This window comes from Pezoporus flaviventris, unplaced genomic scaffold (genome assembly GCF_033815535.1).
Source record: "Pezoporus flaviventris isolate CSIRO_AGI_PZ_B2104156 unplaced genomic scaffold, CSIRO_AGI_Pfla_v1 ptg000090l, whole genome shotgun sequence".
Taxonomy (NCBI): domain Eukaryota; kingdom Metazoa; phylum Chordata; class Aves; order Psittaciformes; family Psittacidae; genus Pezoporus; species Pezoporus flaviventris.
The window spans coordinates 2,559,844-2,615,683 of NW_026892638.1; the positions used below are offsets into that span (position 1 = coordinate 2,559,844).

At 40.3% G+C, this 55,840-nt stretch overlaps 1 protein-coding gene, 1 long non-coding RNA gene and 1 other non-coding gene across 4 annotated transcripts; 1 reads left to right on the forward strand and 2 right to left on the reverse strand.

Annotated features, from left to right (window-relative positions):
• Positions 1-8,757: 8,757 nt before the first annotated feature.
• AGGF1 (angiogenic factor with G-patch and FHA domains 1) lies at positions 8,758-34,764 on the forward strand. Its single transcript, XM_061475730.1, has 14 exons — positions 8,758-8,991; positions 9,900-9,996; positions 10,403-10,608; positions 11,450-11,596; positions 12,055-12,243; positions 23,778-24,132; positions 25,752-25,863; positions 27,034-27,085; positions 28,825-28,926; positions 29,286-29,451; positions 30,304-30,386; positions 31,536-31,663; positions 32,544-32,643; positions 33,665-34,764. Exons 1-14 carry the CDS (start codon positions 8,821-8,823, stop codon positions 33,863-33,865), a joined length of 2,109 nt encoding a protein of 702 aa, XP_061331714.1. The 5' UTR covers positions 8,758-8,820; the 3' UTR covers positions 33,866-34,764.
• On the reverse strand, positions 32,162-36,935 carry LOC133280787 (uncharacterized). Of its 2 annotated transcripts, none has more exons than XR_009747286.1 (3): positions 36,720-36,935; positions 33,629-33,762; positions 32,162-32,649 (listed from the first exon to the last, which is right to left on the reverse strand). It is a non-coding gene; the product is annotated as an uncharacterized LOC133280787 (long non-coding RNA). The 2 variants fall into 2 exon arrangements; XR_009747287.1 differs by lacking the exon at positions 36,720-36,935 and adding an exon at positions 36,000-36,068.
• LOC133280870 (small nucleolar RNA SNORA47) lies at positions 35,885-36,014 on the reverse strand. Its single transcript, XR_009747306.1, has one exon. It is a non-coding gene; the product is annotated as a small nucleolar RNA SNORA47 (small nucleolar RNA).
• Positions 36,936-55,840: the final 18,905 nt, after the last annotated feature.

Genomic DNA, 55,840 nt, shown 5'->3' on the forward strand with positions numbered 1-55,840 from the left:
GATGGTCCCAAGTACAGTTCCCCAGGACAGCACCCTTGCACATGGCATGACCCATGTCTGTGGCTCTGCTGCTCCGGCACAGGACAGCAAGACCCTGCTGGCCACTCTTGTCGAGGGCTGGCAGGCAGCTGGCAGAGAATCTGGTACCTCTCAGCTCTGGCCATGGCAGAAATGGGAGCATGAGGGGCATGGAACCACTCAGAAGACACTCTTGCCTTCCCCATTGGATTTTGTCATGATTACCAGTTTCTGATGATGACTTCTGAAAGAACTATCCCTTGGCCCCAGGTTTCAGCCCTGAACAGTTCAGAGAATGTCTTTTCCGTAAGTTGTTACTTTCTGTAGTCAGGCCTGGCAGTCCATCTTCAATTCCTCCACACAGCCCTGTAGGATATCAGAAACACTGAAGAGAGTTAAAGGCTCAAAGTAATCAGGAGAAAATTTCACCACCCCGTGGCACAAAGTGGTCTGAAAGGCTTGACTATAAAGAACAGGTTTTGTGTTGTGAAGTCTTCCAGATTTCTCTGAAGAGTCATTAAACAGGATGAGTGTATCAAAGTCACAGACCTTTGCCACTGGCAGCTATCCAGCCCCTCTGAGAGTTTTAATGGCTTGAAAATACATTTATTTCTCATTACACTATAGCTGTTCAAGTAAGTTCCTAATTGTTATCCAGTTTCATGTTCAAAGTTACCCAAAGACTAAAGCAGTATTTTTGTATCTCTCCCTGATTGCTACTCTTGTAAAAGATACATCATTTGTTACTAAAATATCTTGAAAAAATCAAGCTAGCGCAGGGCAGATTCTTCTCCTCTCATCTTAAAAACTATTAGTATGTTCCTCAGTGAAGAGGTGATTAATTTGTATTGGCAATGTGGTAATAGAATTCTCCTCTCAGCCCTCTCATTAAGCAGAGGAAAACACAGACGTTTGCCCCAGAGTGATGCTACTGAGACTAGTTAATGACCAAAAAGTCATTTGAACAGAGACATGACAGCAAGTAGCATTACACTTTCATACTACAGCATTCCTGACATGTGTAGCTGGGCTATGAGCAAGAATGTCAACTTTAGGAAATGTTCGTGCTCCATCTGTAGCGAAAAAGAGGGCTGCTGAACAACAGCACAGTCAACAATAGCGGCAGGGAACAGGAGAGTGAAGAAAGAGGGAGAAAAAAGCTAGTGGTGTCATACATAATTTAGGCCTTCATTCAGTCTTGGTACTATTTCAAAGTTGTTTCATCATCACTAATTCAGTAGCTGGATCAGGTATCAAACACATCAGTAACAGTGAGAAGTCTGTCTTTTTGTTGGTCTCACTTGTAGCCAGCCTCCTACTCCTTCAAAAACTAGGCGCAAATTTGCACTGTTCGATATTTGAACAAGAAATCCAGAAAGTGAGTTCTGGTGTGGTTAGTAACATGAGGGAGCTATAACATTTTTCAGCTGACAAGGATCTTTACAGAAATGTTGCAGTGACTTGAGTGTGTTTATGCATACACAAATCACAAAGAGATTTAAAAGAACATTGTAGTAGAAAACAAGCAGTACAGGCTATCCATTATTAAGATAATTTTAACATAGGAATTTCACATATCTGTGTTGGAAAAGTGAGAAAAGTGGCCATTACCACTTTGGGAGCAACCTTTCTCTACGTGTTCCTCTTTAAACTCACATTGAACTGCCATATCCCCTTCTCTGGGAGCTTGAAGGCCAGTGAAATCTCTGCTGAGACCTACTCTACAGTACACATCTGCAGTAGAACTGCGACTTACTTACTAAGACTTGTTAAGTCTTAGGAAAAAAAATATATATATATTTATGGTAAACTCATTACCTGCTGTAATAAATTTGGGCAAACTTCGCATTCACCTCCATTTTTACATCCATCCTTTTTTCAACTTCCATTGTGCTATGTCAGCCACTGTATATCACCAGAAGGAATATTTAACAAAGATTATAAAGTTCTGGTGTAAGGGACACCACTATACCCAAGGTAAGAGCCACCTATATTAGTAAGTATGGATTGAGAACTTAAGTATGGACTGAGAACAATCACTGGAACAACATCCCCAGGGATATGGTAGAGCCACTGACAGTGGAGGTTTTCAAGATGCTGATTGGACCAGATGGCCTTTTGATATCACTTCCAACCTAGGTTGTTCTATGATTCTATGAAAAAAACAGGAAAACTGCCTAAGACAGCCAAGAAATACCATATAAAGAGAAGGCCCTGGTTAATGCAAAGGTTTGGAAGCAATTGGCTTTCAAGAAGAATCATCATGTGGAAAGAAACCATTGCGATAGCTTCTGAGGAAGAGAAAAAAACATTTGAGCGCAGAACTGCCTTGAAACCATGGTCTTGGGGGAATTTTCACTGCTAACCTTCCTGCTTTCAAAACACAGATGCATTCCTGCTTACTTTCTGTGCTTTCCTAATAGACAGCAAGAGGAAAACTTTTGGAGGGCTCTGCTGATACCAAAGAAATGCTGATTTTTGTGGTTTATTGATGTTTGGAAAGCCAACTAAGCAGAATGGTGAAAAAAGAAAGACACCACAAGTTTTGTCACAATGCAGAGCGATCCCTCCAAAACATCTGCTACACCTTCCTTCTCTGGCTTTTCAGCAGCGTTTTTAGAGGTGAGCTGAACCCCAGCTGTTAACGCAAAGTACGGTGTGTCCCTTTGAGTATAGCCTTCCTGGTGACATTTTGTGCCCTCCTTGCTGTAAATATTCTTCCTGATCTGTTTTAGACCTTGATGGAATGGTTTCGGAAAATGTTACAAATATTTCTAATGAGGATCACAGGCGCAAATAAGGTATGTCCTTCTAAGTAGAATGACTGAAAAAGATTGCATGATAAAAGCACTAAACCCTCTTAGATTGAAACATGTGTCTGTGACATGCAAACATAACTTTACAGTTAAAGGCAGACACAAACTCCTACAGTACATCCACAAATACTCTTTTTAAGTTTATACTAGAAGACCCTGTTTCAGAAGGAAAACTCTGAAAAAAAAAAGTACAACCTGAAAGTTCTCTTCCAGGACACATCAGTCCCCAGAGGAGAAAACACAGGAGAGTCACAGGGGCATAATTGGGAACAGGATATCATGTTGAACATTGCTTATCTGACACAACTTTTGTTCCATTCCAGTGAGATGGAGGCTGTTCTGGATGTGAGGAATGAATCAGACTCAAGAGGCTGCTGAGAATGAAAAGAAGAGCTAAAACCCGCAATCCCGACTGTTACTTTACCCCAGAAAAGATAGTAATTTTTTGCAGAAAAAAGTACATACTAGATAAAAAACAGATGCATTGCCTGCATCTCAGCCCAAATAAATGTAAAAAATAAAAAGTCTGGCTTCCTGTCAAAACCACTGATAGCCTGGTCATTGAGTTTCATTTGGATTTCATTTGGATTTTATTTGATTATCTAATAATCAATTAAAAAAATTGAAATATAATTGGGTTTCATTTTAACTAGATTAAATCCAATTTGGTTCTTATTCCGATAATAAAGCTGTTGAGATAATTTTTAATTCATCAGGCTTCTAGTGGCTGATCAGGTGTTTCATACCGCATACTTACTAAAAGAGGTCACACCTGATTTGCTCTAATTGAGACTCTCAACCTAATGTTTTGCAATATGAATAGTTACATGCATCTCTCCATGGCCATAAATGACTACAGCAGTTTTGTGATCACTACCCCAGTTATTTTTTAATTAACTGATAATACACCTATAGAATTTCTCTTGAAAGATGAGTCAACTGAACAAAGCTGCCTGTTTTAATTAACCTGATGATGAGGTTGCTTCTTACCTTCCCTCAAAAAACTGTCTCTTTTTTTTCCACAGTAACCCTGATAAAAAAGGACTGCATTTGCAAGAATATATCCTTTAAAGACAGGCTTTTAATTGTCAACAAACTGTTTACAATGTATTACAAATTCACACCTGCACACCATCCAATGCTTCTGTGCTTCTTTTGATTCTTCATTAAAACCGGAACTTAAAAACTATGCAACCTGTAGTGCGACCATGATGGGGCAAGGTGGGAAGACTGCAAGCTGTGCAGCTAACATGTATGTATTGCACATCAAATAGGTGTAACACCCACATGTTCTCACATGTGATTGGTCATTTCTGCCCTGCTATAACATGATAAATAAGTCACAGGAAGCTTTCTTGTTTCTGAGCCATTTACCTCTATATTGGCCTGTGTGACTGTTTTTCTTTCTATAACAACCAAAGTCATCTTAATTTCTTTGGCATGCTAAGGCCTGTGTATGCTAAAGTCCCTGTCCACAGAATGCAGGCAAACGACACACTTCTGTGCTGTTGCCTGGCTCTTGTTAGTTTAAGGTTTGCCAGAGGCCAGGATGAGGAGCAGGAGCAGCATCAGCAGGGCTTGAGCAGAAGTGCAGCTGGAGCTGATGGAAGTGGGACTGTACATGGGTACCCAGAAAGAGCAGAGTGGGGAGGCACGTTCCGTGGGTGCAAGCATACTGCAGGTATTGCACATCGTAACCGCATACCCCAAGAAAAGAAAGAATAATCTTTCCTGCCGCTGCACTGACAAGTGGGGCATGCATGACGCGAGAAACGGTCTCTAGATAGAAACTTTTCTTGTAAAAGATAGGGCTAGACATAACAGTGAAGCAGCTATTTATTAGTGATTTTGCAAAAGGAGGTGTCCTAGCAAGTAGGCACACACAGCAAAAGCAGAACCTTGGTTCATATTTCCTACCCCATCCACAAATTTCCTTGTTTCTCCATTTTTGGGTACTCCAAGGCTTATAGCCTATCTGATGCATATAATCTACATGCTAACTGTCTCGCCTCTGTTTACATCTCCCCTTATGCTATTTCATATGCCATTTCCTCTCATTTATTTATCTCCTTTTGTGGTTCGATTTCATAACTCTCTGGCATACATGTAGCACCCCCACTTACTGTTTAACTACAGAACCAGTTTGCACTGGCTTAGTTCCATAGGTCATACAAAGATACCATTCTTTTTAACCACAGAGTGTGTCCGCTGCCCAAAGATGATATTGTTTTTAACCACAGAGTGTATCTGTTTAAGTCATGGTATTTCAAACCCTTTGTTTCGTTCCCTTAGTAACTTAGCCCCAGCCTCAATATTGCAAAGTCTTACTATGGCAAAGCCTTAATATTACAATGCCTTAATATTGAAAAGCCCCATCCCCAATATGTGAAAACAGCACTGTTTCTCTCACATATGACACAAGCTAACAAATCCAGCATGATCATCCTACAGTGGCATCCTTCTTAGAGAAGGCTGTAGCATCCCAGAGAGTGTTAGATGCAATAATTTTGGAATCATTAGGGGCAGATGTTCCTGAAGCCCTGGTATTGAGCTTTGCTGTCTTCAGATAACAGCCCACATTTACTACTCTGACTCTTGCCTACATTAATCTATTTTTGCCTTTGCAACTAAGCAAAGCTGTCAGTTTATTTGCAATCACTAAGCAAAGATGTCAGACATTTGGCAGCTTTATGCCACTGGAAAAAAAAATAATTGAACAGCCTTTATAAAACATGAAACCAGAGTTAGCATCTAAGCCAAGGAGTTTAGGTTGGTGCTGCCCCTATGACCTTCTACTGTCAGGTAGATAGCGACTCACAGTAGCAGCTCTGTAATTGCATGTGATGTTTGCGACAACCTGCTCAGGGGGTAATGAGAAAATGCAGGCAACGCTATCACTTGTATAGCAAGAAAGGGCCATCCATATTTATTTCTCTGCAGTTAACATAAATCACAATTTCAGAGAAGACCATTTCAACTTTGGAGCAACTTGGGCTCCTGTGTTAAGGTGTTTGTTCACTCTATAGCACTAGAGATACAGATATCTCCCAGGGGCAGCGATTCCTAAGGAGAGGGGTACAAAGAAGCTGACTCAAAGGTAGGTGAATCACTCTCTCTCTAAGGTACCAACTAATGTAGAGGCAATATGCAAGCCTTGCTCTGTTACTATGCTGGTGGCACTTAGATCAGATCATCTCAAGGGACAGCAACAAGCCATTTTCGGTGGCTGTCTGCAGTGCAGTTGATTCAACAAGCTAAGATTTGACTTTTTTTTTGCATGTACAGGCAGGCTTCACAGTTATTCCAAGAAAGTTTTAGTTCTTTGTGTGCTTCCGTATCAATAACTCACTCGTGTGCTCAAGCCCAAACTGCATGAAGAGAGGAAGAAAATTGTTAGAAATCCATCATTTTGCCTAGTTAGGCAGTTTTCAGGACTGTGTTTCAGGACGTTAAAAAAAAAAACCAAACAAACAAAAAAACCGCAATCCTTAAATGCCATCTAGTGGTAAAAGCTAGTTTGTTGTGACATTTCTGCTTTACAGAGAAAAGGAGCACTGTGCAAAGCCATGGTTAGAACTTGGATTTTTTGAGTTTTCTTCACATTGTTATCCTTGAATGTCGTATGGTCAAAAGCACTAGGAATGGTCGAAACATGTTCAGAAGACTTAAGCTCTGAAGTGCTGTGTTCTGAGACGTTAGACCCGTGGCTGAACCATTCACTAAACAAGAGGTCTGTTTGGAAGCTGGTTAGTTGTGATGACAGCTGCCACCTCCTTCTTCTTCAGACTTAACGCAACTGCATGTGGATATTAATCCCACTCTGCATACCCCATTCTTCCACCTGGTCTGCTGCTTCCTGACAGCAAGGCTCAGTGGAACAATAGCCTGTGGTGACAACCAAGGCACCCCAGTGCATTTGCCCAGCTTGCAGGGATGTACATCTCCTCCATCCTCTCCATTTTCTTCTGCTGCAAACCTTTAGGAATATGCACTGTTTGAAGTGCTGGCATAATTCTTCATCATCTTTTCACTGCTTCAACTTCATAATCTGTTATTTTTAGACTGATTATGACTTTCAGATCAAAGGCCTGAGAGTAGGCAAATCTTTTAATAATATCTTATTAGATAGTGTGATTCCCTGAAATTAATATAAAACAGTGGATGAAGACTCTGCTCTTTCAGAAAGTATCTTCATCCAGCCCAGGTCCCTCTTTACTTACATGTTAAGTAAAACCACTATGATATAAACAAAAGCAGTACCTGAAACACCTTTTGACAGAGACAATATACTAATTTTGAGATCATAAGACATAACCTTTCCAATGAGAAACTAGGGAAGAGAAAAACTGAGGTCTAAAACTGTATTTTTTTGTCTTAGTGTTTCTTAAGACCTACAGTCCACACTAGAGCTTTACCCCATTTTACACAATGCTGTAAAGAAGACAAGCTACATACATATTTTACCCATTTCCTTTCAGTTAGGATATGAATAAATACAGATTTGTCTCTTGCCTGCTCAGGTAGGCCCCCTTGCGGAGTTCAGGCGTTTGGTTCTGGCAGTGTCTGGTCAGTATGGTACTTAATGAGCTGCGCATGACCTGCTTGCCTTTGCAGCAGAAAGTAATGTTCCTGCTAAAATAATACTGTGACATACTGTGATTTTCCAGCTCACAGGTGTTTGAACTTATTATTTACTGGAAAATGGGTCATTACTTCAGCAACTGTTGGAACCAACTGAACAAAGGTAGTACTACCTCAGCTTGTAACTCATTGACCAAAAGGGTTGTATTATCTGCCGAGTGATGTCTTTCACAGGAGCCTTGACAGGTCGCAGTGGCAAAAATAATCACTAATTTGATGCTGATGCAAAAGTTTGACAGGCAATAAACCAGCACCTTGCATTCAGCAGCCACAGAAGCATAGCTATGACTTTGTTGCCTGCATCATGATGCACTGTAAACTTTAAAGCCCTCATCCCATTGGAAAGTCTTTCAGCTTAGTAAGAACCATCAGTCAAAGGTCAAAACCAATAAAGTTCTATGAAATATGCATATGTGTGAGACATATATGAAAATATATGAAATTTATTATATATATGAAATGCACACATTACTTCAAACCATCAGGTGAACACTTCCTCTAAAGGTGGTGCATCACTGAGGACATATCTGCTAGCAGGAGTAGATGCCCATGTATGCAGCATATTTACTATTGACAGGTCTAAGAACTGTTAGGCTCTGACCGACTAGGATATTTCTGGAGCAAGGCAGAGAGATAACGCTTAGACTGTTAACAACTGAGCACAGATTTATACATGGTAGCCCTGGATGCTGCACAGGCAGCTACAACTGCAGTACTCTCCAAACACTGCAGTTTGTACAGATACGAAGCAGCGTGCCACAGTATACACTGAGAAATATCAAGGAAGAAAAACAACCTTCCGAGCAAAACCGTGCTGCACGTCTGTAGAGACGCTTCTCACTGCCCCGCATGCTCCAGGGGAAACCTCACACTAGGACAGCAGCAACACGCCCTCTAGGGCACGGCCAAGCGGCGGCGCTGGCTGAGGCCGTTCACAGACGTCTTAACAGAGCAGTGCCAGTCCCGGACAGCCCCGCGTAAGCGCCGAGCCGCGGCAGGCAAAGCACCCCCCACCGCTTCGCTCCTGCTCGGGCTGCTCCGCACCCACCCCAGCGGCTTGCCGCGCACCCACGATCGTCACTTCCGACTTGTCGCGGCCCCTTCCGGGTCGCGCCGCCTTCCCGCCCGTAGGACCGGTCCTGGCGCGCTGTGGGGGAAGTCTTGGTTGGGCGGCGCCGCCCGGGGGTAGCTCCCGCGCGGGGAGGGGGCGCAAGCTCCGCCACCGCTGTCCGTGCGGCCAGCCGGGCATCATGGCCGGGCCCTGTGCGGGAGGCCGCGGCCGCCGTTTCGCCGCAGGTGCCCGGTGGCGGCCGGCGGGCGGGCGCTGAGGAGCGGTCGGTCGGGCATGGCCTCCCCGCCCGGCGGCGAGCAGCGGGCTCTGCGGGAGCGGGTGGCGGCGCTAGAGGCGGACCTGGGCGCCTGCCGCGGGCAGCTGGAGCGGGCCCAGCGGCGGCTGCGCCGCACCGAGCGCCTCTACCGCGAGGCGCGGGAGGGCAACGAGGCGCTGAGGAGACAGGTACGACCCGGCTCCCGCGGCCCGCTCCTCTCTCCGGGCCGGACGGCAGCCGGTACCAGCCCTGTCAGGCATCCGCGCTGCCGTCTTCCCCCGACCTGGTATCCTTGGCTCCCTCCGCCCTGGCCGAGCTCATGGGGCAGGCTCTCCTAGCCTGCGGGAGGGACTTCAGCGACCAGCAAGAGTGCTGCTGCATCTTCTGGCTCCAGTTTGCTGTCCTGAGTCAACGCTCAAGGTTTGGCTCGACAGGTGGTGGTGTGGGAGTGGTAACGTCTTCTCAGCCACAAAGTTGGTTTCGCAGTCAGAAGGAAAACTGCATTTAGCAGCAGAAGAGAAGCTTAATAAACAAGGCGAGGTAAAGGAAGAATGGAAGAACTGTCCTATGGATGCTTATGAGGGTGGTGAGGCACTGGCACAGCTTGCCCAGAGAAGCTGTGGCTGCCCCATGCCTGGCAGTGTTCAAGACCAGGTTGGACAGGACCTTGAGCAACTTGTTCTAGCGGAAGGTGCCCCTGCCCGTGGCAGGGGGGCTGGAACTGAGTGATTTTTAAGGTCCCTTTCAACCCAAACTGTTCTGTGTTTTCATAAAATGAAACAGTTTGTCACCACTGAACAGTGTTGCTTGAAATCCAACTTTTCAGGGTGGTCATTTTAAGAATAACTTTGGTTAATTTTTTATTTTTCCTTCTAAGCGCTTGCCATTATAGCCTTTGTGAGCAGAAATTATGATTTTCATTATGCCAGCCATTCAAGTAGAAAATTGTGTGCTGCCACCCAAAGCCCAGTTGAAACACTTGTAGTGCAATTGTATTGTGTTTGAATTATAGAATGTGGAATAGCCTGATACTCTTTTCTGATGTGGATCCCTAAAATCCAGTGTTGTGTTCTGTAAGATGCTGTTCTTCTTTCAGGTTGAAGAGCTCACTAAAGAGATCCTCAGTAGGAAGGAGAAAGATACATACAGCGTAGAAGAACAGACAGAGGACTATGCTGCATGGTCACAAGCAGGTAGAAAGGGAGTGATTGATTTAGCAGGCATTATCTTATATAAAATATATTTCAACTCTGTATTAAGCTCAGTAACCTGACATTATCTCATGGACTGTTTCCTACTTATTCAAGCCTTTCCTTTTACAACAGGATAAAACATAGCACGGACTGTAGCAGAACTCATGTCATAGTAGTCTGTTACATAGTAATCTCATGTATTACACACATACATGCTTTACCAGATTTCAAAGTACATTAAAAAAAGATACAGTTTCTTCAGTAAGAATAGAATAAATTCAAAGCAGAGGCTACTTACAACCTTAAATTTCCAGTTTAAGATTTAGGATCCTTAAACTGCATTGTGTAAGATACTGCCTTGCTAATTTATGCTACTTCAACTTCCTTTCCCTTCCCACATCCACAGATTATTACTGCTATGAAGATTACTACAATCACACTGATACTCAGGATTGTGCAGCTGAATTGCCAGTGCAGCACAATCATGAGACTGAAGGCACTGAGCATAATTCCACAGAAGAATTGCAGACAGATGTTAATGTTCCGTTAAGGACAGATAGCACCAAAGTTGCTGAAGGTGGAGAAGAGGAAAATTTCATCCAGAATTCACAGGTTATAGAAATGTTTGGGGCTTTGCCAGTTTTGAAGTTATCACCCTGTTGGTATTACATTTCCAAGATGTGCTTTGGTCTTGATGTCACTGGGGAGGGAAGGGGGGTGTTGGGGTTTGGTTTTGTGGGGATTTTTTTTGCTTTTTTTTTTTTTTGAGGGGGGTGTTTGGTTTTGTTTGGTTGGCTGGGTGTTTTTGTGTGTGTGTGTGATGGTTTGGTGCTGATAATAGCAGGCAAACATCCTTGCATTATGTAGCTAGTTCTTTCTGTAGTATGTTCCAAGTGTAATATAATTCTAGATTTGTTTAAAAAGAACACAAACAAACAGAAAAAAAACATATCCTACATAGGGTGGAAGCATGGCATTAAATCAGTAGAGTGTGTTCAAGATGGTCATGCTAACTATCTGAAAATGTACTTTTCTTCCATTGGTATAAGGAGACAACAAAGACAGGAAGTTGTTGGGGGGGGGTGGGGGTAAGTGTCTATTTTGTTGTGGGGTCGGTTGGGTTTTGTTTTTCTCATTCTGTTATCCAGCAGCTTAGCTGATTTTGTGCCTTAGCATCTAGCAACTGAAGTGGAACAAAGCAGAAATCTTTTTCAGGAATGTACTGAAAGATACTTCCTGTGTATATTTTTCATCACAACTACTTCTGAATAAAGGTTGGGGAAAAGGCACAGTAGGAATTAATCAGTAAACTACAGCTAGATTTTTGTCTTCTTGTTTAATAGCTATTGAAACAATCCAAGTCCATCAAACACTAATTTGTTTTATTTAAAATAGGGTATTGTAAAGTGCTCCTTTTTGGAAGAAAATATAATTTGTTACTTTCTGGTATCAGGAAGCAGAAGATACTTCATTGCCGGAGGGTTCTTTGGCAGAGAGCTTGAGAGCTGCTGCAGAAGCTGCTGTTTCACAAACCGGATTTATTTATGATGAAAATACAGGACTGTATTATGACCATAGTACTGGATTCTACTATAATTCAGTAAGGATCATGTTCAAAACCCTTGGTGTTTTTTCTCTGTTGCAAAAGTTTTAGTAGTAAGAGTTGATGTGAGCAAAGGACTAAGATCAAAACTGACTTTGATTTGAAAAACATGTTACTGAAGATGAATAGTAATGGAAATTAGTTGTTGATGATTTCAGTCAGTTTATTTTCACCAAATTGAATCTCGCTTGCCCATGATGGTGATATCCCTGTCTTTTTCTTGACCTACGAGCTTTTCATCTTGTGGTCTCCCCAGTCCTATTGAGGAGGAGAATTGAAGAGCCTGGCTGGACAGGCCACCGGGTAGTCAGCCCTTGTCAAGCCCACCACATTTCAGTTTTGGTTTGGTTTGTTTTTTTTTTAAACTTAGTATATGGTTCCTTATTAACTAGGTATTTTTTTGATGAGTGTATTTATTGAAGTGACGATAACGCTGTTCTTTGCTCCTTATAAAGGAAAATCAACTATATTATGATCCAGCAACTGGAATTTATTACTACTGTGATGTGGAAAGTGGCCGATACCAGTTTCATTCACGAGTGGATCTGCAGTCTTATCAGACCTCTGGTACTCAGCACACCAGGGATAAAAAAGGGAAAAAGAAGAGAAAAGAGCCGGAGCGGATTACTGCAAATGACCATAAGGTAACATTAGAACTGACAGACAGAAAGCATGAAACCTAGGGTTTTTTTCATGATGCAATTTATCATGTGGGGTTTAGTTTTATGCTGAAGATGTATGCGTATTTCTGAAGGATTCAAACATCCTTAAACTGTATACAGCAGGTTGCTAATGTGTGATTAGTGTTCAGATAATTTTCCCACTGACTGATTAAGGATGGAACTCTAAACTTGGATCCCGTCACTTTTTTAGTATTATTTTATTACAGTACAACTGTATAGATTTCTAAAATTGAATGTCAGCAACCACACCAGAATGAATTCAGGGTATTGTGTGGGCTGGATTTACATCAGAAAGTCAGTATTACCTCAGTGTCTTGGTTTTGGGGCTTTGGCTTGTGGTTTTTTTTGTTGGTGTTTTTTTGTTCTGGTTGGTTGGTTGTTTTTTTTTTTAAATTCATATGGTGAATCAAAAACTGACTGAAGGTTTGGAAACACATGCACACACCACCCCTTCTTTGTGATTGTATTCCAAAGCTCACGCCACTGACATTTTACTGTATCTCTAACATCATTTAGGATTGAGGAAACATCTGTGAAGTTCAAATTCTTTGCATATTATGTTCTCCTATTGTTATTTGTTCAATACATTTTTGTTGTCCACAGTGCATGAATAAGCTGTACATCTTAATAAATGATCACTATAAGGGACTGAAGCCATATTATTCAATGCATAATTCCATTCTGTGGGCCGCAGTCAAGCTGATAGGTTGAAATCTGAAGTAATTGTATTAGTGCACAGGTACTCTCTTCTTACATAACAGTTACGTAGCACCAGTACCAAGTTTGAAAATTTTGTATTGGGACTTGAGATCTTACGAAAGATTTGAAAATGGAAACTGTGTACATTAAGAACCAGTGAAGGTAGGTTAAATGGATAGTGGTAGTGGATTGACTGCAGATTTTATAAATAAATAAACAGATGCCCCATCTCTGGCAATGTTTAAGGCCAGGTTGAACGGGGCTTGGAGCCACCTGGTCTAGTGGAAGGTATCCCTGGCCATGGCTGGGGGGCTGGAACTAATGGATCTTTAAGGTCCCTCCCAAACTCAATCATTCTGTGATTCTGTGATTATAGCTGATGTGGGAGTTTCTTCTCTGAGAAAACTTCATGTAAACCACTCTGTTCTGAAATAATGAGATGTATACATAGCAGCAGTAATGTAATGATCATTTAAGACTTCGGAGAGGGGAGCCAACACAGTTGAAGCTAGGAGTTTTACCAGCATCCAGCTTCTGGGCAGGTTGTGTACAACTACTGGATTAGCATTCTGTCACTCTCAAAAGGCATTGTTAATACAGAACTTCATTCATCATGCATCAGGAAAGCTAGTAATTGAAAGCTAGTAGAATAAGGGTCATTGAAAGCTAGTAGAAATAAGGGTTTAATTGCATTATCGTATAATGCTGTTAACAAATCTCCTAAATTTAGTCTTATGATCAACTGTTACATACTTACCAAAATACACAAGCGTATTTATGAATGTTCTGTGGCACATTTGCTCTGAGCTGACAAATAATGTTGACTACTTTTGGGGATCCAGTCAGAGTCTGCCTCTGCCATTTGATTTTTCTAGAAATAGGTGCTTGTCTTTAGCTTAATTTATGTTGATAAAATATTTTTATATAGGTGGTTTGTTAGCAACTCTTGTGTGAAGCTTTCACGGTCACAAGGTAGGAAGTAAGCATCCACTTTCTGATGTGTTCTACTCATAGTGAATGAAATACTTTGATTTATTTTGAATTAATTTCTTTGACCAGCAAGATAACAGGAAAATCATTTAAGTCATATTAATTAGTGCACAGATCTTTGTGAACAGTAAGTGAAGGTTAGTGTCACAGAGGGAATCAAGACCTTTTCTACTTTTTTAAAACAAAAAATGGGAGCATAAAAATAAAAAAAATTACTCTTCATTTTAAATTTCAAAAAGAAAATAATGTCTGTTGTAACTGTCATTTACATAACTGTTAGATTTAGACAAAACAAAGAACCTATCATTTTTTACATAGCTCAGTTCATTCTTATGTGGTTCTTAATCACATAAGATATTTGTTCCTTAGTTTAAAAAAAAAAGGTACATTAGTGTAAGAGATTAATCTTTTATTCTAATAGATCTTAAGTTTTTTCTGTTATAAAACTGAAAAAAAAAAAAAAATTTATATGGTGCAGAATCCAGTTCAGAGATGCCTGGTGTTTCTTGGCAATATTACTTTTGTTCAGTTTAGTGAGGTATTGGAAAAGTCACTAATTAGTTTATGCTAGTTACTGCGTTATTTACATCCTGAAACAAAACCCAGAATGTCCGGTTTTAAGTAGGACATTGTGGTTGAAGAGTTGTCTATAGACATGTTTTCCTGAACACTTACGCCCAGCCTTCTCCTTTTTCCTTCCATAATTTCTGGAAAGTATGTTTTACTTGACTTTCTACAGCCAGTACAAGTTGGAGAACAGTTTGATTTATTGCCTGGTCTGTAGACCAGTAATAGTGGTAAATAAAGCAATACCAGAGACTAATTCTGGGAATGTGTCATACACGCTTGAATTTCATTATGCCTAAATGAAGATGAGGTGGTTTATAAGAATATGCATGTGAAACAAGGGAAGACAGTGAGCAGTAGTTCTAGAATCTCAAGTACACAAAACATTTGCAAAACTTGTTTTCTTTCTTTTCCAGTTAAAGAGTTAAATAGAAGCAAGTTTTGATAGATATGCAGTATTACTTGGAAGTTGCCAAATAAAAGAAATACAAAATTTAGCAGCTACATGTGTATATTATCACAGCAAATATTTCTATGTGGATGGTACTAATAGCCATATAGTTTTTACAGAAATTGTATGTGAATTTTGAATGATTTATTCTGTTTAAACCAAAATTAATACATTTTTTCAATCTAAAAGATGGTAACTGGTCATAGAAGGATTTTTTAGTTGTGGTTTAGTTTGTAGCTATTGTGAAAAATTTGGTGTACTCAGCTACGTTACATATAGTATGTATTTATGAGTAGCAAGTTGGGATGCTTAGAAATACAGAAATGACAAATGTAGTCTCCACCAATGTTGCAGCATTCTTGAAAAAGCAACATAAATCTGAGGATCTAAAGAATAAAACTAATATGTTAAAATATTATTGTATTTTTAACAAGCTGCACTACGAAACAAAATACTAATGAGTATCTTTTAAAATGAATGTACTTCTAATTGTAAAAAAGAAAAAAGCAGAAAGTAACTCATGTAATTAGTATCTCCTGAGGAATGTTCCTGATATATACAAGTATTTTGTGTAAAGAGATTCTTTTCAGTCACCAAACTTCTGTTTTCTTTTGACTTGTGAAACTAAGCATGCTGCCCACATGCTTGCTTTTAATAGATGATGAGGGATTTTATTTGCTGGCTTGAAGTATTAAGTAGCCCCTGTGCAGCTCACATAAAAGGATTGGTGGAATACACTGGAACTTTCAGGCATACAGTTCAGTTCTGATACCTGTTTGTAGTGGCAGACCAAAAAACAGTGGGGTAAGAAATACCATGTGATCTGCTGTACAAGAAAAACCTTTACATAAGTAAATTTCGAAAAGTTAAAAGAAAAATAAAAAAACGCCAACCATGAGGTTGCATAAATGATATTGTGATCCCTGGCCCAATATCAAGATCCAGTGCTGCTATACAGGCTGGATAATAGACTGTGTTCAGTAGTGATCACGTAGTTCTGCTTTTGTACTGGGGACATTAGAAACACATATCAAAATTTAGATGCGGGGTCTGCCGTATGCCATTTTTCCCCAGAAACTGTTTTTGCAGTTTATTCTTAAACAACTAATAAATTGTATTTCAAAGTGATTCTCAAAATTAATTTATGTCATACTCTGTTCCATTATAGATATGTCCTACCTCCTTCTGTAGGAGAGACAAGGCTTTTGTAGTAGTATTTCCCTTAGAACTCTTCAAGCAGTGATTATTTTTTTTTCTTTTTTCTTTTTTTCTTTTTATCATGTGTAGTTTACTTTTGCTGATATTCATCCCATCTTTAGGTACGTCAGTTGACAGAAACCATGGCTAATCTGAAGATTTCTTCTTTTGGATTGGCAGCTTCTGGTGAAGGTAGAGTTGAGACAACAGATACATTAGTCTGTGGGTGTTTACCTTTAATCTTGATACTTTTATTAAAGGAAAAGTAATATCTAAGGTACCTATTTTTTTAAAGGAACTTAAGTTTTTGGAAGCTATTTGATCAAAATGAGTTCATCTACAAAGTAACTTTGAAATATAGTTGAAACACTGCATAAGTAAAACATCTGAAGAAAACTTTGATGACAATTCTAGAATATGTGGCAAGAGACATAGTTAGCATTACTGTATTAATATACAGTGTCCTAACTAAACAAACTGTGCATTCTTTAAGTAAGGCAAATTTATGTTTCCTGTCTTTTCAGAGCTGTCTTCCTGTATTTAGAATGGCGTCTTTATCATACAGAAAGAGCTTTGCTCTTTTTCTGGCTTTTAATCAGACTTTTTTTGCATTGGAAATTCAAGTATTGTGTAGGGTGGAAACAGGTAACTGAAGTACTTGTGAAACAGTGCTAGCAAGTAAAAGCTTAGTCATCTGAGTGAAAGCTATTCAAAACTGTTTGAAAATGTTTTAGTAAAATACTGATTTTTTTTTTTAAAGATTAATATTTCAAATTGATAGTCAGTGCTAAGATTCTAATATTCAACCCTCTAGTTGAGAGCGTTGAGTGCTCATGATTCCATTAAATCATCTACTGAACTAGCAAACGAAGATGCAACAGACTACGCATTCCTGAGAAGTTGTATTTGTACATGCTTATCATAGAATAGTTAGGGTTGGAAAGGACCTTAAGATCATCTAGTTCCAACCCCCCTGTCATGGGCAGGGACATCTCATGCTAAACCATGTCACACAAGGCTTTGTCTAACCTGGCCTTGACCACTGCCAGGGATGGAGCATTTACAACTTCCCTGGGCAACCCATTCCAGTGCCTCACCACCCTCACAGTAAAGAATTTCTTCCTTATATCCAATCTAAACTTCCCCTGTTTAAGTTTGAACCAGTTACCCCTTGTCCTATCACTACAATGAAGAATCTAATGAAGAATCTCTCCCCAGCCCTCCTTGTGGGCCCCCTTCAGATAATGGAAGGTTGCTATGAGGTCTCCATGCAGCCTTCTGTTCTCCAGGCTGACCAGCCCCAACTTTCTCAGCCTGTCTTCATATGGGAGGTGCTCCAGTCCCGTGATCATACTTGTATGTTTTACAGAAAAAAAAATTGATTTATAAAACAATAAACAGTGCACTTAAAATTAAGCTAGTTATATATGCTAGTTATATATATGCTCACAGTACGTTCTAATTTGTAGGCATGCTGATGGATTGCATGAATGTGCATGTTGATCAGGTGTAATACAGAAAAATACGAAGTTTTGAAAGAATATCTTGCTCTGTCACAGTAAGGCAAAAAGTATAGCTAAATGCTTAAAATACTTTAAATTTTTCATTAAAAATACTCGTGACTATGATCATTCATGTATGTTTTGTAAGATGGTCAGTCTGCATTTCAGAGGGTTGTTGTAATCAGTAGTTTGTGGCCTATTCTTTATAAAGCAAAACCATCAATTCCAGTCACATTAGCATGACTTGTAATTCTTACAAGATCAATCCTCATGGGATACATAAAAATCCTGATTTCACTTGCACCTTTGACTGTCTTTTTATCAGGGATGCCGAAATGCAAACTAACTCGACCCTGTAGTCAAGAAGTAGTTCATTACAGAGCAAATTCATCCCACCTTTCAATTTTACTCATGCTTCATGAGAGAAAAATCAGAGATCATGTGGTGATACCCAACAGATAAAAAGTTTCTCAAAGCTGAATCACACAGAGGTCATCTGTATCCAACATGTGACTGTTAGGCTAGGACTACTGACTATTTATATAAATCAGGCAAAGCAGCACACAAAGGAACGTGTATGTGCCTAATATAATGATGTATCAAGCATGGTTATAATGAGCGCATAACTTGCATGCTTTGTATGCTGTATCGTGAGAGTTCTGTATTGGAAACAGAGAAACTGGCTGCTCATGGCCTGTATAGGTATGTTTTTCACTGGGTAAAAAAAATGGCTGGATGGCAGAGCTCATAGGGTGGTGGTAAATGGTGTCACATCTAGTGGTGTCCCTCAGGCCTTGGTGTTAGGGCCAGTGTTGTATACTGTCTTCAGTGATGATGTGGATGAGGGGACTGAATGAATCCTCAGTAAATATGCAGATGACACCAAGTTGGCTGGGAGTGTTGATCTGCTGAAGGACAGGAAGGCTCTGCAGAGGAATATGAACAGGCTGGATCTATGGGCTGTGGCCAGTGATACGAGATTCAACAAGACAAAGCGCTGGGTCCTGCACTTGGGTCACAACAACCCCATGCAATGCCCCGGGCTTGGGGAAGAGTGGCTGAAAAGCTGCTCATGGAAAAGGACCTGGGGGTGCTGATTGACGGTGCTGAACATGAACCAGCTTGTGGCCAGGCAGCCAAGAAGGCCAACATCCTGGCCTGTATCAGCAATAGTGTGTCCAGTAGAGCCAGGGCAGTGATCATCCCCCTGTACTGGGCACTGGTGAGGCAGCACCTCAAATCCTGTGTTCATTTCTGGGCCCCTCACTACAAGAGAGACATTGAGGTGCTGGAGCAAGTTCAAAGAAGGGCAACAAAGCTGGTGCAGGGTCTGGAGCACAAGTCTGATGAGGAACAGCTGAGAGAACTGGGATTGTTTAGCCTGGAGAAGAGAAGGCTCGGGGTGACCTTATCTATCTACAGCTACCTGAAAGGAGGATGGAGTGACGTAGGCATCTGTCTCTTCTGCCAAGTAACAGGACAAGAGGTAGTGACCTCAAGTTGAGCCAGGGGGGGTTTAGAATGGATATTAGGAGAAATTTCTTCACTGAAGGGTGCTCAGGCATTGGAACAGGCTGCCCATGGAAGCAGTGGAAACACTGTCCCTGGAAGTGTTCAAAAACCACATAGATGAGGCCCTTAGTAGTTTAGTGGTGGATGCGGCAGTCCTAGGGTAAAGGTTGGACTTGATGATTTTAAAGGTCCTTCCCAATCTAGTTGTTTCTATGATTCTTTGAGTTTGGGATGAAGGATAAAATATCCTGGCAAAGAGAAATGAAGTGCATTGCTAATATTTGTTAGGTCATTCAGGATGGTATTTACTGAGTGTTATGTTTACTGCCAGTTGCTTGTTAAGTAATGGCTGTATGGAGGCAAGATATTAGGTGCTGTTTGCATAGTTACATGTTACATATGTTCTGTGTAAGTACTTGTAATCATATATAATGCAAAAGGATTTCTCCAGCACAAGACCCCCTCAAATGCTTTAAGAATTTAGCATCCCCACTCAACATCCCCAAGCTTAATCTTTAGATATTGTCAAGATGTGTATTTTAATAGAGATCTGTGAAATCATAGCATAGTTAGGGTTGGAAAGGACCTTAAGATCTAATTAATCTCCATGCCATGGGCAGGGACACCTCCCACTAAACCATGTCATCCATGGCTCTATCCAACCTGGCCTTGAACACCACCAGGGATGGAGCATTCACAGCTTCCCTGGGCAACCCATTCCAGTGCCTCACCACCCTCACAGTAAAGAATTTCTTCCTTATCTCCAATCTAAGCGTCCCCTATTTAAGTTTTAACCCATTACCCCTTGTCCTATCACTACAGTCCCTAACGACGAGTCCTTCCCTGGCATCCCTATAGCCCCCTTTCAGATACTGGAAGGCTTCTATGAGGTCTCCACACAGCCTTCTCTTCTCCAGGCTGAACAGCCCCAACTTTCTCAGCCTCTCTTCATACAGGAGGTGCTCCAGTCCCCTGATTATCCTCGTGGCCCTCCTCTGGACTTGTTCCAACAGTTCCATGTCCTTTTTATGCTGAGGACACCAGAACTGTACACAGTACTCCAAGTGAGGTCTCACGAGAGCAGAGTAGAGGGGCAGGATCACCTCCTTCGACCTGCTGGTCACGCTCCTTTTGATGCAGCCCAGGATACGGTTGGCTTTCTGGGCTGCAAGTGCACACTGCAGCCGGCTCATGTTCATTTTCTTATCAACCAGCACCCCCAAGTCCTTCTCTGCAGGGCTGCTCTGAATCTCTTCTCTGCCCAACCTGTAGCTGTGCCTGGGATTGCTCTGACCCAGGTGTAGGACCTTGCACTTGGCATGGTTAAACTTCATAAGGCTGGCATCAGCCCACCTCACAAGTGTGTCGAGGTCCCTCTGGATGGCATTCCTTCCCTCCAGTGTATCAACCGAACCACACAGCTTGGTGTCACTGGCAAACTCGCTGAAGGTGCACTCAATCCCACTGTCCATGTCAGCGACAAAGATGTTGAATAAGACCGGTCCCAAGACCAATCCCTGAGGGACACCACTCGTTACTGGTCTCCAGCTGGACATTGAGCCATTGACCGCAGCTCTTTGCGTGCGGCCACCGAGTGGTCCACCTATCAAACTGATAGTGTGGTCAGAGCATTTGCCAGTGAAGACTGAGGCAAAGAAGTCACTGAGAACTTCAGCCTTCTCCAAATCTAGGGTAGCCAGTTCTCCTGATAGCTTCCAGAGAGGGCTCATGTTGTCCCTAGTCTGTCTTTTATTTTCAATGTACCTATAGAATCCCTTCCTGTTATCTTTAACATCCGTAACCAAGTTTAATTCTAACTGGGCCTTAGCTTTCCTAACCTGGTCCCTAGCTTCCTGGACAACATACCTGTATTCTTCCCAGGCTGCCTGTCCTTGCTTCTACCTTTTATAAGCCTCTTTTTGCCCTCGAATTTTTCTCAGCAGCTCCTTTTCCATCCAAGGAGGTCTCCTCACCCTCCTGCTGCCCTTCCTTCTAGTTGGGACACAACACTCCTGAGCTTGTAGCAGGTGATCCTTGAATATCAGCTAAGAGTCTTGGGGCCCCCTGCCCTCTAGGGCTATATCCCATAGAACCTTACTAAGCAGGTTCCTGAAAAGGCCAAAGTCTGCTCTCTTGAAGTCCAGGGCAGTGAGCTTGCTGCACGCTCTTCTCACTGTCCTGAGGATCTTGAACTTGACCATCTCGTGATTGCTACAGCCAAGGCTGCGCTGGAGCATCACATTTCCAACCAGCCCCTCTGTGTTGGTCAAGCATGGCATCTCTCCTTGTCGGCTCCTCTATTACTTGCAGAAGGAAGTTGTCTTCCACACAATTGAGGAACCTCCTGGACTGCTTGTGCCAGGCTGCACCGTCCCTCCAACAGGTGTCAGGGTGGTTGAAGTCCCCCATGAGAACAAGGGCCTGTGAGCGTGAGGGTGTTCCTCCTGTCTATGGAGTGCTTCATCCACAGAGTCCTCTTGATCAGGCGGTCATAACAGCATAACATCATAAAATCATAACATGATTAAAATCCATATTCTTTAGGAATGCAATTTTTAAATCCTCAATTTTGTACAGGGATTTCTAAATGTGAAGATTACATTTTTATTGGTATTCAACAGAGCTACTTAGTTTATTTGCTTTCTTACCAGTTGATTGTAGCAATAGCGGAAAAAATAAACTGCTGAGAACTGGTTTAATGGTCATATTGGCAGAATGTATGTACAGAATGCTTCATCTGTCTATAAGGGGTTTTTTTAATTCCTGTTTTCAGCCTGGAAGAGAGAGTGTACCCTTTAGTAACTAGGTTTTGAAACAGCAACTTTTTATTTTGTAATGTAGAATATCTGAAGTGATACCAAAAATTAGTATCACTGGATTCGCTGTGGGGAAAGACTGAATGGGTGGAGTATTATACTTGGGCATCAGTGCATCACAGTCATCTCTTGCTCTGCCTCAGTTGTGATTTGAGTAGACCATTTAGTTTCTCTGTTTTCAGACCACATGAGTAAAACTTCGATAGGTCACAATATTATGGGAAAAAATATATTTAGATTTGCAGAGCACGTTGGTGTGTTGGATATCGGTCTAATATATATACCAAACATATAGACAAGGATAAATACACTGGAAAAGGTCATTCATAAAAGTGAAAATCAGATTTGCCAAAAAGATTACTTTTGGCAAGATTACTGTATCTTTTATTTAAAATAAACATTATTGGGCAGTGACCTTGTGATCCTTTTCCTTCCTTGTTTTGAAACTTCAGAGGGCTCCAGGAGGACAGCTAGTACATTGTGGAGAAACCCTAACCACATCAACAATCCTTAAGTTAAAGCATGAAGTCTTTTAAAATGTGCTGGGTTTTCCTGACAATCTGCTGTCTTACTGAAAGTATTTCAAAAGTACCCTGTAAAGGCCTATCCAACAGCTCAGCTGGTGTGCTCAAAGGGATTCTTGTGTTTGTCTTACACCTGTGCCACTGAAGAGATTTTACAATTCTGAAAATTGAAAGTGCTTTTATTTCCATGATGTTAACATTCACATTAATGCATGTATCTTGAAATGTCAAATGCTCTGTATGAGAACTCACTGAAAAAAGTTACATTTTTGTTGTTTTTTTTAACATGTGCTGCAGCATTTGGTACAGTTCAGGGCAACTGAATGCGTTCATTTTGAATTTAAGATGGTAAATAACTGAAAATACGAGGGTTTTTAATTTATCCTTTCAAGCCAAGCCATTTGTGTTCATTTTTCTTTTCCTTTTCTTTTTCTTTTTTTCTTTTTTTTTCCCCTGAGATGATCATCAGGGTTAATAGATTGAGAATTAAATTTTCAAGGTAAAAATTACTCTCACAAAATTAGTATGACATTTTGACGTTTTATATTTCTCACTTTAAAAAATGTTGATGTTCTTTTTTCTGCTGATGCAATGGAGTGGTAAAGATCTTATCTGTTACTCAGTGGAGAAATTTGTTGCAGTACAAAATGGATTCTCAGTAGAACTGTTTCACGTAGCATAAATTAAACTTCAGTATCTTGATGAAAGGCTTTTTTAAAGCTGAAATTCTGAAAGGAGGAAGAACAGGTGATTAGGCAAGCATGGGTGGGCATTACAGATATTCTGGGCCACTGTGGGGAAAATGTGAGAAGAAGACAAAAGGAGGAAGATATGATGAAGATCAGTTAAAGAACTTCTAAACAAGTTGCAACAGTTGAGTGAGAGAGGGACAGAAGTAAGTGTCATAAAGTCAAAATGGAAAAATATTCAAGATGCTGTTGTACCAGTTTGAAAGTGAGGACGAGGATCTTGAGTTTTGTGTGAGAACAGAGGAGACAGTAAGTGAAGTTTAGAAGAAGAGTGCAGTCTCCCAGATAGAAGATGGTCTCTCTCGGTCATGCCTAACAGGACGTGAAAATGTTTCTACTGAAATGCTCTGTTGACTGCATATGCAAAGCTTCCTGGAAATCTGTTTCTTAATAGTTATAAAAATAATTCTTCCTAGTGAAGAATTTACTTCCAGGCTGATAGCAGACTTCAGAATAACTCAATCTGTTATTCTGTAACTCTCCTCCAGGATTTGGACACAGAAGAGCAGAAATCATCTAGCAGTCTGAATTGCTTTTCCACTACTGAGCAGCTAAGTTCTACTGAAGAAGAAGAGTCTCCAAGCATAAGAAAGAAGACTAAAATGGACACAGAACCACAAAACAGTCTAACAGCCAAAGAATCGATTTCTACAGACAATATAAATTCACATTCTTGCAAAAGTACACCAGATGCTGCAGCACATACAGATGACAGTAGAACAGCAGACACAGAGAGTGAGCCAGAAGAAGGTGAAATTACAGATTCTGGGCGCGAAGCGTACAGCAGTGAGGATGAAGTAACAAGTGAAGAAACTGCTTATTCAGAAGACTCAGAAAATGAAGGTGAATTATTATGGCTTTTATGTATGATAATTACAGTATTTTTACAGGAGTCCATTAAGAACTAACTACAAGAAAACTGTATAATTTAAAAAAAAGATACATAAAAGCAGGTGTTTTAAGATACTTTGAATTAAGAAGTTATATATATGTTACTAGCATTTGTTTCTTTCTTTTTACTTGCACAGAAGTAAGTAGTGGTGTATTTGTAAAAGCTTTTTAGGGGTATAGCATCCTGTGCTTGTGTAGAAGCCTCACTGGTGGTATAAGATTTGCTTAGATTAGCAGAGGGACAGGAGAAGAGAAAGTCTGTTGTAAAATAGAAGTTCTAGTACAGAACTCACAGTAATTTCGTATATTAACTCCAACAAATGTATAACATTTTGGATACTGTACATAAACAGTTATGTATCATTCAATGTGAGTGCGCTGTGGTGAAAAGGATGTGCATGGAGTACTCAGTACTAGTCGAAATCCCAGTTTGTCTGTATTCCAGTGGCAACTTACACAAAATGAGTATAGAGAGGAAATCTGTATATAGTTTTGTACCAGAGTTGTCTAGAATTGAACTGTCTTTTGAAAAAGAAAACAAACAAAAAAACAAAACCCACCAAACAAACAAAAAAAACCAATCAAACCAAACCCCAAAACCCTGTGAAAACTGTAATGCAGCCAATTGTAACTATGTATATGCAAAGTATACAGGTAAGCAAATGCGCAGAGCAAAATACAACCTCTAGAAGTCTGTACTGCAGCCTGTCCCCTGCTCACAGTTAAATAGTCAGTTTGTCTCTTCTGTTTTCATTACTTTACTTACTCAACTATTCAGATTCTAAGTGATTAATGCCATTCAAAATGTGCTTGCTGTCATCAGGCTTTCAGATTTCCTGCCCTTACTGTTTTCTAATAAATTCTGCAATAATGCTAGAGTAATAAAAACTGGAGACAGTTTCTCACCTCTTTGTACCTTATGAGCTAGTGTCTTCCCATCTTACCATGTCTGTTCCTAACCGAGATCACTGGAGACTGTTTTTGCAGATGTACTTCCCAAGAACAGAATTTATAGAACTGTTGGAATATAATTACTTAACTGGGGCAAAAAAGCATAGGTATCTTTAGGCTCATCTATTATTTTTTACTTTTTTTATTGGTGCATAGTTCTAATAAGAGTAAAAACTAGTAAAAATACATTTGACATCTAAATTATCAAATACAGAATTTTGTATGCATTTGGTTTGAGATGTGGTGAACAAATAGGTGCTGCCTTTTCTCAAACTAGAATTGTATTCTCATCTGTTATCGCTAATGATCCATAAACTTACAGTATGAAATTTTATTAATGTATTTATATTTTATTGTTTTCACTAAATGGTTGTGCACATGTAAATAACCAGAATTAGGAGAACCTTTTTAATACTTCAGTATGCAGTCAGAAAGCCTTTGAAGCAGTAGTCTCGTCAAAGTTTTCTCAGATGTGCTTATACATTTCTTTTTCTGAAAGTTGCATAGGATTCAGCCAGATCATCGCTGCATGTTTATCAGTTGCTTGAAAGCTATGGGCTATAGGGATAAAACTGTAATTTGTCGACAGTAATAGTATTGGGTTTTTTATATAATTACAGATGAAGAAAAGATCTGGCCTCCTTGTATCAGAGTGATTGTAATAAGATCACCAGTTCTGCAGACTGGATCACTTTATATTATCACAGCTGTGAAGCCTGCTACAATTGGAAGGTAAAATTGAGTGGGATTTGTTTTATATATATATATATATATATATATGAAATTGTACCTCACTTTCAAAGCTGTGGAAGCCGGTCAGGATTACTTGTCCCTGCTCTTCATGCTTGTCCTCCTAGTGTGCAGAAGTTGATACTAGCATATACAGTTAATTTTAGCTCAGCAGTCAGTGACTGTTAGTGATAACTTGATCTCGTGTCTGAGCCCTAATGCCAGCATAACTGCAAGTCATTCTTTGAAAACTGTTGTTTTCTAGAAAGTAAGTAGCTTTTTTTCAGGACCACTAATAACTTTTTCAGAAATGGAAGAACATACTTTAGAAATTCAGGAGCATGAGGAAACATATTCCAGAGTTCCTCAACACACTCAAATTCCAGTAGGGTTGGTTCATCACTTTTAAATAGTAAAACGGGGTTTGTGCTAGCTGGTATGTATTTTCTAAGTTCTACTATTAAAAAAAAAAAGTTTGTTCATTGTGGGTGAGGAATTTAGTGATGAATCAATGCTTTTTTCCATGTTTATTGAAAACCTCACTCCTCCTTTTCAACTGCTCTTATCTAACGCTGAAGTGTTTTGATTCATTCTGACATCTTGAGTGTTCTAGGTACATTTATGTGAAGATTAACAAATGATAATTCTTGTATTTTGCATGTAGGTCCTTTGCGAGCTGCGTTGCTTCTTCATCCTTAGTATAAGGAACGAATGCACAAATTCTTGCTCCTACTGCAGTATCTTTGATTAAAAAAAAAAATTATACAGGTTACTCCTTCATTGCTTGTATTACCTGCTTAACACTTCCAAGAAGTCAACTTCTGCATTGAGTATTGAATACCAATGCCAGGATTCACTGAAAAGCCTAAAAAATGCAGACTTCAGACTATTATTTACAGGCATTGTATGAGTATAAACGTTCAGATAGAAATGACAAATTTACAGATAAAACTGTAACGGTACAGCTTGATCATATGTTTATTGTCTACTGTGTATAGTTCATAGATGGAAGAAGGGACCTGAAGCAAGTACTCACATGGTCTGTATAGCAACACAGTGGTTTATATCTGTAAAGCTCCACAATAGCTCAGAATGAAAACATAGTATTAAAGTTCTAGTGAAATGCACGTATTTCTAATTTGTTGTGATTTATATATCAACTTGGCTTTTCAGAGAAAAAGGTGTTGGACACACACTTGAGATTCCTGAAGTTGGAGTCAGTAAGGTAACTCTTGTTTTTGTCTTCTGAAAGATAGACCATCATATGAATGAAGCTTTATATTTTATGTTTTTACATTCTTCAAAACCTTACATTAATTTTCTTAAGAACTTTGAGAATAAGATATTTGAAGTTAGAAAAAGGAAAACATACACTGTTTTCCTGAATGGGAATTTAACATGAACAGCAGTGCAATTTCAAAGCACAGAAAAGCTAATTTTTTTTTTTATTGGACTTTTACTAGTCCACAGTGTAATTAATGCACAGTAAAAAAAAATTCTGAATCTTGCATTTATTAGTTGTTGAACTGGAAGAAACCTTACTGTTCTGTTAATTACTAATGGTATGTAGAATATTGATGTACTTAGTTAGAACTTTGCCATAAAGTAGTCAAATCCTTGCAGTTGAGGTAGACTAACAGATTTTATTTTATGTTTCTTAAAGGCAACTGTATAAATATGTAAGTAATGTACAGAGAGTTTGAAGATTTAACATCATTTCTTTCAGGAACAGGTTTTAATGGAAAACTTTTTGTCTGGCTAAGAAGGATTAAAAATAAATTAATGGCTCTTGCAGACCAAAAATACAGCACTCTTAATAAAAGAAAATCTAGATTGACAAACACATGTCATCCAAACAAAAAAAAAACAACTGTCTGCAGATGCAATATCTGAAATACACTTTACTGTTTCACTATGTCTATTTCAGATGATAGTTCTGATTAATCAGCCATGTGTCATATTTCATACTGTATAATTTCCAGAACAAATCTTTTCCTGCTAATAATGACTTTTTTTCAGGCACATATTTGAAATTGGGTGCATGAAGAATCCAAGTCTTTTATTTTTCTGTGATGCAGCCATTTTAGTACCTGCCTGTTTATATGAGAAGTTACTTCATTTTGCAGATAAGGACTCAAAGGCAGGAAAATAAATTACAGATCTGTAGAACCAAAAAGTTGGCTACTAGTTTGTTTACCTTGCTATTCATAGTTAATAGCTGTGTACCACTTTGTCATTTTCTTGAGTGTAAAGTGAGATTAAAAAAAAAACCTGCACCCTGTAGATAGAGCATCTTCAGAAGTTTGGGTTCATCCTAATCAATAAAACAGAGCTAGGAATTAAATTATTTATTGAATGAGCTAGTCATTCTCCATTGTTATGGGAGTATTCCTCTTGTAAATGCTAGCCAATCTACAAAATGCTACTTTGATTTCTTTTTTAATTAATTTTTTTTAATTATTAACGGAATGTAGAAATTCCATTATTGCTCAAAGATAAGAAGCGATTTGGTTTTAAATGAACATTTTCTTCCTAGATTGATTCTTAGTTTTTTTCTCAACTGTAACAAAAGGGAACTTTGCTTGTCAAATCTGAAGCAGTCACAGGTTTTTTTAGACTTCTGGTTTTTACTGAGATCCTTAAAAGGCTGCAGAAATTGATGTTTAGTTTGCTCAGCGGCCATTTCTGGAGGTAGAGTATATCCTTGAGTTTGGAGTTGTGTTTTGCCTGTTCAGTGTCTATGTAAAATTGCAACAACAAACCAAAAAAAATAGGTTGTTAGTCTCAGTATCCGAAAGGATATAAAAGAAACAGCAAATGATTGTTAGTAACTGTGTTCTGGGTTATTAATCATACCAGAGCCACTCATTTAAAATGTATTCTGAAATCTTAACTTTAAAATAGCATATACATTGCTAAGTATTTCTTTAGTAAGAACACTTCACTTAGGCTTCTATTTATCAGTTCCATGCAGAAGTGTATTTTGACCACGATTTGCAAAATTACGTTCTTGTGGATCAAGGCAGTCAGAATGGAACAGTTGTTAATGGAAATCACATTCTTCAGGTGAGTACCTGTTTATAATGCGACATTGAAGAAAACTTTAGTCATATGGGCTTCTTAAACACATTATGGCAAATCACTAACAACATCATTGTAGGTTCTTTCAGACATTTGTCTTTTCATTGTTTCCCTTCTCATTTTAGGGCTACTTAAAATATTTTATGTTTTCTTTATATTAGGTTGCAATGGTTGCAGTTGCTAGTGTGAAATACCCACTGCAGTTGAACACTTATCTGTATTTGTCAGACTAAGTTGAATTAATAAATTATGAGAAGTATTCATGAAATAGAATGCCTTTAGAATAGAAGTACCCTTCATTAGTAACTAATTAACATGGGTTTCAAAACTTTCTTTTGCTGTAGCCTAAAACAAAATGTGATCCCTACATCTTGGAGCATGGAGATGAAGTGAAGATTGGTGAAACTGTGCTTTCTTTTCACATACATCCTGGCAGTGATACTTGTGATGGATGTGAACCAGGACAAGTCAGAGCACATCTTCGCCTTGACAGAAAAAAGGAATCTTCTGGTTAGTCATGTTATTGAGGATATGTTTGTTGGGTTGGTCTTTTTTTTTTTTCATTTTGGCTCTTTATTTTTATGGCTGTTTATTTTATAAACATAATAACTACTTCAGTTTTCTTAGTTTTTTTCTGACCTAGGAATAGTGCACAATACATGTGTCGTGGTTTAAGTCCAGTCAGTAACACAGAACCACGTAGTCGCTCTCTCACTACCCCCCTTCCTCCCCACCCCCACTCCTGGAGGGATTGGGAGGAAAATCCAAAGAATGTAACTCCCACGGGTTGAGATAAGAACAGTCCAGTAACTAAGGTATAACACAAACCACTGCTGCTGCCACCTATAATAATAATGATAAGGGAAGTAACAAGGGAAGAGAATACAACCACTCACCACCCGCCAGCCGATATCCAGCCTGACGGAGCAGTGATCTAGCCCTTCTAGGTAACTGCCCCCAGTTTATATACTGGGCATGACGTGCTGTGGTATGGAATACCCCTTTGGTTAGTTTGGGTCAGGTGTCCTGTCTCTGCTTCCTCCTGGCTTCTCCTCCTCCCTGGCAGAGCATGAGACTCAGAAAGCCCTGGTCAGACCAAACATTTCTAAGCAGCAACTAAAAACATCTGCGTTATCAGTGCTGTTCCAAGGCTGAAAGTCAAAAACACAGCACTGCACCAGCTACTAAGAAGGAGAAAAATGACTGCTACTGCTGAACCCAAGACAACATGCTGATGTATTTTTTCTTGGTCTGTGTGTCCATGTGTAGTAATACTAGAATAAAAACTCTCACAGTTGTCTTAAGTTTCAAAATATTGTTACATTATTAATTAGAAAATCAATCCTGTGTTCTTCCTTTTAGTTTGCCCAGCACTTAGCAAAGAAGAGAGAGAGTTAGTCAGAAGAAAAGCATTAAAAAAAATACGGGAAAAATATGGTTTACAGGTGAGTTTAAAATAGAAGTTGATTAAGGGTTTGATGTCTACATCTATTTTGTGATTCCTATGTTAAGTCATAGAATTCAGTGAATAAGGAGAACTCTAAAATTCATTCAGACTTGGGCCTGGTGATGATGGCAATAACGTCACACACATACCTTACAAAGTATGGCTGTAAGGTAAGAAACCACTAAATGAGAACTGTGTGGGTTTTTTTGTTATAAGATGGACCTGGTAGTTTAACTCAAGTTTGTCTTTTGCACACTTAATAATAATTATTTACAAACCTTTACAGAGAGAAATGATAGTAAGAGGTGATGAAAGTTGTGTTAAAAGTTTAGGAAAAGAAGATTCATTCTACTGTGTGCAAGAGTCTTCATCCTTTTGAGCTTAAGATTTTTTTTTTTTTTAAAGTAATTTCAACTTTTATTTCTGCAAATTAAGTTTGCACTAAATTGCAGTGCTATTTTTTATTTGGAAAGGAAAAAATAATGAGCAACTGAAAAACTGATGGAAGGAAGAGGGAAATTTTTTAAGTTTTTATTTTAAGTCTGATTTGCTATAGAAGAAAGTCAGCATGAATTTACAGGCAATATAGTATGTAAGTATTCTAGTTACTTCTGTTTTGGAGATTATTTTCTTGGGGTTACATCTAGCACTTGTCCTAAGTATTTGTGTAGAAATCAGAATGACATCAATTCTCTCAAATTCTTGAGGTACCAAAATAATACCAATATGGCATCTATACACACGCTTAGTTCTGTCACCTATTCTGAAGAAATTAATTGCCAAGGAACAGGCGAATGTTTAAACAGAAAGCATGTCTGTATAGTTTTTTGCTTAAAATGGAGAGATTGGTTCTTCATACCAAGTGGAGATTCAGGAGAACCTATTAATTTATTTACAGCCTCTGAAATTAATGAATTTGGCAAAATAAAATTGTTATGTGATGATGGCAATAACATCACACACACCTTACAAAGTATGGCTGTAAGGTAAGAAACCACTAAATGAGAATTATGGAGTTTTGTTCTAAGATGTAGAATTAATGAAATAGACTGAAAATGCCTTACTTTTGGCAGCAGCAAAGTTATCAAAAATAAAGAATGTAAAGTCCACTTTATTTCTCCTGATGGTATTTAACCTGCTTATAAAGAACACAGAGTATGAAGACAGTAAAGCACTGAAGAATCCAAAGTACAAAGACAGAGCGGGAAAACGCAGAGAGACCATTGGAAGTGAAGGAACCTTCCAGAGAGATGATAGTCCAGCATCTGTTCATATGTAAGTTTGATGGGGGGATGGGGAGACTGGTGTGAGTGGAAGGGAGGCATCTTCCATGTCTTCAGTGAATCTTAAAAAATTACGATAAAGAAGTACTAATTTGTTACTAGGATACAGTTTGTTAAGTATTCATTACCTATATATAATGTGTTAAGAGATATAGAAAATAGTAAACTGTTCTCAGTTAGTAGTTCATATGCTCTTTCTCACCTTCCGTACAGAATTGTTTGCCTGTAAGAATGGTTAGATCACTTCCTTACCAACTCAAAACAGAAAGAACTCTCCAGCTGCACTACTAACACCTTCAATATTATCTTTTTCAAGTGCCTCAGCTTCTATTTTTCTTATCCAGTCCCACTAATGGTACACACGCAGATTTTTCACCTGCAGTTTCTTTCACTGTCAATACCCAGCTTATCTTAGGATGTAACGACACTTGCTTTAGTCTTCCTCTTTGATCATTCCTTTCTGTAGTTGTAGTGACGTTTTCTTAAAAAAAAAAAAATGAACTTGTAGGTTAGTAAAAGGAAGTATGAGACAATGAAATATGTGTTAGGATGATTTGGTGGTGAGGCAGCGATACTGTCTTTTACTTAGTGCAGTCAGTTCCCACCCAGAAGTTAATTCCAGAAATAATTAAGTAGTTCAGAAGGACTTTTATGTTGGTATTGACCAGAGGCTTGAAATAACTTTGGTAATATTCATGAAAGAACTTGCAAAATGTAGCACGAGTGTATCCTGCATAGCTCTTTGTGGAAGTAGGAATAGTATCATAGTTGAGTCCTGGTTTCTAGAGCATGAACATTTTTTGGTATTTGGGTAGAGAGCATACTGTTTGTATTAACTCTTGCTTATCAGTTATCTTAAACTTTCTTCAAAGTGAAATCAGCAACAGCAATAAAGGACATAAAATGTTGGAGAAGATGGGATGGAAGAAGGGGGAAGGCCTGGGCAAGGATGGTGGTGGTATCAAGGATCCGGTAGGTCTGTCTGGATTTTACTTGGAGCAAAAAGGAATAGAAATGTAATTGCAGTGGAAAACGTGCAATTGTAAGCCACTATTCACTTAAAACATTTTAAATTCCTGGTTAGGAAGGAATAATTAGTAGGGCTAATCTCAAATCACTTAATGAAGTATTTTGAAATTTTTCAGTGATTCTGTTCCTTAAGTAGAAAATGCCAGTAATACCAGTGTTTGGTAGGGAACAGGGGAGTACAGGCAGCTTCTAGCAATTAAAAAATCTCATAACTGAATATAAAGTCTGGAGGAAGATTGAAATAATTTTAAGTGATAAGAATGCAAGATGGACTTGGTGGAATTCTTCACTTTCTCTGAGGCTGATGTGGCACAAAATCAAGCTAGGTGAATGGACCATGAGGAAGAAACAACTGGCTAAAGTCACTGCAGCCATCAAGTTCTGGGCCTCTGCGGCAGCCCCATTTTTGTTCACCAGGGATGTGCTGTCTTTTGGCACTAGGGCTGCTCAGAGCCACGCTGTACCTTTTGTTGTCAGACTACCCAGCACAGGGATTATACACCATTGACTCAGTGAGGAATACTTCACAGTTAGTGGCAGGTTACATCATTCAGCACTCCAGCTCATAGTTCCAGAACTGATGATTTGACACATCTTTTTAATAGTACTTTAGATGTCTGCATATGATCTAGGTATATTCTTCACTATGAGGGTGTGCCAGTGAGGCACTGGCACAGGTTGCCCAGAAAAGTTGTGGATGCTGTATCGCCAGCAGTGTTCAAGGCCAGGTCTGATGGAGCTTTGAGCAACCTGGTCTAGTGGAAGGCGTCCCTGCCTGTGGGAGGGGGTTCCAAGTAGATAAGCTTTAAAGTCCCTTCCAACCAAAACTGTTCTATGATTCTACGTTATTAGAGGCTTAAAGAAAAGCGCTTGGGGATGGGGGTTGGAATTAGTATTGTAAAACATGATTAAAAAGTATTTAGAATACCTAACTTGCAGTTACCGTATTTAATGTATTTGACAGATTCACCTTCAGTTACGCAAGATGCATGCAGGTTTGGGTACCAGTAGACCAGCCTCAGCTGATGATGTTCAGATCGTCCAGAGCAAGAATAAAAAGAACTGGGATAAAGCAAGAGAAAGGTTTGCTGAAAACTTCCAAGAACCAAAATCACAAAAAGATACACCTAAGATTATACCTTGGGTTAGAGGGACTGTAGAGTGAAGTCCCACAGCAGGGTAATTCCTGTGTGTAAATAGCTGGGAGAGAATTTATTTTTATTCTTTGTTTCTTTTGCTAAAGCAGAAGTTTGGCAATATGTAAAATACAGTTGTGGAAAAAAATATACAAGACTAACTCTTATTAATTGGTTTTCTGTTGTTTTCATGCTTTTATAAAAACACATTTTTAAGAAAAAATGAATGGAATTTAGGGGCATATTCAAATGAAGTACTTGAAAGTGATTATCATCACGAGCAGGATATTTCCTCAGTTAACACTTTCTTCATGGAAAGTCAATACATCTGTTAAATTAAAATATTATATACCTTTAACATTTGAACAGTGGTTAAAAAGAAATAACAAAAAAAATAATTCCCCAGGGCCCTACTAACAGAGAATTATAGCCCTTTTCCTTTCCTCTATTTTGTGCTTATTCACGATTGCCATGAAATCCTCAGCAAAAGAGATACACCACTCTTAAATTCATACACTTTAGTACTAGTTACATGTCTCAGCTAAAGAGGGGGAAAAAAACTTGTTTTTTAAACAATTCATCCATACTGTTCAAAAATAAATACTCCAGAAACAAACTACCAGGTAGCATTAGTGAAGAAAATATTTTTCAAGAGACTGTAGTCAAATTTTCTTCTATGAAGAACTTCCTTGAGATTTGTTTAGTAAATCTCATGCCTTTAAAACAGGAGGTATGTTTAGAATACAGCAATATTTTGTGGGTGTGTGTATTAACTTCTTGTTCTGATACATCCATTGCTGGCAATGGAGTTTATGCCAGAAAAATAAACCAACCAACAGATTTTTGATGGGGAAAGTTTGCCAAACTGAAACTAAGAGCTTGGTATTTATTGAATGTTCCTAATCATAATAAATCACTGTTGATTTAAGCACTGTGCTTCTTGCTAGGAGTGCTCTTCTAAAATGAGAAAAACTTAATCCCAATTTAGTCAAGTTAAAGCTCTGGTACTTGTCCAAGCACTGGAAATCTGGTAGTCTCAGCATCATACTGGAACATACATGCAACTGTAAAGCACTGTTGAATAAAACCAGGACAAGTTGCTATTTATCTTGATGTATGTTTAGACACATACAGTATAAAGCCAAATATTTGATACGTTATTTAAATCATTAAAGCACACGTTTAACAACCTGAAGCATGCTTTTAGCAGTAGACAGTTGAAGATACAGTTACAAGCACTGGATGCCTGCAGCAGTATTAATTTAATTTAAATCAGTTCACTGCTTGCCTTTATACACAGTTGGGATTTTTTTAGTGACTGGTATGAATTTTTGGCTCACTTTGCTGTTGCATTCCTTTAAATTGACAGCTTCATGTTTTCAGAGGTAATCCATTTATTTCTAGCTGAAAATAAGTTTTTTGCCCCATCCACCACTTTTTTTTAAGTTGACCTCTGTGGTCTTCAGAGTAGATCAGAGAACAAATCTTGGTTTCAAGGGAGAGCAGGACAGACATCCTGAACATACATTAGTAGGAACCTAAGCTTTCCCTCAGTTATTCAAATAACAGTTCTAAGAAAGTCCATCATTCTTTTATTGTTGCCCTGCAAAGAAGAAACTCGACAGGATGTAACTGAGTTTACATTTCATAAAGCTTTTGAAATAAGACATCATTTGCCTTCTGTGAGAGGCATGGTCTCGTGCAGTCAAGCACTGATTGCTTTCAGTACTGTGGCTTCCTCACAGTACCACTTCAAGTACAGTGCCACTTCAAGGGTTGATCCTTAGTCTCAGTTTACCATTGGTGTGACATATCCAATTATCTCTTGCAGCTGCCTAGGAAAGTGGAAAAAGTGGGGCAATTAATACACACAGCATTGTTAACAACTGAATATACTGCCTAATTCTCATCTAGCACCTGTGTACCTTTATTGAGTAGGAAGACTTCACTTGAGTTAAATAGAGCTTTTCATCCCCTGCCTTAGTGACCTCTTAAAATGTTTTAAGTAAGTTAGGTAAAAGCCACCAGTGGTGTGCAAGCCTTATGTGCAAATGCAGTACTGCCTTCCCTCATGTCAGGAGGGGAACATGAGTTGCCATTGCACTATTATAATGTTGGAGGCTATAACCAGTAAAGTACAGTATGAAGTCTTAACTGTCTTACCTTCTCAGTCCTCCAGCCATCCTGTTGTCTTTTCCAATTTATGATACTTGATCACTTAAGACAAAGTTGCTTTCTATACATCCAAAGTTGTTTTAGTAATTGATTGTGTGTATATAAATACTGCTAGGGAATACATATAATCTCAAAGCTGTTAAAAATAACATTACATTCATCAGTTTACACAAACAATTTATTTTCTGTAGTCCCAATAGTGAATGTTGCAAAGCACTGACATTGCTGAGATTTAAACTAAACTAAAAAGAGTAGGTACGTTCGTATCTTCAGTGCTTACTAACCCAGCTGGCAAGTAAAAACAGCGCATTCAACACTGTGAAAACCATAGGACTAAATACCTCGTGGCTCTGAACCATTGTTACATATATGACATATTTTTACAAAACATACAACAGACGGAGTTTCTGTTCTAGAAGGAACACTTCCTTTCCTGCTGCAAGTGGCTGTATGAAGTGTACTGACTGGACCTTTCTGCCAGTACATAACAAACTCGAAACAGCCGGAAGAGATGTCAAAAATGGCATCTGGGTATGATCCAGATGAACTGTACTTACCAGCGGGCTTTGTTCTATATGGAGTTTATGCAAGTGCTGCATATCTTTGTGACCACTAAATGTGGCATTTTTATGTCACCCAGTTACTGCCTTCTACATGTTTCAGCTGCATCTTAGTTTAATGTGACAATGCCACTGTTGATGAACATACCTGCATACCAGTTTCCGTGGCCCAGCCAGCACTTGGTGCAGCCCTGCAGTGCAGCAGGGCACCATCTGCTCTCGTCCATTTGTGCCGAATGGTCTCGGTGTTACTGCAGTGCTACAGTAAACAGGGCACACGCGGCCTCGCCTGCTGCTTCTCAGCCGCCTTGGTTAAGACAAGGCAAAAAACGAGGTTACGGCCTGGCCTCCCGGCCGCCGCGACTCTTCCAGCGCTCACCCGCGGCTCTGCCGGAAACGCCGGGCAAAGGCCCGGGCCCAGCAGCACCTCCCGCCGCTTCCCCCACTCCCCGAGCCGGCCGCCCGCCTCAGCACCCGGCTGGGAGCCCGGAGAGCCGCGCGGCCGTGACACCCGCCCGGCCCGCTCCGCCCCGGCCCGCCTTTACTTCCCCTCCGGGAGCGCCGCCATCTTGTCTCGCCTCTCCTCGATCCGTCCTATCCCGCCCTGCCGCAGCGGCGGCGGCACCGGCACCGCGAGGGGGAGGCCGAGGCAGGAGGGCCGGCCATATACGCCGGCGCCGCCGCGGAGCTCGGTGTGAGCCCCGCGTTTCAGTTTACAGCTGCTCCCAGCTCCTCTTCTCGTCCTGCCCCGCCGGCAGAGAACTGCCGCGCTGCTCCCTCGGCCTGGCCTCTTACGTGGGACCCTGCAGCCCCGGAGGAGAAGGAGGAGGACGGAATCCATCACAGTGTTAGCGTTAAGAACTGACACATAACCACCGGAATGGTTATATGAGGTTCTTTATTGCGGCGCTGGGAAACCAGGGGCACGCGCCCAAATCTGGCTTCGACCCCGTCACATCGCGATCGCAATTTATACACTAAAAATTTCGTAACTAATACATATACAGCACAGATTACAGCACTGACTAATACATATGCATTAACGATTACTTCATTAGTCCAGAGAGATCAGTCTCTTCTGCGCTTGCGCAGCCCCCTCTGGTGGTCGTCCCGATGAAGTAAGGAGTCTTCCTCCCATTATTCTTTTCACCTTTCTGCTCTTCGGACAGGCTCCAACCATTATGTGGACGCCAGCATTCTCACTTCCTCACTTGGCTTGTCCTTCTATGTTGCAATGATTTCACAAAGCTACCGATATTGCAGAGATGAAATTTTCTGCTGCTCAAGATATATGGTTTCTATTTCTAGACAAAGCTTCCTTGTAAGCAATACAAAAATTATGAACATCTGTATTACCAAGACGCACAGTTAGACAAAGCTTCCTTGTTATAAACTACAAGGTCTTAGGCCAGACAACCTGTGCCTTTCTTGTTATTTTGTTAGTTTCTACTGCTGAGGCTACCACAGCAAAGTTACAACATTCTTTTAATATACAGAAATCTACTGTTGATTCGAAAACTTTTCAAATATAGTCATTTCTATTGCTCTAGATAATCATTTTAACGTAAAATTTCACTCTTTTTCTAACAACAGAACAACGTGACGACAGACCAAACAGACAGAAAATGAGGTCCATACATACTAGTTCTAAAAAATAAATATATATATTAATATTTAGGATCAGGACTGATCCTAAGAGTGAATGAGTGGAGTCTCAGGAGTGATCCTGAGAAGTAAAGGACAGGAGGAGCCAGCACAGCCGGAGCCTCAGCCAGTTCTTGGGCCAGCAGAGCACCTCATCCAACAAAGAACCAACTTCATCAGCTGCTCCCTGACCTTTGGTTGTAAATGCCTTGCAGACCCCATTCCTCAGCCTCCCTGTGCTCTCTGTCTTCCCTCCCTCCCTTTTCTAACCACAAACAATGGTGGACTGACTTTGTCTTAGTAGTCTTACTTAGGTAAAGCCTTATTGCTGCTGCAGACAGTATGCTTTGGCCAAACCTCAGCTGTTGGGCTTTGTGAGACTAAAAAGTCTGCAAAAGGTAGTCAGGCTAGACTTGGTAGAACCTTGTATCTTGCACTAATATTGTTCATCTTTAATCATCTTTAACCTTTTCCCCCTTAAGTCCTTCACTTTCTTCTTCCTGTTTCCTCCATCTTTTTCTGTTAGACCTGTTTTTTTCTATTAGATTGGGGGGGGGGGGGGGGGGCATTCTATTAGATCACCAGGGTTTTTTTCTACCCATTGGAAAAAATATGTCAAAGTGTTGGTTAATAAAATAAAAAGGTGATGCTTACTTGAGTTACCACCATCACACTACTCAGTAGATTTGTTTTTCCAGCCTTTAATCTTCTTTATTCAGCCTGTACTACAAACAGGCAGGAATAGTCTCTAAAGTGTCCAGCAATGTTAAATAAGGCTTAGTGTGAATGAAAATTAACGTTGTAGTTCCTTAACTTCCTTGGAAAAACCCTAGTATTTCTGCTTGATTCTTTATCTGCACAACAGGAATAATAGCACTTGTTTTCACTCCCTCTTTAGGGATACTCAAAAACTGTCTAGACATAGTCCTGGGCAGCTGGCTCTAGGTTGCCCTGTTTGATCAGAGGATTGGACAGGATGAGCTCTAGAGGTCCCTTTGAACCTCAGCTTCTCTGCAATTCTGTGATTACTACAGAAGATGTGGTGAAGAGCTGACTTGCAGCTGTATACAACCGGGGTGGAGGCCACAGATGCCTCTAGGAAGACAGAAAGAAGTCCTGAACTGACAATAGCAAGTAAACAAACAAAAAGGCCAAGGAGAGTGGGCAGTTTGAGACTAATCGGCAAGAAAAATTTGCTGTTCAGCCTCTCCTTTCCCAGCCATCCTTGAGGTCCGGATTCATGACCCAAAAGAGGTGAAGCTGCAAGAAGAAAAAGCAAATGCGATGACTGAATGGTAAATATTAAACAGGAGTTTTGGAAAGTATACAGCTGGCTGTTCTTTAGTGTGAATGTCAGCCTATGGAGTGGAAAGGCTAGAACAAAACTCCCAACAAACCTGCCCAAAGCAGTTGGTGCTGCCCTGGTGGCAGGCACTGTAGGCCAGCACCGTCCTCCAACTTGGCAGGCCTAGCATTGCTCTAAGCAGTATAACAAAGAAACAATAGGTTAAAAAACAAAGTGATACAGTGCACAAATAAGTGGCACAGTGCTGGACCTTTTCAGCCTTTTAAAATGTCATATGCTTTATAAAGAGCAGTTCTTCATTGCATGACATTGTGCAAAGTCCTGGTCTTACAAACCTTTGCTCAGAGGCAGGTCTGACTGTTCATAGACGATTGCTCAGTGTGATGTAGGTACGCTGGTCCTCCACAAGTACAGTGGCAGGGAAAACAAACACTGCTGAGTTGTTTCTGAGGTGTGTTTTCTGTTTGGAGATTTTTTTGGGAGAGATTTTCTGATCCATGTTGATCTAGAATTTGGGGTAGGTTTTTTGGTTGTGATTCATGTGGGGAGAGCAGAGCTTCTGGCTGGGTGGGTTATTTGACCATGAGCAGTCATAAAAATTTTTACCAAGGAGGTCAGTGTGATCCAGAAATGATAACCAGGAAGCACCGGAGATGGGCTTTTGTGTTTTTTCTGGTTCAGTGGACAAGCCACCATCCAGCTGTTTTTAGTTTGTTTTAAGAATTTACAGGATTGGGAATGTAGTTGAGAAGTTCTTGACATGTGTGATTTGTGTGAGACTGTAGTTCCATTTTTCATTTTACCATATAAATGCTTCATTCTAGACATGTCTTTAGACAGCAGACTCAAGTTGGAAATCGAACATAGTACACACCAGGAGGAAAATTGAAAGTTCTTTATCCACTGCGTATCTTCAGTGTCAAATGTTGCAGGTATTCAAAGAAGGATAGCTCGTCTGGTTAATTTGCAGTATTTGGGATTTATTGTGCATTGAGGTATTTTTTGCATGTTTTAACTTGATGGGGAGATATTTGTGAAAGATGACTGCAAGTTTCAGCTTTATTTGTTTTCCCACGTCTGTAAGTGTTGCACCCTCAAGATACCCTGCCCCTGGACTGACACTTGAAGTCTGCACCTTGCTTGTTCAAATGCTGGTTTAAGTTGAATTTTGCCAGAGGCAGAGTTGAGTGAAAATTTAATGTGGATTTACGCTTGTAACCATTCGCACTTTGGGTAGCCACTGCTTGTTCTTCCTCAGACCTTCTGGAAATAAATGAGGTTAGCTGGTTCTTCCAAGGCTGTATCTTTGGAGTTATCCAAGGTATTGTGGAATATAGCAAAAATGTTGAAACGACTATCTCCAAAATGTGATGTGAGCCTCACCTGTTTCCTTACTGTCCTGAGACCTGCATTCAGGAAAGTGTTTCCTTTCCCCTAGACACTACTGACACCTGGCTGTGGTGATACTCCAGTTACCAATATTCACCATTAAAACTAATGAACTGCTGAGGCCTGAATAATCACTTAAGTCATTACAAATAAAGATTAAGCAGGCTTAGCTGAGTAAGGCTTATTTTTAAAATGCCACAGTGGATGCACTGTCAGGAGACCTTTAAGTTGAGACCTCAGTACACTTGAAGAGGCCTCCTGTACCAGCTGGCAGCAATATTAATAGCTGCCACAACTGATTTAGGTAAAGAATGTGTTTTCTTGGAGGATTTTACCTAATGAGACATGTCACTTTGTTCACCTTAGTTTTATCTTGTTTTGCTTTAAAAGGAAGAAGTTTTTGTTAAGCAGACATGAATACAGACAGTGTGCCTGGGTTTGAAAGCTTAAAAGAGCAGCCTACAAATTCTGGAATATAAGAGCAGGAGTCTCAACTGGGATGTCACCATGATTTCAGTGGGTGTGTGCTAACCTCCAGCAGTGAATAATCTGGACCCAAATGCTTATGGGCCAGTGTTAGTAAATAGATAATAGTGTGGGTGTTGGTACAGCAGTCTACACACATATACACATACCCTAACTCTGCAAGGTGGAGGAGAAATTAAAGCATTTACATTGAAGGAATAACATAACCCCAAACTGAGAAGTGTGTTCCTCTTTGACAGCACCATCCTTCTGCCAAATTGTTCCTGTGGCACCACAGCAATTAGCCAAGGAAGATCTTTCTATTGTAATTCATTTAGAAGCCCTGGTATGTTTGCTCACCTAAATGAAGCATTTAGCCTCTGCTACTATTCAGCATTTTGGGTGACAAGGGCACTAATAGTTGGCATAATCACAGTGCCAGCCAAATTGCAGCAATGTTACAGGTGTCAGGATGCTTGCTTATTTTCAAAACACTGCACATTTCAGATCGTGCATTTCTCATTTGAATAATTACATGTTTTATATTCTTTTGCATGCTGTTAAAAATAGTCTAGAGCCTTAAAATCTTGACAGCTGCAGTGGCATGATTTTTTTACTGGCTTCAGTTAGAGTGACTCAATCATCTGACAATTAGCAATGTTTTTACAAAGCATATTTTGAAATCTACAAGGCTCATTTAGAGTAAAATTCCATTTTCTGCAAAATAAAGATTGCACTCTTCACTTTAGGATTTTACAGTGGTATTTTTTTGCCAGCTACTTGCCACTTTAAGTTTCTGTTGATTATGTAAGATTAGGATATCATTTCATTCCTGCTTGCATCTGTTTGTTGTTTTTTTTTACTGACAGTGTCTCTTTGTGCAGTGCAGTTTACTTGGAATTTACATGAGTATTAATATGAAAAGAAACAGGTCCCAGGTCCTGGATCCTCAGAATGGGAAGTAATAACCAAAACATGGCTGAGAACACTGATGTATCACGCACAAAGTCAACATGAAGAGTATGCTGTTAACATTGTAGTCAGGCTCTCAAGTGTTGCAGAAATGCAAAAATCACAGTTGCTTGAACATTTATCAGAATTTCCAGCCGTTGAATGCTTAACTGCATGATGCTAATGGTGTTGTTTCAATGTAGTTTTCTTGCTTCACAATTTAATGTGTAGTTACATTATCATGTCCTCTTTACTTCCAAAGTCCCTCTACAGCTTTTATTGCACAGCAGGGAATGTGCTTAGGAACTGTGTCAGATATTTTCTCTTTACTTCCCCTTCCTTATTCACGACTCCTCTTCCTGTCTCCTGGCCTGCACCAAAAATCTCATGCTCTTCCTTGGCCCATCCTTTCTTCTTATCATTGAGATTCACATGCTGCCTGCACTGCACCATCTGTGCTATAGCAGCTCAGTTACAACTAGTGCATGAACATGAGGCTGAAGAAGCTGCAGCCCGAGGTGCCATCAGTTGAATAAATGACTTTTTTATTATTTCAAATATAAGCACATCAGTCACCTACTTTTCAAGTCATAGAATCATAGAACATATTGGGTTAGGAAGAGCCGTAAAGATCATCTCATTCCATCCCCGCTGCTGTCAGCAGGGACACCTTCCACTACACCAGGTTGATCAAAGCTCCATTCAACCTGACCTTGACCACTTAGAGGAATAGGTCAGCCACAACTTCTCTAGGCAATCTGTTCCAGGGTCTCATCACCCTCATGCTCAAGAATTTCTTCCTAATAGCTAATCTAAATCTACGCTTTTCCAATTTAAAGCTATTCCCCCTTGTTGCCCTACATGCTCTTGTAAAAGGTCCATCTCCAGCTTTCTTGTAGGCCCCTTTAAGTACTGGAAGGCTGCTCTAAGGTCTCCCCAGAGGCTTCTTCAGGCTGAGTAAGTCCAACTCTGTGCGTTTTCCTTCACAGGGAAGTGTTCCAGTCCCATGATCTTCTTTATGGCCCTTCTCTAGACCTATTCAAGGAGGTCCATGTTTTTCTTACTCTGGTGATCCCAGAGCTGGATGCAGTACTCCATATGGGGTCTCACCAGAACAGAGTAGAGGGACAGAATTGCCTCCCTCGACCTGCTGGCCACACTTCTTTTGGTGCAGCCCAGGATACAATTGGGCTGTGAGCACACATTACTGACTTGCTCATACTCAGTTTTTCAGCCACCAGTTCCTGAAGTCCTTCACCTTTGGGCTGCTCACAATCCCCCCATTACTGTTATAGTTTCCATGTTTGGGATTGCCTCAATATAGGGGCAGTCCTGAAATCCAGGTTCAGGACCTCGCACTTGGCTCTGTTGAACTTCGTGAGGTTCACATGGTCCACCTCTCAAACTTGTCAGGGTCCCTCTTGAGTGTCAACTACACCACACGTCTTGGTGTTGCCAGCAAAGTTGCTGAGGGTGCACTCAGTTCTGCTGTCCATGTTCTGACAAAGATGTTAAATAATACAGGGTTCCAAATATGGACCCCTGGAGAATGCCATTCATCACTCGTCTCAGCACAGACATTTAGCTGTTGACCTCAACTCTTTGAGTACAACCATCTGGCCAATTCCTTATTCACTGAGTGGTCCACCTGTCAAATCCATGTCTCTTCATTTTAGAAACAAAGATGTTGTGCAAAACAGCATAAAATGCTTTGCAAGTGTGCAGGAAGATAACATTCCCTTATCCACAAATGCTGTAACCCTGTTGTAGGAGGACGCCAAATCTGTCAGGTATGATTTGTCCTTAGTGAAGCCATACTGGCTGTTGATTATTCATGTATTTAAAGTCAATCAATATGCTTTGGTGCTATCATGTCCAAAGCAAATCTTTGGAGGTTCTGATCAGTACATGGCCAGTGACTTGACTGTTCTCAGAAAAGGTGAAAACCCAACATCTTAACTTCTTTAGGCTGTTAAAGTTTTCAAAACGTTTTCAGCACACATGGAAGTATTTTGACCAAATTCCAACCTTGAGAATCACAAATACATACAGGTAATTTTTCCCTGCACTAAATTTTCTTTACGCTTTCCATTGCTGCCTCTTGTCGGAAGTGGTCGTGCAGTAGCTATGAACTGGCATACCATTGCCTCGTTCCTGTTGGGCAGCAGCACTATTACCAGGAGTGCAAAAGGCAGAGACCACTTTATCTGCAACATGGCCACATCAGTGGGGATTACAATAAGAGCAGTGGGACAGAGGAGAGATTTCTGCACTGGCCTGACATGGGCCATTATGGGGAGCTGAGGCAGAGACAGGCTGAAGGGGTGCAGAGAGTCTCTTCTCACTAATCTGGTGGATTCCACACCCTTTATAATTGCAGTCACAGTGGAAAATGCAGCTGCCTGTGTGGCTGATGATTAGGGGTTCCTCAGATTGGAAAAGTGACTTAGACATCTCAGCTTTCATGTTTACGCTTAACTAAAGTCCTTGGTGTGCATGTAGGAGCAGTGCTAGAAGTTCTGCAAAGGCTGATTTCACCAAGTGAATGGCAGTGGTTTTCCCAGTTATTTACAGCTTCATCTACACAGCCTGAGCATTCATTTGGCCTTCCGAAACCTCTTTTTTCAGTGCACCTTGCACTGTGCCAGAAGTTGGAAGTAGTCTGGAGGACCATCGCAAGAACAACTAGAGGACTAGAAGAGCTTGGTTTGTTTGTCCTTAGGGAAAGAACAGGTATAAATGAGTCTAATACGCAGCAAAATATGACTGGGTTTGGAAAACTTTCACCCTTCCATGGGCCAGTGTCATCTCCAGACAGAGTGCACATTTGTAACAGTGAGTTGGACAGCTGTCCCCAGTAGATCCTAATCTCATATAAGGTCTGGCCTCCACGAAAGCAGCCAGGGTAGATCTCCTGAAGCTGCTTCCAGCCCTATTATCCCTGCTCTTGTGAGCTGCAGGGAATGCATAGAGGAGCAATCTAACAATGTTGTTGGATCACTCAGGTAGGGATCAGTTTGTGTGTCAGGTAGGCATCAGACTAGTTCACCTTTTGAAGTGCTCTCTGCCCTCGACTGTAAATTTTAGAGCACTTGTGTTCGGGGTTTTTTTTAACTCTGCACTTTATCCTGTTGTTGGTACATCTCTCGAGCTCAGCCACTACAACCATTTGCTAAAGCAAAGCTGCTTTTACTTTTCTAAAGACTTTTTCCAAAGTTAAAGGGATTCATATAATTTCACTGGCTTCCATACTGTGCAACCATTGCATCTTGATGAATTCAGACTTCCCGTTTTGCGTTTCATTTCAGTGCATTCTGTGAGACTAACTAGAATTTACTAGGAAATTGAGTTTTTCTAAATTATTTTTCTAATTTATCTTTCTTGATCATGTTTTCTATTTCTTTCACAAGAATTTGCAAAGGGACAAAAAAAAAGGGGGGGGGATTTGAGACAAGGAGGCACAAAATGGAATACAAACCTTTACAAATAAGTAGAATCAGTTCTAAGCAAGTTTGATGGCTTTGTAACAGTAGCAATGGAAAATGACTGAGGTACATGTTTCACAGAAAAAAAATGGTGGAGTGCAGCTAGAAAACATAATGAGAATCCTTGTATAAGATAAACCATTGTAGTTGGCATACTTTTAGGTCCTTATGACCTTAGTGCAAAAATTAGTGTAAGAAAAAACAGGATAGAAAAACAGGACATACAGATAGAGTATCTGAAACTAGCAGATGTTCAGGATGGGCTGCAGCTAAGCTAACTGATAAGTAGGACAGGATGATTATGTCTGCAGTCTTACCGAGCCAGTTAAGCTGGTGTAAGCATTATCTACTGCACGTGCATCAAAGACTGCCGGAAGTGATGAAGATTGTTTGGAAGAAGTAAATGACCCTCAAAGACCACCACCACCACATTTCTGTACACATCACAGTATCACAGTATCACAGTATGCTAGAGATCGGAAGGGACCTCAAAAGATCATCTAGTCCAATCCCCCTGCCGGAGCAGGAACACCACCTGTGGGGAAACTTTCTGGAAGAATGATGTGATACAGAAGTAGCCTCATGAATATGCATATATGTACGCAATGAATATGTATGTTTAGTGACTATATAAGGATGGCTTGTTTAGCAATTCGGGAAGCACGCTAGGAGGAGCTATCCCCCGCGTCTCTTGGCACCGCAATAAAGAATACCTGCTTGTCAACTTTATTGGCGAGTTCCTGGAGATTTTCCCTAATCAGTAGAAACAGAACTAAACGGCAAATGTTTCTCTTCAGTCTCCTCTTAGCATTTAGAAAAAAAAAGCAACTAAGAACAAATTCTATCATCTTCATATTAATCAGGAGAGAAAGTGTCCTCAGCAGCCTCTCTTCAATCTGAACCTCACGTGGAAGTTGATGTAACAACTTTCAGTAATGATTTAAGTGTCACATCTGTTACTGAAAAATAAAAACCCAGTAGGTGAGTATTCCTCCATGAAATGTTAACCTTTTGTAAAGACCTATTTACACGTCAAAAAGGCCCAAAGGCATTTTTAGCTGATGTACATCAGCATAGGCCCAGCTATGCAGTTTTACCCACCTATTCTGTTTTACACCACTCTCCATATTGGCAATCTTGCCTCTGGCTATGTAGAACTATAATCTGTAGATCCTTAGATTGGCACCTGTGGATGTGGCCAAGCAATTCTCAGCACGTTAAAAGCTGTGGACCAGGATTTTCTTTCTAAGGAGGCCTCTTTCTGAAGACGTATCCTTTAACATTGCTCAGTTTTGATGATGAGCTTCCTAAGATTGCTCAGGATGACCAAATTGAACAAATTTATCTTCTAATAAAGCTGCCAGGACTCATGTTGCTGAGGTCCTCCCAGAACCTAACAACTCTTCAGAATCTTCACAGAAATTTGGGAGGAAGTGAATTGCAAGCAGAGGTTTTGCACCTATGGTAGCCTGAAGTCCATTGCCTCTGCAAGACGTGGGAGCAGGTCCTGTCTGCACATAATTGAGTGGGTTAGTTAGAGTACTGTTAGCCTATATACAGACCTTACTTTGGGGTGAATAGCATATTTCAGCATAAGTCCATGCTTGTCTGACCTAAACTGAATTAAAATAAGTTGAGTTTAAACTAAGGGATGACTGATTTTTCTGGCTTTTGTACTAAATCAGCTACATTAGGTTTTAAAACACACTTTGAAAGAAGACCCTACAACTCTGCATGCAGGCAAGCCTTTAAGCTTCAATTTGTTTGTGTGATATACAGATCAGAGAGTACAAAGGGCATCTTTGTTCTCCTCCCAGCTCTGATCCACACGTCTCTTTCTTTCTTCACTGTTATTTTCTGCTGGACCCATGAGGTCATCTCAGTTTGACTATTCATTTGTGACTGCAATAATAATTTTTTAGAAGATGTCACATGTGGTGAAAATTCCTGTCTGAACACTGTTAACAGCATGGTGAAAGACAGGCTGATCTTCACCTGGCCAGAGCTGGAAGCAGATTCTGGAGATGCTGTTTTACTCATCTGGGACTGATCTCAGTTTGTAGCCTATCTGCCAGCATGACATGCCATCAGATTTCCAGAATACTCGATGGGAGGATTTGCGCTTTCAGCTGCACACTGATGAGTGCCCCTCTGGTTCCCCTCCCCCAGCTCATTAGCATGCATGTCTCCCCTTATTAGTGTTCGTCATTATGTGAACAGCTGGTAACTATTCTGTTTTCCTTCTCCTCAGAAAGAGGGCTTCACAGCCATGAGGAAAATTAGTATTACGTACAAGCAATTTTTAATACTGACTCCAGGTCCATTAATTTTTTTCATTATCGTTATCATCATTACCATGGCAAGGGTGGGCAGGTAGGTTGCAGGCCTGATTCCCATCTCACTTGGAGAGTATAGAGGGAGTAAAACTCTTCCAAAGGCAGCAGGGTTACACCAATGCAAGCTGGGGTAAGTGCAGATCAGGGTCTGACTCATTACAATTTTTTTTTTTCATGGCTGCCTTTAAAATATGAGTAGTTTCTCTTCCAAATCCATTTAACTGTAATTAACTGTAATGAAGTTGTGGGGGTTTGTTTTTTTTTTTCTGCTTGTATTTCTCAAATACATGCTCCATCAAAGATTTTAAATGACCCCTCTGGCTACATATCTTGTAATCAATGTAGAAATTATTTCTCTCAGGTATGTAAGGAGAAGGTGAAAAAGAGATAATTGGAAACTAGACATATTTGCTGGGGTCCTCACTTTGATTTTTTTCCTTCAATAGATGACTGGTTAAGATGGAACACACATTTTTAGTGGATCATGGTTATATTCAGTACTCTCAGCCAGGTCGCAAGGCTTCACGAACTGTCTGAAATATTCCAGAATTTAGATCTCCCACCTTCCCTCTGTATTGCTATACTGGCTTATTATTTTTCATTTTATTCTAATCTCACATTCCAAAGATAATGAGTTTAAAACAAATCAATAGAACACTTCTAAATGAACAGAAGCCTTTAACGAGTTAGATGATGTGAAAATTAAGGAAATGCTGGGAACAAAATGCCAAGAGATAAATATCAAAACTGGTTTTGAATGTTGAGTTACTTCCCTGTCTTCGAAATGGACACACACATAGAGTGATTAATTGCCTGAACAAAGTCAATGAAATACTAAATCTTCTGCTTATTTTTAACCTGTGGGATCACATTTTCATTTCTGGATTTATTATTCTTAACCGTGTACCACTAGAGGGTGCTCAGATAGCAGTATTTCTGGGAATTTATAAATCATTATTTCTGGAATTTTTTGCTTATGTGAAGCTAGGTGTGGCTTTAATTCTCATCTACTTATTGGATCTGGCTGGTTTGTTTGTTTGCTTGTTTTTTTCCCCTCTGTCTCTATTTAGAGCTTCTGCAAGCTGAGAGACCCTTGAATGAGTTTGTAGTTCATCATCTTGATGCTATTTTAATAGCATTCGTCAGCACAGCACAGATAATCTCACTGCGTCACTCCTCACATCACGGCCAAACATGAATTATTGTGCCACAGGCATGAAAACAGAATTAAACATCAGCTTCCAAATATTTAAATTGGACTTGGTAGAATCTGAGGATCCAGAACCATTTCAGGGTAAGCAAATCTGTGGTACTTGCCTCACTGCCTATTCTACCCCATCCCAAAACTAAGTGTATTTGTCTTCTCTGGATTTACCAACTTCCATTTCCCATGCAAGGAGACATTCCATGTCTAAAATTACTCACTTTGTCACCCATACTAAAAAGTCTAAGCAAATCCACACCATTTGCATAAGCCTCATGCATGATGTGTGTTGCATCTCTTCCAATAAGTACATTTCACTGTGCTGTGTAATATCACCGTCCTGTGTCAAAAAACCTCCACTAGGTGAGAGCCTTTGTTGTGAATATAGAAACCTTGAATGTAGACTGTTTATACATTCTCCAGGAACAAGGAGAGGATGTTTTCCACAATCACAAGAGACGAATAACAACCAGCCCTGTAGCTGACCTAGGCTTTAGCACCAATTAAGTAATATGTGAAATATCACATACTTAGAAAGTGTCAGCAAAACCCAACCAATGTTAGATTTTTCCATTTCTGCTCCAGTCTATAAGATAGGTCAAGACCTTTTCAGGAACAGTTATTTAATTAAATGTAGGTATGAGATATTCTAGCTTAAAAAAAAAAAAAAAAACAGGCTCAACTTTTAGGGGATTCCTGGAATAAATAGGTTGGAAGGAAAGAGAGAACCAGTTGGACAAGAAATAAAACATGTGTGACTGTGGACCATTCACTATATTCACCATGTCAAGTGCAAGGTCCTGCACCTGGGTTGGAGCAATCCCAGGCACATCTACAGGCTGGGTAGAGAAGAGATTCAGAGCAGCCCTGTGGAGAAGGACTTGGGGGTGTTGGTCAATGAGAAAATGAACATGAGCTGGCTGCAGTGTGTGCTTGCAGCCCAGAAAGCCAACCATATCCTGGGCTGCATCAAAAGGAGCATGACCAGCAGGTCGAAAGAGGTGATCCTGCCCCTCTACTCTGCTCTCGTGAGGCCTCACTTGGAGTATTGTGTGCAGTTCTGGTGTTCTCAACATAACAAGGACATGGAACTGTTGGAACAAGTCCAGAGGAGGGTCACGAGGATGATCAGGGGGCTTGAGCACCTCCCATATGAAGATAGGCTGACAAAGTTGGGGCTGTTCAGCCTAGAGAAGAGAAGGCTGCATGGAGACCTCATAGCAACCTTCCAGTATCTGAAAGGGGGCTATAGGGATGCTGGGGAGGGACTCTTCATTAGGGACTGCAGTGATAGGACAAGGGGTAATGGGTTAAAACTTAAGCAGGGGAAGTTTAGATTGGATATAAGGAAGAAATTCTTTACTGTAAGGGTGGTGAGGCACTGGAATGGGTTGCTCAGGGAAGCTGTGAATGCTCCATCCCTGGTGGTGTTCAGGGCCAGGTTGGACAGAGCCTTGGGTGACATGGTTTAGTGTGAGGGGTCCCTGCCCGTGGCAGGGGGGTTGGAACTAGATGATCTTAAGGTCCTTTCCAACCCTAACTATTCTATGATTCTATGATTCAGAGACGGGTGGGAAAAAACAGATGGCCTCTGTGAAGAAAGAAGTCAGGAAAAGTGCCTGACCAGCCTGTGGATGTGTATCTGGGTGCCTTTGCAGAGTTTTTACGTAGCTGGGCTAAGAATGTAATCTTTCAGGGACGAGGACAAGGAATTTTCTCAGAGTTTCAGTGAATTATCTCCCTTTGATTCTGGACTGTACCTCTGATCCTGTTCTCCATTGCCCCTCTGTAGAATAGGGTATCACATTTCTTCAAGGAAGTTTTGTTAACCTTCGGCTGAAGCAAGTGTGTCTTTGTAATGATAGCCTTATTAACTGCTAGCAAATGCTAAACTCCTCCTTGTACAAAAGATGATGAGAAGGCAATCCATCTGCCTTCAGTATTTCCTGTCAGTCTCATTTCAGAGCCATGTGAGTAAAAGAGCAACAGTAGCTGCAGATGGTGACCTTCTTGCAGTGGACAGTAATATCATGTGAATGCTGTTAGATTAATTTCAGTTTGATCATCCGGTTACTTTTGGCCATGAGGTAGGATAGGCATGTGATGATGGTCATAGATAGGAAGAGGCAGAACTGCTTTGAGACAGTTTTACTCCCTTGGTTGTATTTGATCATTCCTTGTTTCCAGTTGATGTCTCCTGTATGTAGAATCATACCTCTGGTTATGCTTAGATGACCAAGCGATCCCAATTGTCCTTTGAGTGAACGGGCACTGTCACTATTTACTCTTCCAAGAACTCCATCAGATAGACGGAGAACGTTATCAACCTTTAAAAGAGCAATTTGATGGAACAGGGAGAGAGCATAAGCCAGAGACATGATGTAAGGGGTCACCATTTAATTGCAAGACAATTAAGTAGAGAAAGCAAACAGCATAGTCCACAATCTTGAAGGTGAAAGGAGGATGGTGAGAGAAGGCAGTAGCTTGAAAAGCAGTTATTGCTGAAAGGAAAACATGGCAAACTGTTTTTTTTAAATAGAAACAAGGGTGTATCCCTGTAGGCAGGTGGGGGGAAAGGGCAAAAACTGTAAGAAAGAAACTCCCTAAAGAGAGAAGAGGAGAAAGATACAAAAGTAATGGGATTAATTTTGATGTTTGAAGGGAAACTGAGGCAGTATAGTCTCTGCAAAAGCACATCTCTCTTTTAATTAAAATTAACTGGTACTGTCTTAAGTCTAAGGCAGAGTCATGTTTTCCTGGAGTTTGTTTCCTTCTTTAGCTGCAGTTGTGGTATTTCTTATTATCTGAAATTACCTACTATGGAAAAATAATCACTCTCAAACAGTACATTGAGAAGCCCATTATGTCATTTTAAAGGTCAGATTTTAAAATTGATTTGAACTTGATTTATTATATAAGCCTGGAAACAGCGCACAGTGATTTCTGACTGCAAATAAAGAATATTTTACCTGCCTGACTTCTGGGTGAAAATGGTCTGGATCAGCAAACGAGTTGCACATATCTGTATGTGATTGCAAATGGTCTGCGTTCTAAATTGCAATGCAGAATGCAAAAGCCTGGGTATTTTTGCATTTGGAGTTCATTACATTTTCTAGAAAGTGTTTTCAGGAGTTGGTAGGACTGCTCTCTGATCTGAGATTTCATGTGTTCATTCTGTTACCAGAAAAATGTTGGAGAGGAGTAGTAACTTTCATACCTTTTGTCCTTCACATCGGAAGCCTTCACTCAACTGAGTGGTGGCTTTACCTCTGTCTGCGACTTTTGCCAGGAGTGCATTGCTTTGGAGATCTCATGGTCTGTGTGTTACGACAAGCATATAACCTTTCCAACCTAAGGGGCCTACGAGCAGATCGATCAGTCTGCCTCTTCTAAAGGAGGACATGTAACAGCTGTGACCACAGCACCTGATTGAGCCCAGGGTGCTCTGCCATGTTCCCAGGAAAGAAGCCCATATATAGCTCTACAACATAGCCATGTAGAGCACATACAGCAATCCAGCATGATGACAAAGATGGAAGCAAGGTGGGTAGGAGCTGGTTTCCACCCCTCCAGCAATTCTCCACACCTCTATGCAGTCTAATGGCTGGATGAGCTGCAGCCTACAGCCAGGCTGGGAGCCCTAGGCTTGGCAGATGTCATGTTGCACTTCCTGACTAAACTGTTCATATGCAGCCATTCATTGATCCACACCCCACAGGTTCGTGAACTTCAGGCTACCTTCAGGACACTGCGCCTCTTTGTTGCTGTGCTTCCAGCATTGTACCTTGAACCAATCACAGCCTTACATACTCTCATTTGCTCTGTATGAAAGACTTCTCTGCCCTTTTTGAAGATGTTATTTTAACACCCCTATGAAGAGATGATTTTACCACAGCTGGGAAGAGAAACTAAACTATGGTGAAGACTCTTGGATGCTTTCAAGTCATATGCATTGTTTGTGGAAATGAGCAGATTTCAGCAATTTACCTCAGGCAGAATTGTGCAGTTATGAGAAAAATGTGTAGTTTTGCCACCATATTCCTTCATGAACTGGTATGTTTTGGGTTTTGGTTTTGTTCTTGGTTTGTTTTGTTTTTAAATTGTTGTTGAGCCTTTCTGTTCATGCTCTGGAAATTGTTTTTCTCCAAACCTTCCACAACTACACCTAACTTTGTAGACACCATGAGACAAGCATAGGCATTTTAATGAAGAATATACAATTTTATTGTGACACAAAGTAGAACAGTTCAGTGATTTTTTTTCTCTGGCAATTGCTGTATCGAGTAGATCTTCACAAAAAGGTTTTCTAAATTAAATCTCTCTAGTCATTCCTAGGTAATGTAATGTTACTCTTTCTTGTATGTGCTTACATTAATTCAGCAATGCATATAATAGAAAGTAGAAAGGCCAAGAAGAGGGCTGAACTTTCTAAACTGAGGATATTTGTAGCTAGGCATGACTTGCAGATCTGGATATTGACAGTCTGATGCAATGGCTCTGAGTTAGACACTGTGGCATGCAAATACAAGAATTCTTCTGCTGTATCTGTCTCCTTAGTTGTTAAGGAGTGATTGTGTTTGTGCAGATTCATAGCATTATTGCAGAGATGAAAAATTCATATTATTTCTATACAATGAGTGGGGTAGTGTTTTCTCAGTGCTGTAACACTGGAGAGATTTAAAATGTACCTGTTAAAATATTTGTATTCTAGCAGGTGCAGAAATATTAATTTGTAAACATCATATTAACACATGTTTTGCACAGGCATATTGTCTTTTGTCCCAGAACCCCGATGACTTTTAAAAATGCTAAGGACTCATGAGAGGTTTTTATTCATCAGCTGCCTTGGCATGAGCCCTGGGCCTGTCCATCCATGTACGGGTGTTGCAGTCTGTGATGTAATCATAATCTTTGACAAAGGATTGCTTACAGCATAGTCCTGCTATGGAGTGCTCTAAAAGAGTGAAATACATGGTTTTGTGTCTGAAGCATTACCCTGAGGTTTTACAGGCACAAACCAACTCATGTCACTTCTTTCTTTTGTGCCCATGGCAAGTAGCTGACTTCTTCAAAGTGCTGTAGCTCTTGAAAGCCATGCTCATGTCTCTCCAGGAGGGAAGATATCTTCAGCAAGAACACAACCTGCCAAAATGAAACAAGAGGAATTTCCCTTTAATGGCTAAGATGAATCCTATTTTATAGCAAAACACATGTCAGCAAATTCCCAATGCTCTCAGTTAGTGTTTGCTTGTGGGAAACAGTAAAAAAGGGTAAGGAACTTTGCTTGAGCTAGAGAAGATTTTTATTTCGCGCAGCTTTCAATACAAGTTTGGTCTGCAACACCTAATTTTTTAAAGACACAGCAGTACAAGTCAGAAATTACTGGGTTCCATAAAGCTGTTTTCCAATTAGATGATGCCGCTTTCATCTGATTTTATTAGTGGCACTGTGTCGTGGTTTAAGCTCAGCCTGTCACTCAGAAATCACGCAGCTGCTCGCTCACTCCCCCCATTTCCTCCCCCTGCTCCCAGAGTGGAAAGAATGGAAAGAATGTAACTCCCACGGGTTGAGATAAGAACAGCCCAGTAACTCAGGTATAACACAAACCACTGCTACCATCAATAATAATAATGATAAGGGAAATAACAAGGGAAGAGAATACAACCACTCACCATCCGCCGACCGATACCCAGACCAACCGAGCAGTGATCTGGGCCTTCTGGGTAACTGCCCCCAGTTTATACAATGGACATGATGTGCTGTGGTATGGAATATCTCTTTGATTAGTTTGGGTCAGGTTTCCTGTCTCTGCTTCCTCCCGGCTTCCCCTCCTCCCTGGCAGAGCATGAGACTCAGAAAGTCCTTGGTCAGAGTAAACATTACTGAGCGACAACTAAAAACATCGGTGTTATCAGCGTTGTTCCCAGGCTGAAAGTCAAAAACACAGCACTGCACCAGCTACTGAGAAGGAGAAAAAATAACTGCTACTGCTGAACCCAGGACACTGTTTATTCCAGAGTCACGAGACAACCATGGGATCCACCAAAGCCTTATGTGCCTAATAACGAGAGAACAAAGAAAAATGTCTTCATGTGAACTTCCCTGACAAAAATACCTGCCCTTAGGTGTCCTAAATATATTAAGGAAGATAAAATCTTGTCTGAAATATGTGATGAGGTATATGTTCCATGTTTTAGGTGCAAATGGCTCAGTGCTGCTTAATTCTGCCAGACTGGCTCCTTGAGTTGAGTGTTTAGCTATCTTTAGATCTTCTTCAAAATGTGACATAGTGTTCTCTTCTGATTTGTGGTAAGTCTAGAGGAAAGTGATATCTCTCATGAGTGTTTGCTTTGTGTGATGTTTGTGGCCTTCTGGCTTGTAGTTTACAAATTCTCCTGTGCTATTTTTATACTGGTTTTATAGTTCATTTTATTTACTTCATAAGAACAAAAAAGAGCCCAATCAAACTATCAGTTGAGGACAGATAAA

Excerpts from the sequence above, each read along its gene's own strand:
- AGGF1 (XM_061475730.1), top strand. The coding sequence starts at position 8,821 with ATGGCCTCCCCGCCCGGCGGCGAGCAGCGGGCTCTGCGGGAGCGGGTG. Across the intron at positions 24,133-25,751 it reads AGAAGACTCAGAAAATGAAG|ATGAAGAAAAGATCTGGCCT; the intron begins GTGAATTATTAT and ends ATATAATTACAG. Across the intron at positions 27,086-28,824 it reads CTGAAGTTGGAGTCAGTAAG|TTCCATGCAGAAGTGTATTT; the intron begins GTAACTCTTGTT and ends TCTATTTATCAG.